This window comes from Amblyomma maculatum, chromosome 11, assembly GCF_055883805.1.
Source record: "Amblyomma maculatum isolate TAMU_Amacu chromosome 11, ASM5588380v1, whole genome shotgun sequence".
Classification (NCBI taxonomy): Eukaryota; Metazoa; Arthropoda; class Arachnida; order Ixodida; family Ixodidae; genus Amblyomma; species Amblyomma maculatum.
In genome coordinates, this window is record NC_139354.1 from 121361599 (window position 1) to 121433687 (window position 72089).

Sequence of the window (72089 nt, forward strand, 5' to 3'; positions counted from 1 at the left end):
CTCCTCAGAGAGACGCTGACGTCAGCGCCTCCTCGGGCCACTGGACTCCTCCTCACCCACTATCAGGGCCGCACTTAGCGATAGAGGATAGCGTTAGGATACCATGCTGCCAACCCTGTTTTTGGACTAGGACTAAACAACCACAGACGAAGGGGAAAAGAAGAAATGAATTGTATCGATCGGTCGCTACTCCTTTTATTGTGGCACTTATTTGGGTAATAAAACTTTCACTAGCGTGCTTTTTTTTCTTTCTCTGTCTGCGTGTACTTACTCCAAATATTCCGCATCTGTGGTTGGTTTTCATTCCATGCGGATGTGCGCTGCGCATGCAATCATGGAGGTAGCTCTGCAGAAGCCTCGGAAAAGAAACAGGCGCGGCTTATTTTCTCATCTGCCTGCCCGCTTCCTATTACCTTTTCTTTTTCGTCATTTCTTCTCTTATTATATCGTGCGGGTGCATCAATGCATAGCTCCTCTTTCTCGCTCTCTCTATCTCTACGTGTGTTAGTCTTTAATCCATCTGTAGGATTTCCACCAGCAAATACATGCGGCTTTCTCGATTCATGGATTTTTTGCGCCATGGACGATGCGCATTTCATCCTGTCTCTCAGTATGCAATTTTGCAATTTGTGCTCAGCTGCATGCTGACTTTACAGCTCCGTAATAACGCATGTTCTCTCTTTTCAAATATTCCACGTGAACACTCTCCTCAACGCCCTCTCAAGGCTAATGTCATCCAGATAATACTGAGTTACCTAGCCGCTTTTAGTTCTCGGGCACTGCCTTTTCTTACTTTAAAATTACTCTATTGATCTATTCCCAGTGAATGATTGTATAAGCGCATTTTACCGTTTTCGTGGGCTTTTGTTTAAGTGTTTAGCTCCTCTCCTAGAAGCACTTTGGAGCCTCCACATGTGCCTGGATGTCACATGGGCTTGGAGAGTGCCAGCTAGATAGGTTAGATATAAATTACGCTTTCAATTTATTATATTAAGGCCCCCTGCAGGAGATAATGGAAATTCAGTGTTAATATATTTTCTCTCATAGGATTTACGCTACCGTGTTTTTTACGTATTAATGATTGCCCTCTCAGTCGTATACACCTCCATTATTTATGCGGGTATCCCATACTGCTGAGTGCTTCATGACCACTACAAAATAACCGGTGCCACTGTAGTTTTGTTGATAATGGCGCCAAGGAAAATAGAAAACATTATTGTTACTAAGCCGCAAACTTAATCTGTCTTTCATTAGCTGGAAAAGATATGCTTAGGACATTTATTTAACCGCTTAGGACATTTATTTAACCAGTTCACAGATGACGTATTTGGATGTTGCCAACACAGCACTACAGAATCTCGGCGGCGGTAGCCGCTTTTTGATGGAAGCGAGAAGCAAGGCGCCTGTGTTGTGCGCGATGGCAGTGCACGTAAAGAATCTCAGGTGGTAGGAAATTTCGCAGCCCTCCACAACAATGTGTCCAGAGCTTTAGTCGCTTAGAGACGTTACCATCCCCCCCTCCTCCCCGCAAATTCATAGAAACTACCGCAATTCGTTGAAGGTTATCATATATCGCAACATTTTTGCTTGCTGAGAGACACTCAAACGTATCAGTCAAAAATGTTGCTACATATGTTTATGAGTTCTGGTAATTATTAATAAAATCTACTTTTCCCTTTTAGTCGTACTAGGTATGCTGCCGTATCACGTGAACATACACAAATATATAAACGCTAAGTGCTTTACCGCAGCACTTCGCAGTGGTTAATACTTTAGAGAAGAGCACATAGAGGTGGCGTATGGGCAAAAAACCTTCCTTGTGGTAAGTTACCGAGACTCTTTGTATGCTATAATCTAGCGTGAGAGCCAGCATTCTTCGGGTCAGCAAAGTGGCCAGCATTATTCAGGACCCCTTAAATGTCGGTTCCTATATCCGTCATGTATTTTATGCAGCCTCGTATCGACATTCTTCCTATGCTTTACTCCTCGCCTCATTGCTCATTCCATTTGCTTCCGTACGGAAAGAGCGCTGCTTCTCTTTCAAGTTCAAGATTGGGAGGCGGAGCACTGTCGTGCCTGCCCGACGTCATGGCATCCCGGGAACTGGGGGCCGTGCCGTCAGCGCTCCAAAGAGCAGTGGCGTTTTGGAAGTAGCAAGGGCGTGCTCTCTCCGCCTGGCCTTTGTATTTTTGGTTTCATGGTGTCAGGACTACCCTGTGTAAGCTGAATTTATGCATATTTATAATACGAAAAATATCGGATATTAAAATTCAGTGACAGTTGAAGAAAGAGAGCATGTAATCCCCAAGTAGACAGTGATTTGGCTCTTCCTGCTTTTGAAAGTCTTAATCTTTCTCTCGTGATGTAAACGAATTACCACATTGATTTTCAAGCACAAATGAATAAAATAACTAATGTCCAGCTTTCAAATCGACAAGTATGGTCAGATACTATACGTGCCGATACGGATGCAATGCGCTTTGGCTGCAGTTTGCGTGGCGTACACAATTTAATCCAAAAGAGTACTTGATGAAGCTCAAACGCTGCAAATTCTTTACAAAACTGGGCTCCTAAAACGACAATTAAGATAAACCACTTTGTCTCTCATAAAACTAGGACGGCTGTATAGTCTGTGCATAGGTCTCCAATGGAGGAGCTGTACGTTGATTTGCTTCTTGAACTGGACGCGACCCCTTTCTCAACTCGAAGTTAACAAGCTATTAAAACAAGCTCGAGTGTAAGCGAGCACCGGGAAAAGCAGGCCGAACAGAGGCATAGATTTGCTTCCTTGTAGCCGCATCTTATGTGCGGAATTTCTCGCCATAATAATAACGCGAAATGCCACAACACGTAATATATGCATGTTTATACTTCTGGCCCAACGAACGATTGACCTTGTAAACCTCTCTGGTGTAATATGACAAATACAAGACTCCTGTGATTTAAATGGAGATGATTCCCCTTTAAACTAGAAGTATATTTAGTTCACAGAGTCAGTCATATCACAAATTAGCTGCATGTGGCTCTCCTTTTCTATATTTACGCCAGTGTTGTTACGACTGTGTTTAGGCAGCCCTTGATATTCTCTTTATTTCTTAATCTGTGAGACTTGTATCAAAATGTAATTACGTCAAAACCCACTCGTCTTAATGTTTTATCTGTCGCAAGAATACCCAGCTAGCTGCGCACTAAGCGAAATGGTAACGTCAGGTGAGTTAACAATTCACAAAATATGATTTACCTACCTTGATTCGTGTATGAACTTAGAATTAAGGGTGTCCTTTAATCCAGCGTCTACACAAATCTGATAACCGACGAGCACTCTTGATCTTGCAGGTCTATTCGCCACTGGAAAACAAGCGAGTTCTTCATTTTTTGTTTTTGTGTCGTTTATTTTCTGATGCTGTGCATCCGATCCTGCCATCCGGTTTCCCTTACTGGTATAGGCAAGGGGAGTACCAGTTTCGCTTGCTTGACAAAGCTTGAAATATACCATAGAGGGACATCGTTTCACAGTTTAGTGTGCTTTTCTTTCATTCCGCATGTATTTCCTCCTTCTAGCCTGCCGTAAAGCCAGTGTAGTTATTGACCAACTGTAATTTCTGGTAACTCATGTGTGAAACTAGGAAAATATAAAACATTGCTGGTGTGGAAGCCTCCTATACTTACCTATGAGCTGGCGTGAAGCCTGTGGCGCCCATCTTCTGGTGAGTCAAACAGGTGAAGCACAGCATCTTGGTGCCGCAGTCGATGTAGCCTTCCAGGACTTTTTAGAGTAACTCTATTTCATCTTACATAAACTCACACGGACTATAAATATTAGGCGACCGCATGCTGAACTAGCATTAGTACTACTACTAAAAGTACTACTAGTGGTAGGTAATAGTAGCTGCGCACCGCGTTTCTGAAATAATTGGGGTCTGCGAAAAACCTCCAATCATAATAATTTATGCTTCTAGTAGTTGATAATCGATGCTTATTTGATAGGCGATGGGTAGTAATGAAATATTTGTACTAATGTTTATTAAAAAACGAAAGTGTTTGAAAAAAGGGCGCCAAAAAGTGTCAATTTTCTCAGAATGAAAGACCGGTGCTTGATGATGGCAATAAAATAATTTGAGTATGTGTAGTTGCGTTCAACAATTTATTAAAAATGATTGAAAAAATAAAAGTAGCTTGAGAATACAGTGCTTGCTGGCGCTACATATAAGTAATTAGAGTGCGCAATTTATTAATTTATTATTTGAAAATATTTCTTAAATAAAAAAAAATGGGAAAAAGGGAGGTTCGATGGTATCAAATAATGAAAAACTGATGTTTCATAAAGTTAAGAACATTTACAGTGTATGCTTGGTACGTTTGCTTCGTTTCTGAGGTTTAACATCGGGAATCGACTCAGCTCTGGTATAACTTAGTCTTGGGAGAGTGGGTGCATATCGTACTACCTATATAAAGTTCGAACGCAGAAAAAAAACAATCACACACAGACAGACTAACGATACACAGCATAAGTGGGAGCTGTGAAATACGCAGTAGTAGAGGACTTCGTATATTTCTACCACCTGGTGTTTTTTACCGTGCACTGACATCGCGAAGCACACGCGGGCCTAGATTTTCATCTTTATCGAAAAGTGGCCGCAGCAGCCGAGATCCCTAAAATTTTGTGTTCTCGCATAATACCTCATTAATAGGTAGAGCGTCGGGGGGCGCGTACAAGAGTGGCATGTCTGAAGTGAGTTGGTGGGGCCACCGGCATCTTGGTATTTAGGAAAAACAGGGGTGTCTGTCGGTAAATATATGCGAAGGCATCTTTACTCGATAATGTGTGGCAATGTGGTGGATGCATCCGGTGGTCTAAGCAGCATCTACGCAAATATTCTGCGCGTTAAAGCGTGTCTCACAAACTTTAAGCGCGTCTCATAAACCTGGTCCGAACTCCTAACGTTTTCCCTGAAAACCAGTTTCTGCTTTTCGCAGTGGAGCGCCTGCTGTTTTCATTACCAGAAAAAGCCAAGTGGTCTGAGATCCAGATGATACGGTAGCAGGATGTGGATGACGGATGCATGAAGCGGGAGTCTTGCCGCGACGGGCATAAGCTTGCCATGTTTGACGTGTTAATAAGCTCCTCGTTGTTAACAAGGAGACTGCGAGGTTTGCCGCCTGCCAGTTAGTATTAACAGGTTAGCGTTAGCGATCTCGTGTCGCATGAAAACTGGCGTTGTCACCGTTGCTGTCGCAGTTGGTGTCCGAGGAAGAAAATTTTTAATGCGGAATATTTCAAATAATTGTGTACAAAACATTCTTTCAGAGGCTCTCAAGGCTACATCTATGAGGTCTGTGAGGTCTCTTGATATCGACTATATGGCAAGGTGTACATTATGTGCGCAATAGAGCTTGATGATTAGACGAACAGCTAGAATTAAGTAACGATCTTTATAACTTTCATTTTGAAGGCCGTAAGTGTTAAAGGCGGCTTCTTTTAATTTACTAATCGGCAGTGCAGCTCAAAATAACAAACGTAAAATATACACATATCAAATTTCGTTGAGTTGGCTTGTATGCATTGCACTGTAATAAAGTGCGTCGTTTAAATTTATGATGCATTAGATGCCGACGCAGCGTCAGCATTCATGATGTAGGTAAAAGTACAATAAATTCGGTGGCAATTTTGATATTTTCATATTTGGAGCCATACTGGCGATTACGAAAATTTCAAAATGGGACTCACATGTGATTTGGCAGCCATCAACTTTGCGTTCTAATATTACCTTCTAAAAGCAAGGCCAAAATTTCCGATTGTGTAATTTAGTTTCAATCCTCTACTCATTAAACTGTATAGCTTACATAATGTCTGCCTTCGCGTACAACTATTCGCGGAGAGACCGAAAATGTGCATGTTTGATAGCTTTGTACTACCGGTACCAATAAAGATAAGCCGAAAGGAAGAAAAAACAATATTTTATAGATAATCAAAAGAAACTAACTAAACTGAACTCAAAATTTGAATAAACTGAGTTTATGTCTGATTCGAAGCTCTATCTAAACTGAGGTGCGCACGCTGTTCTCTTCATGAAAACACTGTTGCTCGTCAGTCAAATACGGTATCGTTTGTGACCTTCTGAATTGCCACAGCAACACGGACGTCTGCATTCAGAAGTAATTATTAATATGGAAACAAGGATTAGGTCATTACGCCAAAAAGAGAAACAAGAATCACAGCTCAAATGACAAGATGATTGATTACGTCATCGCCTTTAAGATGGGCATAGCCCGCCGCATCAGCCTTCGAAATGTCTCAAATAACTTCTCTTTATGGGAACAACAGACGACGCAACACTCTCACTAATTGGTGGAGATATGAACGTCTGTTAGCTCATCATGAGAGGAGGGCAGAGTTTCCTCTTCTCGCCGAGGCCGTTAGGGGTAGTGTGATGCGAAAACAAGATAGAAGAGAGCAGCGGAAGCGAGAATATGTGTAAAAATGAAACTGCATTCATGTCTTATGCGCTTTTCTTGTGTGGTTCTGTGGTGTCCGTCTAAGAAGCACGTCTTTTTGCGTGCGTTCGTACATGCGTACATGCGTACGTGTGTGTGTGTGTGGGGGGGGGGAGGGGTGCGTATGAATGTGTACGAGTGTGTTGCGTGTGTTACGAAAGGAACCCCTAGCAGCTATCGCTTTTTGCTCGTAGTGGCTTACCTTAAGCTTCGACAGAATTTCACTTGACATGTGTATTGTGCCGCCAGGACTGTAGCTCTTGTTAAAGCGAGCGTTTCGAGATAGGCGCCATTAATAACGTCAAATTCGCTCACGAATAATAACGAAGATATTCTATTCAGGTAATCACATATAGTTTCTTCAAATGTGTTCCTGACGGGCTTATTTAAGAACAAGATAATGTATTTATGATTTGTCATAAGATACTGAAACGTTACAAGGTATGCCCCGAGAAAAGAAATTGAAAAGAGTCGCTCTCTCCATAGGTCCATAAGCTGGAAGCAAACCATGCAGGAGAGAAGATATCAACTACTTTAATATTTTCTTCATAGAGCGGCAGCATCACTTTTCAAAAATTCCGCCATATTCAAGGATTCAAATCTATTTAGTCTAACGGCAATGCACGCAAAGTGTTTTAGCGATAGAGTTTAAACTGACGGCGTAATTAAAGATTAAATCTCAAGGTTCTCCTCATCGCACTGAAAGATTCCGGAGAAGCTCAGTGATGACGCCATGGACGGTAGCATTTCATATTTTCGTTGCCTTCACCCACATCCTTCGATGCCTTTTCTGATGTCGCCGAACAACGTTTCTGGAACTTTGCTTTCGGTAGCATTATTGTTTCTTATGCAAACCAAGCGTTTCTACGCGGGAAATGTACTGGTACTGTCAATGACGTCATCATTCGTCCCCACCCGTCACGATGCTATGCGGCCTGATAGCCGTCGCTGTTTTGATCGAGAATTGCTCTATACTGTTTCAGACCCTAGCGCCAACTTATTTCGCACACTTAAACTACAAGCAGTGATCGTTCGTATGTCGAAACTAGCCAGAAACTAAAACCAATTTGCCTTTAAGACTGAGAAATGTCCGCTTTTAATACACTGAACTTCAAAGATTCCACAGACATACAGCTCAAGCATGTTTATATCGACATGATGATGACCTTAACCAAAACGTAGTGTAGATGTTAAAAAAAAGAAGTCTACAAAAAGAGTATCATATAGTACGGCCAAAGTTCAGCCCAAATTGAGTTCCCGATCTCAAGACAAGATAAAAGAAAGTGTAAGTTTCTTCCAACTGGCTCTCTTCCAGCAGATTTTTGCGCTCTTGGGACGAACGATAAAAGCACGAGCAGAACACGGTATGATGCAATAAAATGAGTTTCCAGGGTTCCTACGTGGAAATTGCGTTTCCAGCCGCACTGATATTGCGGCTCTTTAGTTGCCTACGCGCATCGTAGCCAATGTAATGCTTTTATCCGTCCTCCACGACAGAAGCGAAATACTTTCATAGCCACTATGCTGGTACCGCGGAAAGCTGAAGAGGGCACATTGCGTAAGGATATTCAATGGCAAAAGTGCGCTGGAATAGATGTTGTGTACCAAAAAAAAAAAGAAAAAAAAAACAGTGTGTAAAATACCAGGTTCCGCGTTGCGCACAGGGCATGCTTCAGGATTTTTTACTTCGTTTTATCTCATCAAAGTAGATTTATGTTGCGGTCTGGGGTAAAGAGGATGAATGTAAGGGGAAAGCAATAGAACCGAGACGGCGAAACGCCTTGTTAGAATAAAGTAGCAGTTGCGCAACGAAAAGTTCTGAAGCACAATGAAGTTAGGGCGTTTGTTGTGGTTCAGTCATGAAAAAAAAATTATCGTTGCATCATATTACTTTGAGAGATTATATTGGAACCTCAAGCTCTTTAAACGACGGCAGCATTGATGGTTTTCTTCTGCACATTCTAACAATTCATTCTTTTGGTGTAGAGCGGCATTATGAAACAAATAAATTTACCTGGGGAGACGTAGCTTTGTTATACTGTAGCTGTATTTTGTTTTCTAAATTGTAGAGTCAAAAGAGTATTATATTCGCAGGAATTCCTCAAACTGAAATAGGTGTTCATTAAAGCGGTTTTACAGACATCTGTAAAAAAGTTGTAAAATGAGATAGGGATAGGCGACAGCAGCACAGACACTATACCTAACCGTTGTCTGTTCTTCACGCAGTTCGCCAACAACCTGGCTGCCTTTATCATCTTGAAAGCTACGGCGTATGTCCCGCACGTCATGGTGCACTTTGCCTCGCCGTCTTGTTCGCCCGGTTCACTGTATGTGTCAGCCAACACGTGCATAGACTGCTAAATATCTTAGGGATGGCATCGGTCATCCCTGGTCACAAGTGCAAGGCGTATCACGTGCTATGGATATCAACGTCAACGCCACGCTTTGCTATCCAGTCACAGACTGGCCGTGTTCTATGACATCCTGGATCATTGTTATAAAAGCGCGGTCAACAGCTTCTTTCTCCAGTGCGCTAGGTGGCAGCAGCGCACTGGTATCTTCATCGCGCAGGTATGTTATCTTGTCAATTCTCGGTCCATTAGGTCGGACGATCGTTGTATGCTGCTGCTCTCTGGCCCACATGAATGCAGTCATGGTTTTATGCATGTTTCACCATATTCCGAACTGTTCAGGCTTTTTTTGAGTTGTGATGTGGTATCAAACCCGGAACCTCCTACGCAGGACCCGTCTATGTCTGGCCCCAACAAACGTTCCTGGAGTGCATCTGCTTCTCATGCTCAGTTGACGGCTCCTTTAAATCAGCCTACGGTTGCACAAATGCGCGCACTGATCTCGTTGATGGCCAAAAAAGCTGGCTCAGCATATTACCGAAATCAAACCTTTAATTTGTTTGTCAATCCGAGGTTTCAGGCTTTGGAGTTCCCTGTTGCTTTATTAAAATCGACCCCGACGTCCGGAACCGTGCGGTGTTTTAATGATGCTCTTCAGATTCTAACGGAGCAATTAACGCAGGAAATCTCATCTTTCTTCCAGAAATGACAATTTAGAGAACGGGTCACGTAAAAACAATATCATCCTACATGGTCATTAGGATGAATCTGATGAAAGGCACGGACATCTGCCTTCAAAACGTTTCAGGTGGTTTGAGGGCAAACTTGAGATGTGTCCGCGTATTGAGAGGTGTCATGAACTTGGCAGGAACATTAGTGTCCGAACATCTCCTATCATTATGAAACTCTTGGACTTCCAGGAAAAAGTCCTAGTTTTTAAAAACTTCTAAACTGAAAAGTTTAGTCTTCCGTGTGTCCGAAGAACTTCCTGTCGTGACATCCCCCCAAAAAAGTCTAGGAAGTATATGCCTCTAAAAGGAATAAAGGCTACTCTCTGCTTTTCCGATATGACCATCTAATCACACAAAAGGTATGGTACGTCTGAGCCAGTCCATCTAACACGCTCGTCAGGCCATCTACTGGTTCGTGTAAAGCCGCTGATGCTTCGCCTCCGATTTACTCGACTTGACTCTGCCGCTCCTACCGCAATCTATTTTGAACAATAAAACAAGCCTTGTTAATAAATTCCCGAAGTTTCTACCACAAATATCTTCTTACTCTCCGTACATCATTGGAGTCACGTAGACATGGCTACATGACGCTAGGCAAGATTCAGAGGTAACCCCCCTGCCTCGAAATTGATTATAGAAAACAGATTAGTAGAGGTGGCGGCATGAACCTCTTTTTTCAATCTAAAATCCGTTTTTGTACTCCCGGTCCCACCAGACATCGAGTGTTTGTCGTGTCTAGTTAGAAAACTCATCTTCGATAATCGGGGTTTTTTATCATCCGCCTGGTTACGATATCGATCAGTTACACGCTCTGAGTAAGTTATTACATGACTGCAATGCTTCTTGATCGAATGTTTGTTTAGGGGAATCCCCCGAGGTGGAGTAGATTTGTAATGAGGGAGTAATTACTCACTGACGTCTATCCAAGCGGAGCCATACGGCTACAAAGGAAAGGTATATAGCTTTCCTCTGTCGTCATATGGCTGCGCTTGTGTGGATGTCTGTGAGTGATTACTGCCTTAATCAAGATACTTTGTTGGGCGAGTTGGTACACATTCATTATTAATTTAAACAGCGCGAACAAGAACACAAAGGACCAAATAAAAGGAAGCCACGGTAGAAGCGCTTGTACTGTGGCTTCCTTCTATCTTGTCCTCTGTCTTCTTGTTCACGCTGTTTAAATTAATAATGAATGTGTACTGCCTTAATACTTCTTCAAAGGTTATTTGTATACGCGATTTTAATGCACCTGGCGTCGACTGGTCATCTATGACAGAAGGCGGGCATTAAGTTTGAAGAGAGCTGCAACACTTTGCACTGTATTGCGTCTTGAGTCAAATCGTACGAGAATTTACTCGGCAGGCAGCAGTTCTAGACTTGCTCTTTATCACCCCATTTGTAATTAACAACGTTTATTAGTGCGATGTAACTGAAGGGGTATCCGATCACAAAGCTATGTTAGTTTCAGTTCCTCGCACCGTTCCTAATAAACGTTTTGTCTACTGCACATTTCCTGAATTAAACCGTGCAGATTATCTATCAATAACTGACACTCTATCGAATTCCTTTGGCGTGTTTGATCAAATATGTTTAATAGCGATGTCAATACTTCAACAACTTTCCTCGACCATCTTGTGGAACATGCATCAATAGTTTCGTTCCTTTGAAAACTAAAAAAAACGAGCACTGCCACTCCCAGGATTATTAGAGACGTTTTGCATTTGTCCAGCCGGATTGCTAGACTACGCCGGTCAAGACGTTCTTGTGACCTCGTAAGGATCAGACAGTTTTCTAGGGCCAAGAAGGAGCTTTGAGTTCAAATGAACGCCACAAAAGGGTTTTATTAGAAGGTTACATTGCCCAAACTAATGACAGCTAATCTCCGCATGTTCTGGAAGTCTGGCCTTAGGGCCACCTCTAATACACTGATCATAAAAGATGTTGCAGTTTCTAAACAGCTAACAATTGCATCATAAAACAATGAGCTAGTTGAGCAGACATGGTGACACACGCTGCAGAATAGATGGCACAATATCGAAGAGGCACATGCACGCGCGCGCACATATACAAGGATGATGCTGCACTTTCAACTAATTGGTTCACAAAGAGAATCGAACAAGGATTGAAGTGGAGCCTCAGTCTGCAAGACAACGTTTCCACAAGTGGATTAGAGGACGTGGCCCAGTGGACCGAACCGGCGGGTCGCCCATGCAGTTGCATTCACTGCCCTTCATCAATTGGCCCTCACAAGTCCGGACGTCATCTTCTGGGTAGTTTTCGATAACGTTAGGTTTTTACAAAAAACTACCAAAACCCTTGGCTTAGTCCTTAATATATCACAGGTCGCGCACTGCATATTCCACAAATGATAACAACAAAACCGATAGTGTTTAAGCAAATCTTGATGCGTACACCATCTTATTCGGTTTACTTGTTGAAGTGTGAGGGCCAATTAATGAAGTGCAGTGAACGTAGCTTGAATGGGGTCCCACCGGTTCGATCCACTGGGCCGCGTCCCTTACCCTAATGTCGAAACATTGCACTGCAAACTGAGGCTCGACTTCAATCCTCGTTCGGGTTTTCTATGTGACACCATTATTTGAAAGCGCAGCATCGCCCTTGTCTATGTGTGTCTCTGTGCGAGTGCCTCTTCTGTGTTTTGTCATCTAATCATCTGCTTGTTTCATCATGCTAACAATTGATTCTTTTTTTAACGACTACTTTCATTCGGTGTTTACATGCCACGAATAAGTAATTCCAGCTTTTGCTCGAATCACATTCATCCATCGGCGATGAGTCAGAGCCGACTGAAGATGTACTGAATGTGATATTAAACTTAGATGTCAAAACATCGCGCGGTCCTGACTACATTCCTGCTGCATTTCTTCGTTACTCTCTTTGGTCTAGCAGGTACCTTATAGTTAACTTCATAAATTTTCTTACTACATACCCTCGCGTACTTGTAGAAACAAGCCAAGATTATGCCCTTATTTAAATCGGTCGATTTACAATTACTATATAAATACAGGCCTAGTTCCTTAATAAGACATTCGTGTAATTTATTCGAGCACGTTATCTTTAAACATATCGTGGAGTGTCTTGAAACTAATTACATGTTAAGTGTTTTCCAGAATGGCTTCCGCCATGGCTTCAGTACCGTAAGGCAACTCACAGAATTTGTACATGACATGAGCAGTTCTTTCGATATAGGCGACCAAATTGATGCTATATTTATAGACTTTCTTTTCTTTCGACACAGTTTCGCACAATAAACTAATAGTCAAGCTGTCCGCTATACTAAAAACCAGTTTCTAGTTATCTGGATATCAGACTTTCTTTCCCAGGGCCCCAACTGACCTTCAGTCGACGTCTCATCTAGGGTACCCAAAGGCTCTGTCTTCGGTACTCTTCTGTTCCTCCTGTATATAAATGACCTCCCATAACCCCTTTCAGTAAAGATACGTCTTTATTCAGGCGACGCGTTTATATCGAATCATTAAATCTTTTGTTCATCGTGTTAGCCTTAACTATTCATTTGCTATTTTCTGCAACAGGCCCAATACATGGCAAATGAATATTTACTTTTCTAAGACTGTCTCTGTGTACTTTGCATGACTTCCGTGGCCTTCCTTCTTCACACATTTATTTAATATGGTCAACTTACACAGAGTGTACTAACATGGGCCTTTTGTCTCCTGCTAGCACTGACATGTCTTGATGAAAATACATTGATGTCGTCTGCAATAAGACCCTTAAAGGACTAGGATACCTACACCGCACCTTTGGCGCTGCTCCTCAAGAAAGTAAGCTCCTGAAATATAAAACACTCATTCGCCTCATCCTCAAATGCACTTGTGCTGTCTGGAATTCGTATAAAGAATGTAATATCAACAAATTAAAACATGTACTGAAAAAAGGTTTTGCATATTGTTTGGGGGCCATTTCTCACCGTCTGCTTTTCTTCCCCAAGTTGGCCTGATTACACTAACTGCACGTCGTCATCATGAGTGTCTGAGAACGTTTTAGTCAAATCTACTCGCATTTCTTCGCTGCATGAATATCTCATATTCTCCGAACCTTGATCTACAAGGCGCCATAACGACCTGAACATTTTCACCTTTTTTGCGCGCACTACCGTTTTATGTTTAGTTTTTTTATTCATACAATTGAAGCTTGAAAAATTTTACCATTAAATATTGGCTCATTATTATTAGAGAAATTTTTAGAAGCCTGTTCATAATATTTTATACTTATTTCTTTTTGTTTCTCTTGTTTGTAATGTACCCCACTCCTGAAATAGCCTCGCCGAGGCTGAAGTATGTAAAATATAAGTATATAAAAAATTTCTGACTGCGTAGCTGCACATCAGATCTGTACAGATGTCTTAAGGAATTGGCTGATTTATTTTCAAAATTCACTGGAAGAAGACAATTTCCTCTAGATGGAGATACTGAGGAGTGCGTATGAATGCATGTTCTGCCGAAATGTGTTGGCCATACATATTATAGATATGCTTTCATTGATGAGGAAAAATTTCTTAAATAGTTTTGTCCCTTTTCAGGAGCCATAGTAATGCGTAGGAGTTCGATGGAATACTAAACCATTTTAAAGAGTCGTGTGGAATCTTCTTTGTATGCTAAGCAGACATACTGAAAGTCACATAGGCCGAGCTTGCAGCAAAAAAAAAAATCAGTATGGTCGCTTGAGAGTGCGAAACACGGGGGGGGATTTCCTGGAGTGAGACTTTTTATTTGTATCAAAATTATTTTTCCTGGTATTGCATACGGCGTTTCCATTTACGATGACATGCTTCCCGCGACCTTTAGAACCTGTAATAACCGAAGCCTTGGTTTGAATATATGTATTTGAAAGTTCCGTTGTAGTCGGTACGAATCCATGTCATGAGCTGGCTTCGAACTTTCGCAGAGGCTAAATGGTAAACGCAGCGATAAATCACATGACACTACCCAAAAAACTGTGCAAACAGCAGCTGCATATCCTACAGTGGAATACGGTGCTGAATTCTCATACAACGATTAGGGATACTGCTGCCGCATGGAGGTCCGCATGGAGTGTTTCGGTAAAAGCAGTACACTTCTTGTGCGCTAGTAAATAGCTGGATGCTGCTTTGTTATCTAGGTGATACTGCACATGTGCGGTGCAAAACGTCAGGTGGTGCCCCCTGGCTCTTTGCTACTTCTTAGGCGTTCTTAATTTCCGACATTCTTTCCTCCAGATTCTGCACGTGTCCTTCCTGGTCATTGGCTACTTCCTAAAAAAAAAAAAAACGGCAGCTTTCATGCACTCTCTGTTGATGTGGCTGTGCATCCTATATAGCGAGGTAAATAAACCGTTGATAAGTTATGGGAACATAATAATCTAATCAGTCATTAGGCTTATGTTAATGTTTGGGTCTGCTGAGATAAATGAACAAAGATAAAAGTGTGAGCTCAACCGTGAAGAGGGGACACAAGGAGAAATGACGCAGGAATGTTTTGCGTACTACTCAGAGCAAAACATGCCAGCAAGATATATTTGGCACTATAAAAAGAAAACAAACGCCTACCGCAAGCATAAAAGTTTACTTATTTTCCCCATAAGAAATATATAAGTTTATTTATTATTTACACATACAGCAGCCTCGACGAGGCTATTTCAGGAGTGGGGTACAGTGCACAAAAAAAAAAAAAAAACAGCATACAAATATACAACATTACGAACAGGCTTCTACTAATTCCTCTAGATAATGAACGGATGTTGCCTGGTAAAGAATTCCAAGCTTCAGTAGTATGAGGTAAAAAACTGTACTTAAACACATTAATACGTGCGAAAAAGGGAGAAATGTTTAGGACGTGGTGGTTTCTGTAGTTGGTTTAGAAAATGTGAGATCGCGGTAATCGCGGAAAGGTAATCCGGGACTAGAAGCTCAGGTTTTGTATTTCACATTACCAACGCCTAAATGTGAATGTCTTCTAATATCCTTGAGTTAATGTTGGTAGACCTGGACCTCAATACAATGATCTCACAAAACATCTATCAATAAATTATTTCAAATATTTAGCGCATCTGAAATAGTATGCCTATGTAGTTCGGGTCAATGTTCTACACATAAATAAAACAAAGCGCAGCTCTTCTCATGTTAAGATTTATTTGAATAGGTAATCAATATTCTTTTTATCACGCTCGAACGTACTGTACACATTTTATTGTAGCACTCACAGATCTGAAATTATACATCCAACTTTCTTGTGTCACTCAGCGCTTCTATGCTACCGTTGCCCCTTCTGCTTCAAAGTTTCACTGGAAGTGTTTTTTTCCGCTGAGGTTCTGCGGCCTGTAGGTTGGTGTCGCCTCTTGACAATAGTTTTTTTTTATTACTTGTCCCGCCGGTAAACTAGCGAACCAGACATTACATTTTTGTATTACAGCGTGACCTGACAGATTGTATTGCTTGCGGTCGCGCTTACTGGTTTTGTACGGTCGGAAAAATGAGGCTGCTGTAACGCTGCGTACTAACTATTGTAAAGTCAGCACATCCGTTGAATGTTGTTACTTGGTGTACATTATTATTCTGCCATATACTCTGCAGCCATCCTTACAACCCAATTATCGAAGTCGGAACCTGAGTAGCGACTAGCCAGACCCGCCGCAGGCGCTGTAGTGTGGACGCTTGATTGCTCATCGCTAGGACAGGGCCACGTTTTTAAAGAGGCGGCAGGTAAAAGCACCATTTCTATTTTCCATGTAAGTTCATGTAATAGGCCGGGCAGCTGACATTTTACCGGAGCCCTTCTTTTGCAGCAATCCACATACCCTGACTTGCATTGAGACCTAAACCCTGTAAACCATAAATAAATACTTGCTATCGCAGTTTTTTATCCTTGAGAAAAAAAATTAATGCCGAAACAGCCTCCCGTAATTAAGTTTTACTTATATCTACGAATGCGTTTCTCGCTGAGAACCCTTAATGTATAATAACTGCAGCGTATACATCAATAAGAGAGAGGTCAAATTTCCGCCCCGACTATTGAAATTGAATCAGTTCAGGCGGATATTTTGGGACGCGATATTAATAATTTCCTTCAGTGCTTTGAATTCAATAAGATCACAAGATTTATAGTAGCACCTGTAATTTCTAGCCCATTATCTGTATTTTGGCAGGGAGAGATTAAATTAGCTGTGGCAATGACCAATATCTATTCTAGAGAGCATAGTACAGCGTTCAAAAATATATAGATTAGTGGTTTGCGAACACGACAGCCATATGTGAAGTTTTGACTTACAACTTCATATCTTGACTCTTATCACTTGCGACTTTATAATGTGCGTACCGTTTTGAAGGCTTTAGGAAGAACGCAGAATGCGAAACATTTTGCGCAAATAAATGGAGCACAATCAATCCCAGCGAGCCACTGGCAAGTCCGTCTTATATTTCGCAACAATAGATTGCTGACCCGAGCATAGTAGGGTTCGCCTGAGTAAAATGTCAAAAACAAAAATAATAAAAAGCGATTTTTGTCCAACGCGGTATTCGTTACCGGGTTTTCATCAGAAAAGCAATATTTCAGCACCACCGAAACGGGTACTTTTATATAGTAGTTTGATCTCATCACCTGTGTGCGGTCCTTGTTTCATAACACTCTGTTGTCGTACATAGGACAGTTGCTTTATATCCGCACTTTTAAATCATGGTGCATTTCCCTGCCTTTGCGGAGCTTGTCCTTTGTCATATATTTCAATGCTTTGTACCAAACCTTCATAATTCTATATTGCCGAAGTTAAATTGAACGAAAAATGAAGGCGCATAACTATGACCCAGGAACGATCGCTTAGGGCTCACTAATAAGTGCCAGCCGGTACGCAAAACGTAGAACATTGTGCAACACTGGACTGTAAAAATCTACTGGTAACCATTGATTTCCACGAGGCTAGAAAGAGAACGTCGATAAGCACCCGGAAAGGGAGCACGGCACACTGGCCATCACTTGACACTTCAGTGCAATGGTCTTTTTTGGATCTACATTGTGCATGGGAGGTAGATGCACACACAGTGAAGAATATCTCAAGCAAAAAATAGTTTAGTAAACAACTTTACCATAATTAGTTATTTTAACTATATCTTTTGTGTCCTCTGTTTGAAGTAAAATTAGAATACACTCATAATTAATATCACTGCACAAGAATCTCGCTACAGAAATTCTATGTCATACATGTGCTCTTCGTATGTAAGTTTCATAAGGGCATTATGATAAAGCATCCATAAATTGAAAAGAATCTCGAGATCTACTGCAGACAATTAGGGTTAATGATCATTGACGCATATATGACAGCCACAATATTTAGGCGCACGGCCACCACAGCCAACCGCCATTTAATGTAGCCTTGGCTGCAGTAAAGGGAGAAGTTTAGTTTTTTTTTACTAAGATTCTCTTGTTAAGTAAAATAAAATGGGATAACCTTATGCCTGATGTCGGCTCAAGGCCAGAATGTTTCATTTCCGCAAATTATATTTTTTTCGCCATTACCACAGTGTTGCTTCCAAAATTAAGAACTGAATGAAAAGCATCTTTCGTGCCTTGGTTTCAAATGTAAGGCAGGGAACCTAATAGTAAATATTCAACTGAAAGGCAGCTAGTACCTCAACACCCTGCGAGGTAAATAGGGAATAATAGCGCTGCATCCATTTGGTAGCAGTCACTTCGGGATTTGATCATACTCCTCGCACGGGGGAGATGCATAGTTTAGTTCTTAGAGCCATCATGTATAAATCAAGTTTACAATATACACAATGGTAAGCCTTGCTCTGAACTTACTCTCTCTCTCTCTCTCTCTCTCTCTCTCTATATATATATATATATATATATATATATATATATATATATATATATATATATATATTGTCACGTCACTGACCACGAGGAAGGATATTGTGCTCGTCTGGGAGAAGAAGAGGACAAAGCGTTGGTGCCTGGGGCTAGTAGGCTTCACCTTATCCCACTGCCATATCACTGTAAATAAATAATATATATGTATATATACATTGCATGATATAATTTTCCACTACCAAACGATGCGCTAGAAACTGAATGCTGTTAGACGGCACTTGTTTTAGGATATTCCGGGTAATCGCTCTGAACCAGTAAATGTCACACAAAGACTTTGCTTTTTTAATCGCCACCTACATATCAGTGTACATGAAAACCAAAACCGACATACACAGATGAAAGCATGCTGGCAGCGAAAAACACAGTCGGAAATAACACACTTCAGAAGTAACTTGATTGGGACTGTTTCTTTTTGCAGTTCTGAGCTGGCATTATCTAGAGAATGTGTATAGGGAGCAACTTTGAGCGCTTATCACTCTATGCTTCGTCTGAGCCACATAAATGCTTCGTCTGAGCCAAATTCTCAGTTCGCGCCCGTTTTCTTCCTGCGCTGCCAGCTGTACTAACTACATCGTTCAAAAAGAGCCCGTCCAATTCACTGCTGGAAACAAATTCAAAATAACTTTTCTCACTCGGAAAAATTCTCTGCCGCTCCAGAGGGTTGACATAGGTGCTTTACTACATACATAATAGATTTCATGGACTTGCGCCATCAGTGTGATGACGGCTCACTTTGCAGACCGAGCGGCCTACACCAACATCAAGTACCAAAAACACTTAAGAGGAAACTTAAAAGTACACTTCAAAGGATAAACTAGGCAGAAATGCCATTATCCTACCCCATTATTCGGGACCTGATTTTGTCGTTAACGCAGGGAACAACTGAAACATCATAGCATTTTGCAACGTAAGACAGGATTCATGGCACTGCCAAATGGACAGTCGAAGATGCTACCGAAATTTGGGAAGTTCTGCATAGAAATGTCCACCATGAGCCGTGGTGGTACTTCCATGAAGCGAATCATTGTCCGCTCTCTTGTGCTCGCTAGTGCCACCATCTGTCGACGTGCATAGCTCGGAGATAATGATGCGCTGTTCTCTTGAAAGCTGGGCGCCAATAGGTCGCATTGCGTGAGTGCCCAGGCAGTAAGAAACATCTGGTCAAGTGCTACGTCTGTCGTGTTGTCTACCACTCCACTCACTCCCGCAGTCATGTACGTCGTGACGTTCTTGTAGATAAGAAATACGTCGTACAGCAAAGAAACAAGAGTGTTGTGCTCGACGAACCTGGAAAGTCCCACGTCAAGAGCTACATCTTCCTTGACAAGATCTGTCATGCCCGCGTAGTACTGTTCAAACAGGCATAGCCGTGTTTTGGTCAACTTTGTGCTTGTTACGTGGTGCCTCATGTACCCTCTAGTTGTCGACGGCGAGTAGATGGGCGCCATCAAGCCCAAAATGACGTAAGGCATGACGGATGGTATCAAGAATACTGGTGCCACGTTTATGGTGCTCAGTAATCCTAGAGTTGCAGGCGTGACCCATACGCTCTCGTTGTGATCATGGTACATGTATCCAGGCACAAGGCTGCTCACACTCGCTCTTGTGTCCAAATCAGGCTGCTCGTCGCCGGATACCCAATACAGCTCGCTACTCGATTGCTGCAACGTGAGAAATGCTTGAAACGGCGACTGACTCGACAATGGCATGGCCATCCGCGTGTAGTAGCGTATGAGTTCTATCATCTCAGCTTCCAGCTGGTACTCAATGCGGACACCGACGTTGTGGAGCTTCGTGGTGATATGTTCAAGCTCGGTCGGCAACATCCAACCTTCTGTTACTAGGTGATTTTTGAGGACTTTCTTGCTAGCTGAGACCAGGGCACGTAATGTCTTTTGTTGTTCGTTCCAGACTGTGGTTCCAACTTTCTCCTGGTTGGCCACAGAAGCAAAGAACCACATGGCGTAAGGGTAGATGTTCTCAATCGAGTGTAGGCAGGCAAGCGACCTGGCCGGAACATTGTTTTGGTGGTGGGCATGGCCCAAGGAAAGGAGGAACTGAAACTCTTCGGAGAGGAAAGGAGCCACGAACGCCAAGAAACGGTACCGGAGGTAGTCGAAGATGGTGCGTGTGTCGGTCTCGCCTATTACTGTGGAGAGCCGTTTAAGCATGTCGGACGGCCTGACGATCAGCTGGGACATACGAAAGTCTCTACGATCACGCAGGAGAGCGGCAAAGTACTCGTCCCATTTCCAGAAAGAGTGGTATTCCTCCCAAGTATTCTGAAGGGGCACCTGCGAGAACGCATGAGTTTTAATTCGTAGAGAGATAATGTACAGCAGTGAGAAATTATATACCCACACTTTGTAAAACCTTCACCCACTGCAACACGTGTCAAACATATGGCTCGCTCACGACAAAAGTAAGTAAAATAATAGCAAGTGGTGGTCAAGATATGAGAAGCATATACCTCACTGCCTTTAACCTATATTACATTTTATATTGTAAAGGAGCGCCTTGGTTTTCAAGACTAGGCTTCCAAACAAATATGACGCCCTCAGTAAAAAGAAACATTAGAGGCGGTCAAGCTTGCTGAACCGAATGTGGAGCGAAAGATTTGGAGGGGCGACATTGCATCGAGCATAACTAGCATTCTGTTGAACGCATCAAAGTTTACCGGCGTTCTACGCAGAACCCACTTTCAAGCCTGTTATGAACATTATGAGCGTACCTGCGTGGCATAGGGGCAACTTGAATTCAAATATCATGGCGATTCTAATTTCACCCTCCCACCTGACAGCAGAGATCCAAGATGGCGCTCTTTCAGGCACCCATCGACACCGACGCTGAAGGCTTGTGCTGGCTCACAAGTGAAGCTTCCGCTTCAAAAGATGATGACGGTGAGTGCATAATAAATGCGTCAGAATTTTTGGACGTTTATATAAAACCCAGATATGTCATTTATGTGATTTGGGATTGTCACCGGATGTGTGTTCGTGACTTCGAGGCTGTCGTGGCCGTCGTGGCCACAGCGAATGGCACCCTAGTAGCATCAAGAATAATTGCAACATTCACCACCAGGAACCACACTATACGGCCTAGAATTTCAAAAATCGTTATTTTTCTATATTAATAATAAATTCTTGGTATTGTTCCGAGACGCTGTACTTTGGCGATTGCCCAAAATTACTTCTTCTACCTTTTTCTTTGGCTCTTCAAGCGACCTTTCCGTACTGACCTCTTTCGACCCATCACACTAACTTCCTTAAGCAAATACAACGCTTTAGCAATGGAGTGGCCACCGAAAAGGCATAACCTCAGACATTTTCAGAATCTTCTCTGAACCCTTAATTTAGCATGAGAAAAACACCTTGGAAGTCACTCTTGTTTTGTTGTTCGAGAGATGCCAAGAGGCTGTGAGGATAATCTCTCACCCAAGTCAAAGAAGCGATTACTGCTTTTGCTCAACGAGTTGACGTAACAGCTTCTTGAAACAAGGAAGATTAGTTTTAGGCAGAATCCAGGCGTATATATCACACCCGTCCAGCGCCCACGCAGAAGGATTGAAGCCGTCAACAAGAATTATTTATTATCTCATTTTCAGATATATTCACCCGAGGCTACTGGTCACTGTTCTTTGCTCAAATAGCCATTGCTTTTCAGGGGTCAGTTGGAAGCTGCCGAGGCGCTGATTTGTTGAAAAATGAATTTCAGTATTGGTAGCGCTTCGTGTCACGTGCGGTAGGTGAAGGAGGTTATGCTCAACGTGAGAGGCTAATTGCGTTTCGGTGCCTATGATTAGGTGCTTTTTGACTTTTTGGCTATTGCCGCAATGCTAACGTTCTACTAAGTGAGACGGAAATTTTATAGCGGATACTTATAGTGTGTGCAGCCGTCTGGTGACCCTCCGTTCTAGTATAATAGAACTGTGGAAGTAAGCATGACGTCTCCCCACATTCACAACACTATAGGCTGTTTCAGCAAATCAGTTATGCTGGTAGAGCTCTACTAGAGCGCATACTTTCACACCCAACCATTCCCGCTAATAACCTGGCAGCTAATCATACTCCAAGGCAAGATGACGCTGCAGTTGGGCATATGTTATTAAATAATGGCTGCGTTTGGGCAAGTTGGTTAACCATGTTTATAATGAAAGAGCAAAAAAAAAAAAACACGGACAACAACAAAGGACACGAGCTCGTGTGTCTGCCCTAAGCTGTTGTCTAGGCTTTATTTTTGTTTCGCTTTCACAACCAACGTGGGATATATCGTATGCACGCACCGTAAGCAAACGCTTGAGGTGAGCAAAACGTACTGTTGCAGCTAGTTTCTAACTTGATACCAACAGTTTATAGATTTGCTCAAAATACAAATTCGTTTGACCACTCATTTACTAAGATGCTTCTCACCTGTCTTTCACGGAAACGTTAGCAAAAATTGCGCTTTGGAAAAGTGGACTCAATTCTCATGGCTTCAAGTTTGAGTCAGAGCTTTCCCTTAGAGCTCAAGGCATTATGTTGAGCTCTGGCACATGAAACAGCGGCCTCTATCGCGTGATCGCAACCGTTACAGGTTTTTTTTTTATGCTAAATATAAAAAACAAATGAGCTCATTGTGTCACTGCACTAGTTTCGCGTGATTAGTTGTCTTGACGCTGCCCGCGCAAATTGCCCCTTGTGTAGGACTAAGAAATGCGATCGATTAGTAAACCAATGGGGTTACATAACATGCACAAAAATTCACAAACGGTGCAGTATATTTCGAAGCAGGAGACATGCTCTAACGCACAGGTATAAGGATGAACAATATGTAGTTTCAAGTTGGCTACAATATGTTGTGTTCAGGTTAGCATTCCGTAAGAGACGCCTATGCTCAGCCAATTTCACATTGAGCCTGAATATCCTCCCTTGAGACTCCAAATTGGATGAACAGAAGGGAAGTACCACAAAACACCTGAGTGCACAGCATGGAAATCCAGCCTTCGTAGACGTGAATTTTAATTGAGAGACAAATATCAAATAATTTAATGTCCAGTTATGAACATATTAATCAGAGTTCTCTACACCACTGATACGCAGATTATAGTGATATTAAATTTTCCTGCTCTCGCACCTCGTAGTTATAATGGCACGAAAAAATGCTATGCCCGCCTTGGAAAATATAGTGTGAAATAACCAGCCCCCATAGCAGTCATCAGTGGATAATGTACCATTCTACAATATGCGAAAATGTTTCGTTCATAATCAATTTGCCTTAAAAACATGCTCTTGCTTAGATTTGTTTTTTGTTTGAAACCATTGCCTTCCCACTTTGGACAGAATTTTAGCTGATCGATGAGCTAGTTGCGGTGCATGAAATACCCATGGCGACAAGAAGGTGTTCTCATCCCTTATTTTAAACCATACAAATGATTAGGATTATTACTGGGGCTATTTTTCACCTAATACCTGGATTCTCAAAGCTGACACTGCATGCTGCAACTGACACTGCATGCTGCAAACTGATGCAACGCACACGTGAGATCGCTAGCTTCTCGTAGGGTTTAATGCTGGGAAATGATAAATCGTGTGGCGAGATTTCCATGAGTCCTCAGCACTCGGCGACAGACCATCGAGAAGTGTCCGCTACTAGGAAACGGTGGCGCTATATTAACAAACAGCAGAGAAAATCATATAACGTGACACGTTGACCTGGAGAAGCAGAGTTCCTCGGAAGAGGCGGACCTTCCCGGAATCCGGGAAATGAAGGCTCTGCTAAGTGGATCGCCTAAAGAAGCGGACATTGCCGAAGAGCCTTGTGCCGCCTCTCTACTCGAGTATTAGGACAACCCGTGCATGCTCTGTGATTAGGGAGGAGTTCCTCATGACGGCAGAGACTCTTCGAATTTCGAAAACCATGCATTACCTTACCCGTTTTTTTTTTTTTCATTGATTTGACAAATATGCGGACCAATGCGCCTAGCTGGCGAAGTGATAACATGTTCGTAAAGTAAAACGTCGTTTAGCCGCTTGACAGGGACATGACCTTCACTTAAGTGCTGCGCGAAACTGAAGTGGCAAGCACAAAAACTTTTGAACTGCGTCAAAACAGGCAAGAAAGTTACGTTCTTTACGAAATGGTCAAATGTTTAAAGAATGCTGCTCAAGAACGTGCGCACGTGAACATGTGTAATGTGCATACTGAAAAGTTTACGCGTAGACACAGAGACAAGAGAGGAAAACAAAGACGTCTTTCATCGAGTTGGTTGGCATGCATATCGAAACATTTGCGCGTGGACACAAAAACAAAAGGGGAAAGCGAAGACGTCTTTGTTTTCCTATTTTGTTTTTGTGTCCACGCGCAAACTTTTCAATATGCATGTCAACTCACCCAAATTTCCGCTCTATTTTGCGTAATTTGTACTTGAGGATAAGCACTTGAGATATATACCTGCCTTCTAGGTGCGATATGTGCACATCTGGAGGTCCTCCGTCAGTCTTTGACTTTGGGACCTGCTTCTACAATATTTAATGTGTATTCGTGGAAATGATTCCTCGCTATACTTCCAACATTTCTCAATAGCACGAAGCCGACAGGTGTGAATTCATCCATTTGGCCATTCGTAACGTTATTTTTACAAAAAAGTTTTAGATGATTGAACTCTAACTCAAGCGTAAATTAAGTGTTGTAAGAAATAAAGGCGTGTTAATGGTTTTCGTTACGTCTTCTTTTTTAACCAATTACTTGATTTTGCGTATCCTGAGCAATGCAGAAAGAATGGGATCAAGTTGCCTATCCTGCCAAGTTGAAGATCAGAATTCCTAAACTCTTCAAAGAGCCCATCGTGGCTAACTCAAAGAAAATACGATGCATGGACTTGGTATAGTAACGCTTTGTTCGCCGGTATTATATTTCAGTTTATTAATACGAAAGCACTTCTTGCCTAGTAAGTGGCATTATCGAAGAGTGTCGTAAAGGCGTCTCACCAAAGCCTGCCACCAGAGCATGTCGTCATGAATAGACACTACACTTAGCAAAAACATCGTGCCAACGCCAAGAAAAAAGCATCATTGGTTGCGCGTTCCAGGCAAGCTCACCTAAGCACTGCGCTACCACCGACTTCCTCAGAACGCGTTCATAATTATCTCTGTCTAGCGTAAGGAAACTGAAGAGCTTTTAGAGGAATAAAAGTTATGAGAAATCAAATTATCAACAAAATGGATAAAAGATATATAAAAATTTCAAATAGTTAACACTAAAACTAAAATACAAAGAAAAATAAAAAATTAAAAATATTGATATGTCTAATGCTGCAGCAGCCGCTACAATTCGCACGCTTTGGCATTTCCCTAGCGCGGTTTTTGAAGTGCTCAAATATTCCTCTATTCTCATGCAGTCCGCCATCAATCAAAATGGCGCCGCCAGCAGTACGGCCGCACTTTTCTTACCTCAATTTAAAAGCAAATCTAATGACAAGACTTTACAGGCCAAATTATGTATAATATATATATATATATATATATATATATATATACGTAGCTCAGTTGGAAGAGCACTGGACACGATATTCGAAGGTCGTGGGTTCGCCTGCCATCGTCGGGATGTTGTTTTTCCGTATATTCTTTATCCCAATAATCAGAATTCTTGTCAAATACCAACAACCAAACATAAGAAAAAAAAAAACGTTTATATATATATATATATATATATATATATATATATATATATATATATATATATATATATATATATATATATATATATATATATATATAACCTTTCTTCCAAAGAAAGGCAGTGCCAAGGATTGTTCCAACTACCGCACGATCGCGCTTATTTCGCATGCTAGCAAGGTGATGTTGAAAATCCTCCAAGGTAGGCTGCAGCAGTATGTGGATCGGGAGCTTCCGGACGTGCAAGCTGGGTTTCGCAAGGGCAGAGGAACTAGAGACCAAGTTGCCAACCTTCGCTGGATCATGGAAAAAGCAAGAGAGTTCCAGAAACCCATCTACTTCTGCTTTATTGATTATGCGAAAGCGTTTGACTGCGTAGATCACAGCAGATTGTGGCAAGCTCTCCAAGAGATGGGAGTTCCAATTCACCTCATCTGTCTCCTCAGGAACCTGTATGAAGGGCAAGAGGCCACAGTCAGAACTGGGCATGGTCTTACTGATTGGTTTCCGATTGAGAAAGGAGTGAGGCAAGGCTGCATACTGTCGCCCTGCCTATTTAACCTATATGCAGAGTGCATCATGAGGAAGGCCGGTCTGGACGAGTCTTCAGCTGGAGTGAAGATTGCTGGAAAACGTATCAACAACCTTAGATATGCGGATGATACCACTTTAATTGCAGAAAGTGAAGCGGAACTCAAGAGACTTCTGATGCGCGTACAAGAAGAGAGTGAGAAGTTTGGGCTTAAACTAAACATTAAAAAGACAAAGATCATGGCGTCTTGCCCTATCAAGTCCTGGAGCATCAAGGGACAAGAAGTGGAAGCAGTGACAGATTTTCTCTTCTTGGGCTCCAAGATTACCTCGGAAGGAGACTGCAGCCATGAAATTAGGAGACGCCTGCTTCTGGGAAAGAGAGCAATGGTTAGCCTTGACCGCCTAGTAAAGAGCAGAGACATTAGTCTGCCAACCAAGATCCGTATAACTCGTGCTATGGTCTTTCCAGTTGTGATGTATGGATGCGAGAGTTGGACTGTGAAAAAGGCTGACCGCCGAAGAATTGACGCGTTTGAATTGTGGTGCTGGCGAAGACTCGTGAGAGTTCCTTGGAAATCAGTCGATATTGTCGACCATAAACCCTGACTGCTCATTGGAGGGTCAAATTCCAAAGTTAAAGCTCAACTACTTTGGTCATCTCACGAGAAGAGAGGAGTCGCTGGAGAAAGATTTTATGTTGGGAAAGGTTGATGGTCGCCGGAGAAAGGGTAGGCAGCGAACGCGATGGTTAGATGGCATCCTCGAGGCACTGCAGATGAAGTTATGTGATGTTAGGAAGATAGTGAGAGACCGGAAAGCGTGGCGTGACATGGTCAATAGGGTCACGAAGAGTCGGACACGACTGAACGACTGAACTGAACTGATAACCTTTCTTGCGTGTGTTAGACGGACTAGAAAGGCCTGTTTGTGAGCCACTAGTGGTGCCGTGCATAGGAGTAAGGTGTGATTTTGAGTTAATAATAGCAATAATAACTGGTCCACAGGAAAGGAAAAGTACAGTATCTGTCAACATCTAACGCGCGCCGTATAAGAGAAGAGAGTAGGGTAGGAGGGAATGTGGATATCGAGTAAGAGGCGCCATACTGGAGGGCTACGGATCAATTTCGACCTCCTGGTGATCATTAAAGGTCGCTGACATCGCATAGCACGCGGAAGCCTCTTCGCTTTGTCGTGCATTTTGCATTTAGATAATTTAACTGATGAAGTCGTATCTTCCTTTGCTCCTGCTCAACTATTGCTCGCATACGCATTATCGCTTGTGGCCTAGTCCAGATGACGAGGCTTGCTATGCAGCCTTACTCGAGTTGTGGGCCTTGCCTTTGACGACCCATTTTTTGATGAGACCGTAAGCTTTTTCATTCTAAAGCGCTCTAAACAATGTTACGTTTTGTGAAATATTGTTACACAAAATTTATTTCTCTCCTCGTGTCAATCAAGAGCGTATATCTCTTCGTGCCGGGGGCGGGAGATGAAGGGCTCCTTTTCGGTGGAAATAAAGTTTCATTCATTCATTTATTCTGCCTGCGCGTAGCATCAACAAAAGCCTAGACACCAACCACACAGACATTAAATGGTATTTTAGTGCAGTCTATGTCCTTCCTAATTTTTTGTTCTTTAGGGGTCAAGATTTATCGTTTTCAAAATATGAAGCGCGGTCTTGTTTTGAAGGTCTTTAATTTTTATTTATTATAACAAAATAAATTTCAAGAACTTGAACAAGTGGCACTGATATGAATCGTGGTACAATGCTCATTTCGTGTCATAGACTATCTATTTATTTGGACCGCAGTCTACGTTTACAGTCTTTTAGGCGTCAGAGGATTAAATTTGTAATTCGGGAGTCGTACATTTCAGAGAACAATGAATGAGATATCGCTGCCTCTATTTTATTGACGAAGACAAATTTGTCATATCACTCTTCTCCAGAAATTACAGGGGACATTAGAGTTCTGACCTTGACGGTATCAAACAACAACCCTAGAGGCGCAGGTCTGCGTCACCTCTTTTGGGTTCATGTTCGCGTACTTTTAGTTTCTTTTCCTGCTCACTTATTGCCAATCCCAGAATTGTGTACATCGGTCACATTTGTACTAGTATAGACACCTACACTATCTCGCTATCCATGTATGCCGGCCGTAAGCCGTCGCCAGGTATAGATTTAAAGCCTGTGAGTATGTGCCGACGTAGGCTACCGGAGCATTCAGCAGCCCAGGAATATTGATTTCTATCCAGCCGTCACATCGGAAGTGACCAATCCTAGATGGTCGCTATTCCCAACTTTGTGGCAGCATGTGGTACCTTTGCAACACACAACCTTTCCATTAATCTGGGCTCGGCCATGCAACCTGTCAGCTACCGCCTGCTAGAACCATTCCCGTAATACTTCGATCACTACATCGACAACGACGACAAAGCCGACGTCAACTTTGACGTCAGAGTTTACGGAAAACGGGGTCTTTAACGCTTTCGCGCTAAATATTCTTAAATAATTCAGAGGCCTATGCGCACTCACCCTTCTTAGCAAGCGTTGTCAGAAATAGCTGTTTAATTATAATCGCCATTCTTGTAAGATTGCGTTTGATTCGCTCAATCTACGGCCGCTGCGTTAGAAGCGGCCTCCTAACAAAAATGTGAGCGTAGAGTCTCCTGCGCCTGTGAGGACATTTCCAAACTATTTATTTAGATATCCTCGACTGCACGGCTAAATACTGCTTTCTTATAGGGTAACATGAGGCATATTCACAAAAAAATATTAAAGAGCGCGAATTTGTGTGCAAAATATCGCGGGTGGGGACAGAAGCTCCGCCCTTAAGGACTATATACACGGCAGCTTAACAGCTGCGGTCTGCGGTTTCTCTTGCGGATCACTGTTCGCGTACATACACTTTGCGGATTCTTTAACCACTAATCCTTTAATCTGTTCCTCTATTATCTTACATATACCTTTTAGCATGAAGGCGTAGCCCACCACAATAGATGAAAGACCAACCGGCTTAGATACAAAACTCCGTTTAACATAGATAGACGTACGAACGTGCCTGTTTCTTCTAGGCGTGGCATATGTGACTCGAAAAGCAAGAATGTCGGAAGTTTAGATCCCCTCAACTACTCATTCGAAATAAGAAACCCTATAGTAGAAAGCTTCAGCCGTGTAAGCCATCTCACATCGTAAAGTGGCGTCATCCAACCCTAAGACAGAGCATTGTCTGGCCGCGTCTGCTGCATATCTACCACCTGGCAGAGCAGTGCTTTTGATTTTTCGCTCACAGCGCCGACAACGGGGACGTTAGATTCACTGGTTAACGGAGCCTTTAAAGCTAAGATGCCAAAAGTGCGCTCTTGTGTTCTCTTTTTACAGAAGTGAGGGTACTCGTTCTAGCGTACTAGAGCTTGGGCGTTAATTTTTTTGACTGCATGCATGTTTCTGGCTTTAAAGAGAACGAAAACTTCCCCTTTTACCCATTCCCTGTAAATTTTACGCAGGCTTCGTGCACAAGAAAATAAAATATTAGCTAACACACGTCGTTATTAATGCTATAAGCTGCTTTGGAGAGGAGATTTCACGAATCGATGTGGGACAGCAAGAAAATTGGCGCTGTAATAGTTATCCCCCATTAAACTGAGCTGCCGTGAGTCACGAAGGAGTGGAAGCGTTTTCGTGCGCGGAGGTTATGCCGCCAACCGAGTTTTCACAAACATTTAAAAACGGCTGTTATGGACGCCCTCAATTAGTGGATTTTTTTTTCACTGCCAGCGAAAAGTACCGTGTGAATAAAAACAGGAATTTTCTTTTTATTAATCGGTACATTCTAGAGTTCGGGGCGATGCTTCATGCGCATTTCTCTAGGTTTTGGTTATACGGGCTTGAAAGTATAGATGCTGATGTTCGAAGGAAAAGCGACACACCGCTGAACGTTGAAACTTTATATATTAGGCAGCGAGAACGAGCGCCTTTTTAAACAATGGGGGATGCTTCCCCTTAATTTGCCTTACATTCGCAAAAAATCGTCAGATGTGCCAGGTTGTCTTTCTTTGACCTTGTTCCTATTTTCAACCTGGACTATTCAAACTTATTGGCACCAACTAGTCCGAAAGGATGATATGTCGTCTTTTGGGGACTAACCAAGCTTCTAATGCTGCTAATTCAGGATATCATAACAGTTTTTAAGGTCACGACGACAGTTTCCGCAATCCGTCGTGTATAGGGAGTGGCAGAGGTTCAACTTCCCCGAGGTCGTTTCAGTGCGCATTGTCAAGGAAGCAGATTTCGCCGCCAGAGTGGCTAAATGCACTATTTATGATGATATAGGCTTGAACACAGGGTTTTCAAAACGGCTGAGAAGTGGTAAGACGCTTTAAATATCTATTTCCGCTTATTGTGGCTGCTATTGCTGCTATTTGAGGTATAATCTCTTTTTGTAATCTTTTGTCCTTACTTGCAATATAAACTTAGAAAGTATTCCGAGGAAGTACTCTTACGGGCACTGTCTGCTGTTTGTGATCACGCACGAGGCCCGCGAAGGACTTCTCCAGCTTTCGCTCGAAGTCGTGCACGTTCTGAGCGTGCTTGCGAACATCCGTGTCGGGCTTTAGTAGTCCCAGAGCTCGAGCCACGACTCTTGTGTAGTCTTCACCGGAAGGCCGCTCCGACGACAGGTAGTATCTGAAAGACAAGCAGACGGTTACAGTAGCAAAGTAGCCGTTTAAGTGACTAATGCTAAGATATCAAGTTTAAGTGAATGAGAGGTAAGGCGGAATACGTATGCTTCATCTCTATGGGATTTTGAAAACGCCCATTGGCACGCATGTTGGAATGTGTCCAGAATCATGCGAAGCGTTCTATTTTTTTTTTATTACCATCCTTATGTTGACATGGTTGAATTAAGTCGTTTTGAAGCCCCGTATCACTAGCTGCCCGCCGAAAGCACACCTTGCGTTTCTCACTCTAATACGATTTTCTGTCATAACACCAAACTTTCTTCCCGGAGGATTCCACTAGCGCTCTTGATTCTCATCGGTGTAATCACCGACCAAAAGTCTCAGTGCCCCACCAAATACAATGGCATATGTACAGTCATATTTTAGAAGAACGTAGCTATATAAAGACTCGAAGAAAATAGTTCGCGGGGTGGGAAACCGCACTCTCGAAAAAGTACAGAACGTAAGCGTTGATCTTTCTGTCACTCTCACCGATAAAAAAAAAAAAAAACAACCAGCACTTATATTGTGTGTGTGTTTTTTTTTTCGGGCATTCTGTTTCCTCGTGCTCTTTTCTTTTTTTAATATGAATCCACACCAACTCGCCCTAATCGCAACCTGTAAAGCATAAATTTTCTTGCCTCCATTCTTAACTAGCATCAGTGATCATATTCAGTTTAAAAGGTTTACAATGCTAATTAACTAAGTATTGTGTTTATGTTGACTAACAGACTAGTTATGCTTTTTTGGCGCACAACTTCAACAGAGTGCCGAAGCATAATTTAGCCAAACGTTAAAGAATAAAACATTTGACGTAGGCCAGTGAAACCACTTGCATCCAAGATGCCAATCGTGTTGCGCACCACGTGTAATCGTTTTATTTTGGAATTATCTTATTAGTTAACAGGATATTTTTTTCAAATTTACTAAACATCTTTTTTACACAATAAATGTTATTTGCAAACTGAAGGGTACAGTCTGAAACCCTTATTCGTTTTATTTCTGATAAAGAAAGCCCCGTACGTGCTAGTTAGCTTTTTTCCTGAACTCCAAAGCAATCTCGCGAAATACAAAAATTCTAACGTAATATTCCTTTCGCCCGCCACAATTGTGTGCCAAAACCTGGTTTGAGTGAACGTTATTGTGTGTTGTGTTGTGTTGGGTTTAGTGGCGCATAAGCAACTTAGGCTATCATGCGCCAATTTCATGGTTAAGAGTGTTGTATTTATGTAATTTAAACTTACATTCTGTTTAGGACGTTTGCTTCTATTAAAAACCTGAAAACACAGGGCAAATCAACAAGCGCATTTTCACCTAAAAGCAAAGCTAGATGAAGAGGAATGTGTTGTTTGTAAAAATGTGTAAAATGTTTTTTCCTCAGTTGTTCAAGTTGTCTGCATGAGATTAAAATGTGGATGACTGTTAGCTCGTGTCCGCATGAATCACACAGGGGCTTATCCTGTTTAGTTAAAATGAAACTATGTGTTAAATGTGTGTGTCCTATGCGAAGACGGCATAGAGCCACTTCTTTGGAACGTTCAAGGTGGGTGCTCGATTTCCACTCTTCTATTACAAGCTTTATGAGGTGTAGTTTGTTATTTGTTTCAGTGTTCCAAGTGGACTGCCATTTTTGTATCAGTCTACTCTGTACCAATTTCATGCAGTCTTGAGATGGTATCTGCACTTCTTCTATTTTCTTGTTTCGAGCTTTGGCAGCGCACATATCTGCTTTTTCATTACCTCGTATTCCTACATGACTGGGTACCCAGCAAATTTTTATGCTTCGTCCTTCATCTGTAAGTGTTGCTATGCTGTGTATGATGTTTCCAAGTATTGGTATAACTGCATTTCTTGTGTGAAGGGCTGTGACTACACTTAGGGAATCTGTGTAAATAATACTTCTCCTGAGGTTTTCTTTCATTATTTTCTCTATGGAAACAGAGACAGCATAGCATTCAGCAGTAAAGATGGACGCGCACTGTGGAAGTCTCATTATTTCCTCCCATTCGCCTTGAACAACTGCGCTTCCGACATAATGATCTGTTTTCGAGCCATCCGTGTAAAAGTCTGTGAAGTTACTGTATTTTTCTTTCAGCTGAAGGAATTCTTGTATGATGTGCTCTTGTGGGGTTATTGTTTTTTGGAACTGTGTAAGAGAGAGGTCGCAAACTGCAGGGACCAGGTACCAAGGAGGCAGAGGGTTAGGTCTTTTGGCAATGCTAGGTAAACAATCCAGTAGCTCAACCTCTTGACACATTTGCTCAAATCTTAGGAGCAGTGGTCTCACTGCATTGGGTTTGTTGGTGAATAGTGTTCTAGAAGGGCATTTAGTTACTAGAGAATAGCAGATATGCTTTGGCAGAGATCTGATTTTAAATATATAGGCACATGTAAGTGAAGTTCTTCTGATTTCAAGAGGAGGTTCGTTTGTTTCCACAAGCAGACTGGATATAGGAGAAGTTCGGTATGCTCCACATGAGAGTCGAAGTCCTGTGTTATGTACCGGGTCTAGTTTTTTTAAATATGATGGTCTAGCTGACCCATACACTATGCAGCCATAGTCTAAGGTGGAGCGTACGACAGATCTGTAAATGTGTTTAAGGCATGTCCTGTCAGCGCCCCAGTGTTTACGGGAAAGAACTTTTAGTATGTTTAGAGATTTGGAAGCCTTTTTCTTCAGGACATTTATATGAGGAAGAAAGGTGAGTTTTTTGTCAAAAGTTACGCCTAGAAATTTGTGTTCGTTTTTCACCGGTAATTTCGTTTTGTTCAGGTGTAGTGTAAGATCTGTTTGTAAGCCTCGTTTGAGAGAGAATAGGAGAGCCACTGTTTTTTGAGGAGAAAACTGAAATCCGTTTGTGTCTGCCGATGCTGCTAGTTTATTTATGGTCAACTGCACCTGTCTCTCACATGTAGATACGTTAGAGGATGTGTATGCAATCTGTAGATCGTCAACATAAGCTGAATACATTACGGATTTCGGGATAACTGTGCTTATGGAATTCATTTTTACTATAGAGTTGTGCTTAAGACGCATCCCTGTGGTACGCCATTCTCCTGTACAAAGTTCTTTGAAAAGGTTGAGCCCAAACGCACACGGAATGAGCGATTTGACAAGAAATCCTTTAGACAGTTTAACATCCTACCACGTATGCCTAAATATGCTAGGTCACGGAGGATGCCAAACCTCCATGTAGTATCATACGCCTTTTCCATATCAAAGAAGATGGCAAGGCAATGCTGTTTGTGAATAAATGCTTCACGAACAGTGTTTTCAAGGCGGACTAGATGGTCCGTGGTAGAACATGCTGTTTTGAACAAACATTGGTGTATGTCTAGAAGTTCTTGGGAATGAAGGACAAAGGCTAATCTGGTATTAAGAACACTTTCAAAAGACTTTGCTAGGCAACTTGTGAGAGCTATGGGTCTATAACTGCTGGGGGCCGTTGGTGGCTTTCCTGGTTTCAGGAAAGGCACAATAATAGCTTTTTTCCAGGCCTCAGGAATACTCCCGGATACCAATACTTTGTTGAAAAATTTCAGACGTGCTTCTAATGCAGGTGTAGAAAGATGTGCAAGCATCTGATAGTGAATTTGATCTGGGCCAGGTGCAGTCTTCTTGCCGGCAGATAGAACAGTGTTCATTTCTTGTAGTGTTATTAACTTGTTATATGTTTCATTAGTACTTCCACTTGTTGGCAGTTTTTGTTCTTCAGCCTTGTTTTTGTATGTTATAAAAGATTTTGGGTAGTGTAGTGAGCTTGAAATTGCAGAAAAATGATCGCCTAGAATATCTGCCTGTTCCTGTAAGTTTGTTTGGGTGCCAGGAGATGTTAGAAAGGGGACTGTGTACGGGGAGAAGTTGCCATCCAGTTTGTGAACAAGCTCCCACATTTTTTTTTATGTGATTGAGCTATTTATTCATGATATGTATTTTTGCCAAGAAGCCTTCTCAGCGTTTCGGCGGATGTACCGTGCCCTAGCTTTCGCCTGTTTGAATTTTACGAGGTTTTCGTTTGTAGGGTACCTGCGAAAGGTTCCCCAAGCTTTGTTTTTTTTCTTCTTTGCATCTCTGCACTCCTGAGAATACCAGACTTTGCGATTTTTCAGTACCACTCCTGAAGACTGTGGTATAGCTACAAGTGCTGCGTCAATGATGCAGGCCGTAAATTTTTCATTTATCTCGTCAACACTGAGTTTTTCGGAAAAGACATTTTCCAGGCTGGCTTCAGTTTGGAATAGAGCCCAGTTCGCAAGGTGCAGCTTCCACCGCTTGGGTTTGTTTAGAGTGATGGAGGGTGAGGGTGTTAGGCTGATAATGACAGGCAAATGATCACTTCCTAGAGGATTGTCAAAGACGTCCCATTTAAAATCAGTAAAAATTGATGGGGAGCTAAATGATAAATCTAAAACGCTCATTTTCCCCGTGCTTGGGGAGCAGTATGTATGCTTTCCTGTATTTGGCAGGCAGACATCATTGTATAATATAAAATCCTCTAATATACGACCTCTAGTGTCTGTCTGATCGCTTCTCCAAAAAGTGGAGTGCGCATTAAAATCTCCAACAACCAGATATGGTTCTGGCAGTTGTTCTAAAAGCTCTTCCAGATCATGAAGGGTTACTGTTAGGTGCGGTTGGAGATATAGTGAGCATATAGTTATTGTTTTATAATGAATGATAGAGACAGCAACAGCTTCGATCTTGGTTTTGAGGCTAATTTCACGTGTTGCTACTCCATTCTGCACTCCAATAGCGACACCTCCAGATAACCTATTTGCTTCTTTTCGGTCGCAGCGAAAAACGTTGTGTCCTTTTAAAATGTTTTGGTGTGGTCCTAAGTTAGTTTCCTGTAGGCAAAGGGCTACAGGAGAAAATGAATGTAAAATGTCTTTTATATCGTTGTAGTTGTTTATGAGACCTCGGCAGTTCCAGTGTATGAGGAACGCCATTTTTTTTTTGATAGTACCTGAATTTAGGTTTCAGGTTTTTCTGGTCCTGTTATACGAGTTTTTTCTCTCCGTTTTCTTTCTAGGGAGTTATGCCGCCGCTGCAGCGTGGACGAGGAAGGGGTTGTGTCCATTGCCTCAGGGGCTTTGGACGTTTGGGGAGAGGTAGGAGTGTTGGTTGCAGGCTTCCCTTCTGGGGGAGAAGCCTTTTGGGCTGTTGGCTCTGGGGCCAGTGTGCCCTGTTTCTGCGATGGCAGGGCAGCTTTCGCTGCTTCTGCCTGGGGCAAGGATGGCCCTTCCTGAGGCTTACCCTCGGCGGAGACCAAATCCTGTTGTGGTGTGCTGCCCCCATGCTCCACCACATTGGAATAGTTCGGTTTGGCTGTGAACAAAAAAGTGCCCTGTTTAACAAGATATCGCTGTCGTGCCTCTTTAAACGTTATGTTTTCCTTGACTTTTATGGTAATGATGTCCTTCTCCTTCTTCCAAGAAGGACATGACCGTGAGTACGCGGCGTGTTCACCTGCACAGTTTGCGCAGTGTGGCGCAGCTTCACACTCGTCAGATTTATGTTCATTTGAGGCACATTTTGCACATGTTTGTCGGCCACGGCAGCTCTGGGAGCCATGACCGAATCTTTGGCAGTTGAAACAACGTCTAGGGTTTGGAATGTAGGGCCGGATGTCTACTTTGATGTAACCGACTTCAATGGATTCAGGGAGTTTGCTGGAGTTGAAAGTCAGAACTATGTGCTTTGTTGGTATTTCTTGGTTGTTCTTCCGGATTTTGATCCTGTGTACACCGATTGCATTTTGCTCAGAAAGACCTTCTAGAAGTTCTTCTTCGGTGAGTGACAGGTAGTCATTCTCTGATATCACGCCTTGGACTGTGTTCAAGGATCTGTGAGCACTGACCGTTATTGGGATATCCCCAAATGTAGTAAGTTGCTGAAGGTTGCTGTACTGGAGTTTGCTTTGCAGCTCAAGCAGGAGATCCCCGCTAGCCAGTTTACTAACTTTGTATCCTGGGCCTAGTATGGTTGTGAGAGACCTAGATACTGCAAAGGGGGATATTAGCCGAGCTTGTTTGGCAGGGCTTTCACTGTGGATCACATGATATTTAGGGAAAGTGTCATGCTTTGCTGAAAAGAACTGGGCTGATACATCGGTCCGCCTTTTCTTGGAAAGGCGATCAGTTTGTTTGGAGGAAGAAGCCATAAATAATGTATGATGTTCGGCCGCGGCGCCAGCCACCCACCATGGAGCCCAACCAGGGGACGGGGCAGGAATTGGCAGGCAAGTCCTGTCCACGTCAGCTGTACCCCGTAACTATAACCTAATACGGCGTAACTCAGGGTAGTCAGCCACACAAGGTTAACCCTCGCCACCTGGAAGTAAGGAAAAACCGGAAGAGAGTAGAGGACAGGAGAGTTGTAGGATAGAAGATAGGAACGTGAAAGATGAAGGGGAGGATAGGAAAAGGCGACTGCCGATTTCCCCCGGGTGGGTCAGCCCGAAGGTGCCGTCTATGGGAAGCGTGGGCCAAAGTGGTGTGTTGCCTCCACCGAGGGGCCTTAAGGGTCCAAACACTCGGCATCGGCTCAACCACCAGGATCCCCTTTTCCCCAGACACGACGATGCCACGCACGGCTAAGCGTGGGTGCTCGGGGTCCGTGGTGTCGCGCAAAACACACAAACACCTGCTTTAACAGGTGCCCCCTGCGGGGTGAGTGAACGGTAATTAGCTGCGCTCGTGGGTCAACGGCCCAGTTCCAGTGACAGTCTGATATGTTGGCGATGATTTCCGCCAGCGCGGCGAGCCGCCACCACCCAGTCTAACAAGGCCGTTGCTTCCCCTTCTCTCCCATCAGCGAACTTCACGACGACCTGATTTGCGATAAAGCACCAGCCAATGAACTTGCGCGTGCGGTCTTGAGTAAAGTGGCGAGCGGATACCACGTGAGCGGACTCAGATCCACGCTCACACCTTCACTTTCTGGTACTTCATCCCCTATCTGCCTGTCGTGACGTTGGCTGCTAGTGTGCGCTGGTCTTATCAAGATCTCGACATTGACGGGCGAGCTCGCTGCAACTTGCCCTGTCATGTGCGTCGACTACATGACGCCGGCGAAGAAACCATTGCAGGCCTATTTGGCCTGTCTCTGCAACGGGGTTATGGAGCCACGGCCGCAGCTAGTTCTGTTCAGTCAAACCATGGTTGAGAGAAGCACTGTTGTAGGGCGCGAATGCGCCAGTCACGTCCTTTTTGTTTTGTGTATTTCGCGGGAATTTTCAGAGATCGGAAAAAGACGAAAGTGGTGCTTTATTTGTCGCAAACATATAGAAAGGGAATTCTGAAGGTGCTCTCCAACTTTCCAAAAAACATTTATTGTTTCAAGTCAACATTTTAATATACAGCGTTATAGGACATATATCGTAATTACTAATTGATTAAGTGCAATACAAAACTTTCTTGTGAGGCGCAAGGTGGCTACCAGCTCTATATTACTTATTTTCTTGGCCTACCTTACATGTGTAAGTTTTTAACACTTGGCTAAATTTACCTGGGACAATCAGTATTATCATTAGTCCATTTTTTATGTTCTAATAAAATTGTAGCCATAACTATTTTAAACTCTATTATCTTGCATCATTTTATAACTTTTGCTTCGTGTTGTTATTTTCACATGAATCGGTCTTCCCTTCTGTAATGTACTCTGTACCCTAAGGACAAAATGAATCATTAAAAAAATAAGGTTATCACGCTTTTAGTCCTGAAAATTACCTTTAAGAGGAGGATTTTAACTTGTTTTTGATGTTCCTATGCCTGAGCTTTCACTCCTTGGAGGTGTGACATAATTTCTTGAGCGCGTGTCATGGGGTGCTATTTGCGCATCAGAGATTCGGCTGCTGTACGAGGGCATGCTAGGATGTCTGCAAGGCACTATTTTTACATGTTCTAAAGGGACCATGAAGCGTGTTACGAGACCAATCGGCCAAAGCTCAGATAGTGCCGGCTCAAGTCAATCGTTTGAGAATATGGTATACGTTTCCTAGTGATGCTGCATCCCACTCACCCATTTTGCTGTGATTTCGAACTATATATGTAGCATTAATGTTCCTTCATTTGGAGGCAATTTAGTCTTGTCTTTTATGTACGTAAATACTGTACGTAAATTGTCGTTTTAGCCAGCAGTGCACAACAGGAGTGAATGCATCGCTCGTGGAGTGCGATAAAAAATGGGCTAAAGTTACGCACAAAACAATTTTGATTTTCCTGTAATACAATGCATGTCCTGTACGTCTACATACCTGCCTAGTGCGCCGTGACAATTTTCATTTTTTTTTTGTTGTTGTTTTTGCCTCAAATAAAGCATCCAGTAAGCAAGACAGCCATTGTTGCAACCCTCACGTGCATTACATCACGCTCTTCTCGTGAACATATTTACCTAGCAAATGTACCTGCATAGCGCCGATAAGTAAATTAAAGCACCCATACGAAGCTTTTCCTATGGTCAGCTATAAAAAATCCTTTGTATGGCCGGCTATAGAAATTTGGCCCAATAGCTATAGCCGCTTCTATGGCTGTCTTTAGGTTCTGTTCTACAGAAGTCTTCAACCTGTTCTATGGACATATGGCTTCCTATGTACTGCAGTCTTTAGCATTTTCTATGGTCAGGTATAAACGTTTATGGTCAGCTATAGAACATCCTTTGTATGGCCGGCTATAGAAATTTGGGCCAAATAGCTATAGCCGCTTCTATGGCTGTCTTTAGGTTTTTCTATAGTCTGTTCTATAGAAGTCTATAACCTATTCTATGGACTTATTGTTCCCTATGTACTGCAGTCTTTAGCATTTTCTATGTTCAGGTAAAGCAATAGACAGTCCCTTGTATGGCGGGCTAGAGATATTTGGGCCAAATATCTATAGCGTGCGTGCGTGCGTGTGTGTGTGTGTCGTGCAGTATATTATCTTCGGACGTCTATTTTAAATTCGATGCCTAAATAACCGAAAATTGACCAACAGTCGCCCCACGACTAAAATCATTGTGGGTCGGAGGTACTCACCGCAGGCGTACTTCCATGCGGCGACAGTGCTCCCACTAGTTATACCAAGATTGTGACCCACTACATTTGTCGTACAGCATTGCGGTTGGTGACATATTGTTTCTCGTTGCATATAGCACACAACTCTTAATCAAGCCAGAGGACAAGTCGTACGAGGGATTCGAACCGACGGTATATGTACCTTCATAAAAGGATGTACGCCCACCGGTCTATAGCTTTTGGTACATACAATACTCTATAGCCAGCTAAAACAGGTTATATGGCTTGCAGTCTATAGCTCTAGATGCATTGACATTTCTATAGACGGCTAAAGATAACTGTATGACTACTAGTCCATATCTTCGGGAGCATACACGTTTCCATAGCCAGCTAAAGCAGCTTATTTCGCTTACAGTCTGTAGCTTTAGAGCCATTCAAATTTCGATAGACAGCTAAAGATAACTGTATGACTAATAGTCTATAGCTTTAGGAGCATGCACTGTTCTGTACACAGCTAAGCAGCTTATATGACTTGCACTCTGTAGCTTGAGAGACATTCACATCTCTATACATAGCTAAAGGTAAGTGTATGGCTAGTAGTCTATATGTTCAGGAGCATAAACTTTTCTATACCAAGCTAAATCAGCTTATGTGGCTTTACTCTGTACCTTAAGAGACATTCAAATTTCTATAAACAGCTAAAGATATCTGTATTACTAATATTCTATAGCTTCAGGGGCATAAACTTTGGTATAGCTTAATAAAACTGATTCTATGGCTTGCAGTCTGTAGCTTTAGAGCCATTCAATTTTCTATACACAGCTAAAGATAACTTTATGACTAATAATCTATTGCTTCATGGGCATATGGTTTTTTACAGTTAGCTAAAGAGATTTTGTATGGTCCAGAAGCTATAGACAAAGTGGTATAGAATTTTTTATAGCTGCCTATAGATACTTCAATGGCACTTTATAGCTGACTGTAAAAGTCCATAGACAGACATAGCTGACCATAAACTTTTCCATTGGAGCACATAGACCATTTTTTATGGGCAGTTCCACTTTAGAAGTTATCAAAACGAACATCAACGGAACATAGCGTTTTATTGCGTTTTTAGTGACGTCATGGATTTCTTCGGCTATTTAAATGAGAGCGGGAGAACTGCAACGAATGCAAGGAAGACAATTTCTGAAAATAGTCATCCACGATGGTTGGGAAGGCATTTAACATGCTGTAGTGGCCCTGAAAATATGCGATGAAAACCAGTGGTTGAGGTGAAGGCTCCAGTTTGTATTTCATTTCATTTCTTTATTTACCCAGAAAACATCCTGAACGGGTCCCGCAACTAAAAGTTGTTACAGCAGCGTGACGAGGCCGTGGAACCCTTATTGCTTAGCAAATGGCAGTACAACTAATAGACAACAGCAAAGCAGAAGCAAAAATATGGCATTTGAGAGCAATAATAAAGTTAAGGAGTAAGAACAACAGCGCAAAAAAGAAATGAAACGGCATGCCAGTGATTATAGAAAGACGAAAAAAAAAGTCACAACAGCGAACAGTTTGGCAGATGAAAGTATTTACAATGTATGAGACAAAGATAAAACAGTGTAAATTATTTGGATCACAATTTTTATGAATATGCCATGCTCAAACCGAACAAGACTTGGTGGTAACGCGATTCCATGGGTTCGATGGCAATCAGAAGACACGATTAGCACATCTCCGTTATCAATGTCAGTAGAAGTAAGCGCGACAAGTTGTTCGCATCCAGGGCGCAACACTGTGTCAGTAGCGGTAAGCAGGCGACGACGGTGCTCAGGAGGTTCAGAAGACTGATCGCTCTAGCTCGTTCATGTAAATGACTCTGTCACGACACGAAATGCTGGCTGATGCGGCAGACAGAAAATCACAGCCTGAAATAATTGGGTGAGCGCATGGTGATACCACGGCAAATTGTACATGATGGCGGACACCGTCCACAAAAAAACTCGCACAGTACAGTTAGCAAAAGGCCGAATTATTGCATCATTAGCTCCACGGAGTTCAGGTCCATCATAAGGCGTTTTCACTTTTCGCAAGCGGGAGCACAAGTCAGTGTGTATCAAAGAAACAGCGGCGCCGGTGTCAACCAAAGCCTCAACAGATAAACCTTCAACCGAAACTAAAATAATATTCGAGCGACGTTCCGGATGATTTCTGGGATGGCCGAAGAGTGCAGTTTTCCTTCCTAAAACTGCAGTGGTCAGTTTTTCGATAGGAGAGAGGTCGTCAGAGAAGCTTGCCGGAGAGGCGAGGTTAAGCGGCGAAAAGACGAAGGAGAACGGCGTCTTGAAGGCCTGTAACCACCAGGCGGAGCGGACTTTCTGGCGGGGGTGATGAACGTCGGGGATAATCAGGGAATGAACGGTGGTTAGAACCGGAGACGCGAGGAGGGTAGTCTGCTTCAAATGTGTCGTAGCCGCGGCGTTCATTCTGAAGCCTGCGACGACAGAAGCGGGAAATATGGCCTCGGTACTCGCAGTAATAACAAACAGAGCGGGCTGGGCGCCAGGTGGAGTAGTATGTCGGCGCCGCGGCAGGTGGTGCCAATGCGGCGACATAAGCGCAGGTGGCGTAGGGCGCTCCAACTGCAGGCGGCAAGGACGTGACCTGGGCGTACGTTGGCACATGACAGATGGTAGGAGCGACCGGTGTTGGGGGGGAACAAGTCATTGATTCCAGCTCTTCTTTGACAATGCGACGCAGGCCGGCACTTGAAGGATGTGGCTCAGATACAGAGCGGCACAAATTACCTTGAGCCGAGAGCTCTTCACGACTTAATCCGCGAATAAGCGTACGCAGGTCAGCGTCGGCAGTGAAACCAATGGAAATGGGGTCAGGCTGCAGGCGTATTGACTGTAGTTCGTCAAGGCGTTGACAAGTCGATATGATCGCGTCGATTGTGGTAGGGTTCTGCACAGCCAGGGCGTTAAAGGCGAGTGGTCTAATACCTTTAAGGACGCGCCGAACCCGCTCGGTCTCTAGCATGGTGTCATTTATGCGCCGGCAAAGTGCAAGAACATCTTCTATATAAGAGGTATAGGTCTCATTGGACCGCTGAAGTCAGGCTTCTAGCTTCTTGGCGGACTCCGTGCGAACAGTAGGAGCGCAGACAATCTGGCGTAACTTTTGTTTAAAGGTAGCCCAGTCCGGAATTTTCGATTCATTGTTTAGGAACCACGTTTTGGCCACATCCGTCAAATAAAAGGACACATTAATTAGTTTAAGCGAATCGCCCCACATGTTGAAAGCACTGACCCGATCGTAGCTGTCGAGCCAGTCATCAGATTCGTCACCACGGAGACAGGCGAACATCTGCTGGTCACGCTGACGGCTACTGACAGTCCAAGTGGCAAGGGGAGCTGGGTTCGAGTTGGTAGAAGCCAGAACAGCGGAGTGGCCCTCTTGGGTCATGACAATGGTGGTCGGGGTCAAACGGCGGCCAGAACGTAGCTGCAGGTAGATGCAGTTGACGACGCAGCGGGGAAATCAAGGCGCACCTCCACCACGTGTAAGGTAACGCGAAGGTCGCACATGGCGGATCAGGTTTTATTGGAGACCTGAAGCCCTGGTCGCACACTGTAGCCAACCACACTCCGCGATGACGATGGGTATTTACAATAGAGAGCAGGATGAAGACGAAGCAGCATGTTCAGCCATTTGGAATATGAAGTGCCACACAGTGCTCGCAATATATAGAAAGTAGCTACGAAACGAAGTGAATACAAAAGCCTATTCAATACTAAGAAAACTTAATCGGATATTGCTCAGAGTGGTATCTTGCGCCATACGGTATTTATTTAAGATGTATGGCAAATTGTACTGCAATGTCTGGAATTTGTAATTATTACGAAACCTTGGAATAAACCATAATTCGGTACATCGAGTATGTGCGCGGTCCTTGTTTGATACTAAACAGGCCAAAGCTGTTATAAATTTCTTAAAGTCGTCAGAGGAGAAATAAAATGATCATATGATTTGAAAATAATACCAGTACTCAGCTTTAATAATGCTGTATTTTTTTAATGCAGTCTGAGTTAAAGAAAATTAATCTATATTTGCGACGTTTCTTACAATCCTTTTGTGCAGGTTCTGTAGTTCGGTGATGTTACCTTTTGTAGTAGTTGCCCACACTAGGCTACAGTAACTTATGTGAGGCAGGAAGAGCGCATTATAAATTTGTAACTTAAGATTTCTTGGCAACAAATCGCGGTATCGGGTCAGAGGTCCAGTTACAGATGATAAATTGTTGCAAATGTTGGTGACCTGCTGATCCCAGCTAAGCTGTTCAGAAAATGTGACACCAAGAATTTTATGCTGATTTACAATCTGAATATCCCGATTTGCGTAACGAAGCCGTTTTGATAGGTTGACCGTTTTATTCTTGGCTCGAAAAAGTATTGCTTTGGTTTTTGTGGATTAATAATAGGTGAATTCTCATTGGACCATCTAGTAGTTTATCTAGTAAATCATTGCATTTCAAGATTAGGTCATCAGCTTCCGAACAGCAGAGAAGGGGAGTGCTATCATCTGCATATATTACAAAGGTGGCGTTGTTGTCTTTATTTACAATATCATTTATGTATATGTTAAACAGTAGTGGACCTAATATGCTTCCCCGGAGGACACCACTTGACATTTTTACAAACGAGGAATATTTATTATCTAAATACACCGATTGTTTCCTGTCATGCAAATACGATGTACCTTTAATACACAAATACCTTGTTTAAGACAGTTGCTACATGGCAGCAGAAAAGCTCAAGTAAGCTTTATTTCAGGACACATTTCGTGGTCAACTTTTGTTGTAAAGTTACCTTATCTTTCCGCCTCCCCTGCGTAGCCTACAACCTTCCTAAATTGTAGAAACAAACGTGCACTCGCCATTGTTTGTTTTTTTAAGAAAACGGAAAGGACCTTTCGGGGTCCGTAAGAGTCCCTTGATCACAATGAGCGCTCCATGGAACGACGGCGGCTTAAACACGGTTAAAATTGGGTTGTGTCCGATGGTAGATATCGGAAGATTTTCTTGCGTCCTGTTAAGTGCATGCTTGGTGTTATGAATATTAAAAGATCCTTAAAGAAAGTGCAATGATAAGTTTTGACTGGCGCTTCGTCCCAATCGATGGTGCGTCCCGTTGATATGCTGTGTTCCCTCAAAGCATTAGATATGGGTCGGCCGTTTTTCACGCCATTCTGATGATATCTGGGGCCGCGTCTGAAGTTTCCGCTTTCGCCCGTGTAGGCAGCGCCACAGTTTTCAGATATCTTGTACACCTCGCCCATATATTTTGAGATATCTAGATGGTCTTTTATCCGGACCAGCTGTTGTTTCATCAAGCAGCTGGGCCCCGAAACGTCTTGTTTCCTTCTCTTAAAAAAAAAAAAAGCAAATTGGCGAGTGTATGTCTGTTTCTACAATGTTCGCCCCCTGCCAGACGATATTCTGTCAAACCTATAACCTTTCTAAACGCGTTGCCTAATACTGGATGTAGGTACCAGTCCGATTTGGCATGGAAAACGCGAAAACAATATTTCCAATTATTCTGTACAATATTATTATGTACTTCCGGAATAAAAACATACGTGAGGCTGACATTTTGTTAAAGGGACGAGTATTCTAGAGGCCGGGGTATCGCCCGTTGTCCCGAAAAACATCCAAGATGCTAAAAGAACAAAAAATAACAACATTAAGGGCTGCGAAATCTCGACGCATAGGCGTGTCTATGAACGTGCTGCGCTCAAATGTTGGAGAATTAACATTTTGCTCGGTTCGCGCTAGAAAGCATAACAAGAACATAGCTCGCAAATTAAGGGTACAAATCTTCGTATTAGTGATGATGACATTGTATGGCGGAAGCGCGGCTTTCGTCGAAGACCACCAAGTGGCATTATGGCTTAGCTTAAACCAGTCGGGACAAAAAGCTCCATTGCAAGCATATTTGAGTAGAAATTACCCGAGCATGAGGCCAGGGAAAATCTTGTGTGCATTGTACCGCAGGTTGGTAGGCGCCAAAAGGGATCGAACCCGGGAGAAATGCACTCGACACCAGCAATAACTGAAGCTTGGCGCACAATGACTGATTAGGATTATACTTTCATTCCGGATTTAAAGTTTATTTTGTGACGTAGCTGAGTCATATTAGTTTCATATTTTTCAGTATATAAACTCTTCGTCACTGAAGGTGATTTGGGCAATTATATAGGAATAATGCTGGCTAACCCACACCGCCAAAAGCAAAACGGGCTTAAACTGCTATAAAGTGAAAGACTAACAACAAAAAAAATTTCGCATTGCATGAATGCAAAAAAAAAAAGAAAAAAGAAGAAAAAGTGTAGGGGGACTGTGTACGTCACACCTATTAAAAACTTAGGGAAAGGGGCAGGGATGCTTAGCGGAATTAGTTTAGAAGGGAATATAATTATTCCGCGAATAATTTCCGCGAATAATTCCCAAGTTTTACCTTACGATGCTTATTGTTAGCCAAGATAACGCGAAGAACAAACATTGCGAGTCAAGAAAACATTGTCACTCAAGAATTCTTTGTCGCTGTAGAAGAAACATGTAATCAACAACAGGCAGAGGCAGAGGGGGGCGGGGGGGGGTGGGGGGCATTGATAGCTAATGTTTACTGCCGCGATGGGCACAAGCCGCTGAAGGGTTCAAGCGCGTTTAAATATTCTGTCCTTTAAGCACATAATGCAGAGTTAGCGAATATAACAATAAATTTTAAATAAATATTTTTGTATTACTACCTGTAACAGTTTGTCCTGAAAACTAGGTGCCAGAATGGCAAATCCGCGACACTGTAAAAACCATTACTAAGCCACGGTCTGGAGTCGGTCGCCGCATTACCCCACATTAGCAAACGCGTGCTCCTCCTTCACCAAATCTCTGCTCACTCACCTTTTCAGCAGAGTAGCTGCCGGCGTGACCTGTACTCGCGGCTTGTAGGGTGCCAGGGTACTTCTGACAAAGGGGAAGACCCGCAGTTCTCTGTCTAGGAAACCCACTAGGCCAGTCAAGTTCTCCTCATGGCTTGTCTCCAGGAGGCGGAAGTCTCGCATGGCATCCTGTAAGGCTTCTCGCTCGTTCTTTCCTTTGTATTCGATGATGCAGTCCATGTACAGGTTCGACACCTGTTAGAAAAGCAGGAAAAAACCTTTCATTTCTTTCGCTCTTTGCGCGTTTGCACCTTTTCAGGCTCTTAGCTTCAGATATATTATGTCACTAAAGATCTACTTATGTTTATTGCAGGTCAATGGCATGTTGCGTTGACATCACATAGATTCTTCACTCCTCGAACGAAGAGACACCATATTTCTCGCAGACTTTGTGATATCGTCCGCCCACCTCACCAGCTTTCGTTTCAAGTTCCAGTTACATGTTTCTCGACAGCGCACCTTTAGACTATTTACCAATGGTTACTTGCTGTTACTATGGTTAATGCTCACCAAATAAAGCCTGTTCCAAGTTAACACTCATCTTGTTCTTTGTCGACATCCGTGTACCTTTTTTTGCGCTCCTGTGTATTTCTGCACGTCATGTATGTCTGAACTGCACTGAATAATTGCGTGACAATATCCAGAATGCAAAGCACAAAGGCGATATTGTGGCCAGAAAATACAACCCATAAACGACCTCTGCGTACATAAGAACTCAAAAGACCATTTGCTGAATATATTGCCTTCGGCTGAGCAGTGCGCTGTCCCAGCCTTCTCCGAGTCCTGTGTTAGCTTATATGGCCATATATAATTCTTTTGCGCCATCCCTGGACTGTATATTTTCAATACGAAGCTGCAATTTTGAAATGTGTGAGTGCACATTAAGCAGAATGCAACTCTTTTAGGCACAGTACTCGAAACGACGGCCTGTGTTCTCAAACGGCCACCGTATGCAAATGCGCCTTTACGAGACTAGCCGACACCTAGCTTTACAAACGTGCATACATGTGGCAATGGGGTCGGCTTGCTATACAGAAATGGTGACTGCATGCGCCTATTCGTAACGACCAGCCTCCAGAACATGCATTTATGCAAATATGGTGCAGCAAACATTTTGCGAAAAACGTAATTTGAGACAATCGTGGGTAGTAATGTTTCTCCAAAATATACGAAGCAAGGATGAATCTACTGTAGTCAGGGGCCGCACAAGAGAATTTTTGTAATTGGCTAAAATGAATGCTAATATAATCACAACTGGAATTGATCAAGCAAGTAGAAATAAGTCTATATGATGTTAATGATAGTCGGTCTCACGACCTCTAGGGATCGCGTTTCCTGGTCTACGAAGTAAAGAAAATCGCCCATGCTTTCATTTATGTGAATAGTTGTTGCATCCCTTTATAGTATTTCGTGATGAGCCTCTTATTTCCAACTACAAGTGTTTGCTGATTACTGTCACCAAATCCCTGTTTCTTGCAGCCTTGATGTCGTAGTAGCTTACTAAAGGCATCGCCCTATTCCCCGTTTGATCACGGCTCATGTGACACAGTAACACACGACGTTCTGCGTCCGCCGCTAAGTACAAGGTTGGCTGGGATGAGCACTATCAAGAGTAGGTTACACGCAAGTTAAATATATAAGAAAGCCGAACACTAAACAGTCATTACCGTTACTCAGTAGAGCAGCAATCGCGAAACTCGGGTGTCCGGGGTTCGGACCCAATTTGGGGGCGCGAGATTGTCTTTAAGGCTAAATGGCTCATACCCGAGACCATGATCTTGGCCGTCTGGCCGCTAGAAGTGTCACACTGCTTCAGGAGATTCCACGGGATACAGCGAGATTATGACGTAATCACCTGTACATCATGAACTGGTGGGCGAGTTTGTCTGACATATTTACGTACTGAAGCAGAGCAACCGCACACGACCAAGGGAAGAAAGGGACCTTGGCCTTGTGCCGTTGAGCTGCTTCACTAGGTAAATGACAGACCAACTCGCTGGTTCACTATAGGTAGTGACCACCTGGTGACGTGATCGGACATGACCGAATGTAAGGTTACCTTGACGTCACATCCGATCACGGACATCACTCCCGGTCATGACGTGATTTCTTGTCATGACCGATGACATCACCAGGCGACTCACACATACAAAGCTGCCCCTCCCCCCGGACATCCGTGCTACGCCTTTCACTTGGCGCTTTCATAAATCATAACGAGCCCGTCATTTGCCTACGTTGGTTTGGTTATTATATCAATATCAAACATGACATTTTCCCCAATACTGATCATCGAGAAGACAAATAGTTGCTGATCCCTAGCAATTTCAAAGTCCATATAGAACAAATCACGCGGAACAACATAGGCAGTTCTCAAGCATGTCTTCAAAGTGTAATACAGAGTAAATGTGTCCCTAAGTAGATGAGCACTGGGCCACTGAAGCTTTATCCACTCGTCATTGGAGTTTTAACTCATTCATGTTCTCTGTGCTGAAGTCAGTATCGAAGACAATTGCATTAGATGTTACGGGTAAACAAAAAAATACATTAAAACGAATTAAGGATAAGGTAGAAGTGAAAACGGGAACGCTTACAATTTCTGTTTAGGGCAAAGAAGGAAAAGAAGTGTATAGCATTTGAAGGAAACAGTCACAGATCACTAGCCTTTGGTGGTGGTTGGAATTCACATCATCTGATCTCAACGAAAGCGCAATAAAAGTTTCAGCTAAACTGCAATACACCTGTTGCTGTGAGATGTCAGTACAGTTACATAATATATAATTATGCTGAGGAACCAATAATGCTCCTTCTCTCCTTCCTGGTTATCGAAAGTATTTCGCTACAATAGAGTATCCCCTATTCCATGGGCCATGACCACATTCGCAAGATATATCCCCACAGTATAGGGTATGTGTCCGACAACCCCTGTCTATACCTGCCCAGAAAACACACCCTTAATTGTACATGGCATAGTGCTAAATGGTACACTAGCTGGTCGGGGGCGCTTCGAGATGTGAGTATTCTCGAGTTTATTTCACAGAATCAATGCACAAATTTGAAGCTTATCAAATAAACTGAATGTTAGCTGATGGTTAATTAGATATCCATAAATATCAATGTTTTGAGAAAGTTTATTATGTCTTATACGAAAATATATAACCTCTTGGATGAGATGTACTCTGCCGAAAATTCAATTTCGGTGAATAGGTGAAATGACGTTCGAGACTATGTTGAACGTTAGATTAAAATACGTTCTTATACTTTGTGCGGCATATATGACACCTACCGAAGTATGCAGATCTTACCTACGTCGGCTGCTCAGCTTTGACTGGTATTGGATGCCTATATTACAAGGCGAATTTCATTAAAAGGTCACTCTCACCTTCTTGCGTGGAAGAGTGAATTAGCGTAAATGTTATGAGGAAATTGTTTTGGCGAAACGTTTCCACAATACTTGGATATTTGAAGTTATTTGCAGCTCTTGTAAACGCCTACAGGTTCGCCACAATGGTCAGAAAACGTACACTGTAAAGACAATAAAACAGCAGTAAATGTCCCCAGAATGTCAGCCATGCGTAGGTTTTGCTACTGTTGACGTCAACACTCACTACCTGCCTTCGTCAGGCGCCAACCTAATGGATGGCGTACCTGGTGGAGGAAACGTTCCTTGGTCTTGTCGTCGAATCTCTGTCTAGAGGTATGGTTGAAGTAGCGGTGCAGGTTGGCCACTGTGGTGGCCACGGCGAGGTGGCGGTAAGACTGTGTGCCGAAGGGATACTCGCTTCCACTCCATTTGTGGCCACACGCGTGGCCATACAGGTCGGTGCATGGATCCACAGGGTTCTGCTCACGGTTTTCCAGGTACAGTGCCACCCAGCGGCAGTCAGGGTGTCTACATAAAGGAGCCTCTGTGGCCGTCTGCGGGAAAGCAGGTTACACTTTACCTCGTTATGCCGAATTTCAGTGCATGCTTATTAGGTAGTGTGAATAGGATCTACCAAGCTTGGCTGATTGGTGTGATGTGAGCCATTTAAACAACTTTCATTGGTTGATACGTCTTTTATGGTGATCTCTTTAGCAATTGGAGTGCGGAATAATCATATTTAGTTTCGCTATGTGAAGTTAGCTATAGCTCATGCGATGGTGTGCAGCCAACAGACCACTCGGGAAGAAATGTGATTGCCTTTGATGTTTTCGGTGATCTTCATATTTGGTCTTTATGCGACAGTTTGGTAGATGTCATCTCGGTTAAACCGATTATTGTACGGAATTGCGGAAATTGTTTTGTCTGTTTGTTTTAACTTGGTGCAACTGCTATTTTGTCACACCATACTTACCTGATAAAATGTTTTTGTAGCCTGATGCACAGCACTTTACCCTTTACATTCTGCGCTACTGCGATCAGCTGCCTCAAATTGGGGAAATTTAACCGTTGCCTCCACCATCAGCTCCGTAACCACAGGGCGCTTGATCTGGGAGCCCACGGATTCCTCCTCCTTTTCGCGGTATCAAGGAGCTGCGGCCTATAATGGCGCATGTTTAACAATAATTTAACTTATTTATAACCAATGAAAATATCACCACGGTGGCTCAGTGGTTGAGACGCTAGGCTACAGAATCCTACCGCCCAGGTTTGAATCCAACCGGTTCGAAACTGCTCCGATTGGTTTTATTTGGTATGAAAGCGCTACAAGAGGTCGCCGCTAGTCATTGGCCGGTCATAGGCTTTATCACCCTGTCCATTGGATGGCAAACTTAAAAGACCTGCCGGAGGGACACAAGCTTTTAAAATGCTACACCGTAAGAAAAGAAAACACAGTCAGTAGAGGACCGGGGCGAGCGGAGAGACACCTTGACGACTGCATTAGACGCTGTGGTTTTTTTGTCCTTTTTATTTGTAATTCTCTTCATTATGTATAATCTGGCCATGATTTCCAATCTTCTGCATTGCTATTACGGACTCAGTTTGGAATACGCCCTGAGGCCCCGTTATCGTGTAATCACGATAGAGCTGAGCCATTCACGCGACGGCACAGAAATGAAACGTCGGACAAAGATCATGGCCGGTGGGGGATTTTAATGCGAAAAGTAGCTTTAATGTGAATAAAATGCTCTGAAGGGCCGCTATATTTCTCAGTGCGAGCAATGCCATGAATTCATGTTTCTGCAGACGCCGCCCAGCATAACTTGTTCTGAGAACCTAGTCATTTTTAATAAGGGTTATTTTCGCACACATGCATTTTGTCTGAATGTCTCCGTTGCAACCGATATCGAAGCGTGTAAAACAAACGGGCTGTCCTTCATGTGTCTAGAGTTGGAATTCTCAAACCTTTAATCTGATGGAACCCCAACTACCATCAATAGTTGCGAGGACGTCCCCCCCTCCTCCCCCCCTTTTTGTCCTTATCGTTACGATCAGACGACGTTGCTTGTGAAAATACATGTTTGTTTTTTCTGTAGTTTAGTACACTTTTTGTAAGCAATTCCTTTTGTTTCCTTGCCTTTGACAGTCAGCTTTTGTATTAAATGCCCACCTCACACTCATTCTAAGACCTTTAAATTCTGAAAACTACAGTCACAATATTCCAGCCTCGAAAATATTGATGTGACGCCAAGGGCTGCCTTTTGGACGGCACCTATGCTGACGGCGCGAAACTAGAGAAGCAGCTAGAATAAGAAAAGTCCACACTACAGAAAGGTTTTACTCAAACAAAGCCTGCATCTGGTCTGAGCGTAAAAAGAAGGAAAGGAGAGGTGAGGTAGTCCCGTGTCAGCTTGCGGAACCATAGCCTTCCGGCGAACCCTGTTTCAGAACCACTGGTAGGTAAACGCGATGCGTAACTTGCTTATAAAAGGGCGCTCTTGAGTTTTGCATTCCACAAAAATTGAGCACGGTATATAATCACTGTTCCTTAATATGATAAGTGAAAAACAGCGCTGTTCTTCGAACTGGTTAAGGCGATACATTTCGAGCTCGAAAGAGAACTCTTTAAAGGTTTATGAGAAATATAAGAAAAATATATTTAAATCATATGTTTCGAGATTTCTCCGTATGTATCCTCGGCCTCCACACAAGAAACAAAAGTTTTCATCTAGCGCGCTGAACATAAGAGCATTGGGAAAGGAGGTGGCTCGCGAAGACGCTGTTGCATCTACATGAGGATGAAATATTTAAAGGGGGCCAAGGGTAGTCATTGCTAAAGAACGCCTTGGTACAATATAATTTCCTTAACTTACCTGGTGGTTAGGCACTCATTACCCAGAGATTTCGTCCCTAGCAAGCCAGCCTGTGCCGACTGTAGCCCCGGGTGGCTGCTCTCGTCCCCAGGGGTTCAGCCTGGTACTTTTGATGTGCGAAGCAGAAGCCCACACTAGCAACGAAACTCCATATGGGTCTTCTGTGGGAAATGTCATGAGCGTGTCTGGTGGCACTTGGCAGGTTGCATGGCTGGTACTGTTTAGTCGGTGGCAAGAAGGAAGGAAATTTTGACTACCACTGGTGTATGTGTATATTAGGCGGTTAGGGAATAAAGCCGTACCAAAATGCATGCACGAGAACGTGGTCCTTTAATGGAATCCATCTTTTCTGTTTTCCATCTACTTGGCATCAAGCTCCTCGCTTAAGAATTAGGCCGGCTGGTAGGATGATATGAATCAACGCGTGAAGCACCGCGGCTCCTGCTACTGTGATTAAAATATCTGAAGCGTTCGATCGGGAGGTTTATACTCTCAACCCAATGCAAAAACCGTGCTGCAGCTGAAGCCATGTTACCTCATTGACTCTGCTAGAGCGTGGTCCAAGGACACTGTTGAAGTGGGACAGGTCCTGAAGGAGGCCTTCGGAGGTGCTCTGGCTGTTTATCTGCTTTAGCCGGTAGGGCACCCTGCGGCGCGGGTCGGTGGCCTGGCTGCGGACATTGTTCAGGTGTCTCGAGGCGGTTACCAGAGCAGCCAGCATCAGCACGAATGTCACCTGCGTTGAGAAGTAGAAAACGCACCTTTTTTGTCAGCTCTCCACCCTCTCCAGCAAAAGTATCAATTTAGCTTTGCAATTATATACCTTCGTTGAATGCAAGGAACTATGTGCCGAGCTTCAGTCCAACCACTGCTCTCACCTGTGAGATCACCTCCCGTCACTGAAGCTAAAGTTCGCTAATTAGTATATGTATGCGTACTCAAACGAGTCCAGTGTTATCGTTCTCCGAATAAAAAGATTTTCAACAAATCTGCATTGCGCGTTTGCAAGAATGTTTCAGGATATTCGATCAAGAAGGACACGTTGCGTGTCAACACCAAAGTACGGGTACAGGGTGTGGAGGGTAAGAACATCCTGTAACAAAGCCCCGAGGTTGTACCCTGAAAAAGCGGTTGCCACGAAAAAAAAATCGTTTTTGTCTATAGAAGCAGAGTGAGTGTTTTGTATCGCCACAAGTCAAGTGATACTTTAGCAAAAATGTCCAGGAAGGTTTGGTTAGCGAGCAATGTATTAAGTGGTGGCAACACGACTCGAAGTAACAAAAAACTCGTATGTCTGTATCGACGCCGAAGGCGTCCTTCTTGATCGAATGTCCTGAACAATCGTACAAAAAAAAAAATATTCTTTTAAGCCTGCAAATGCAGTCAAAATTGTTGCGGACATTGCCGTAGCGCACAAAAATAGGCATATCAAAAAATAAATTGCCCTCAATTACGAAAATGTACTGGGGCTTTATTGGAGTCGATAATAAAGGTCGAACCAAGGACATTTGGTTTCGATCATATGCTAGGGATTAGCCACAGAGGCTCATTGGTTCAGATGTGTCAGAACAGGACAAAGATTACATACAGTCGAGTTTTCTAAGTAAACAATGTCTGCACTAGCTCTACAGAAGACGATTCGCGTCACTTTTCAGAGGAAACGAGTAAAGACATGAAGGACCCCTGTTAAGTGGCAGTCACGCGTTACCTTTCATGAACAAACTATTCCTCCTGAATAATCGACTCCACCGGCCGATGCATACATCTACCCTTTTTGATTCAATAAACGTTTGTCAACACCACCACCACCACTTGGTCGAGATCATGCCTGGAGAGCATAAATGGTACGCTCTGAAAACATATTACGAATGTAAGAGTAGTTAAAGGAATGTTCATTGGGAGTACGTAATTACGTGGGAAGGGGCATTACCCTGAAATGGCAATGCGTTGTGAATGAGAAAAGAAAGAGAAAAAGTGTATAAAAGGTTAGTCAGGAAAGCCGGTGACGAACTTCTCTGAAGCTTTCTCATTCCACTCTGAAGCGTCTCGTTAATTGGTTTGATGATAAATCAAACTAGTGACGATTGTAGGTATCGAGGTCACTTGTCCTGTCAAAGGATTTTATCGTAGTAGAATGTTCAGAATTTATCTGAATAGCAGTCAGAGCTTACATCTAAAGCGGCGCGGTTATTGTAAGCATATCAGATATTTATTGAGTCGGTACTAGGAAATTTTGTGACGAGCAGCATAATCTTGAGAGATATACAATATAGAAAAGCAGAGAACATGACATAACCTAAAAAAATGCTCACTAGGAAACAAACACTCCGCCGACACAGTTTTAAAATAATGAGTGCCAGCGACCTTGTTTGTTATCAGGAGAAACATATCTTAAAATTTGGTTTGTTTTGTTCTGTGTTTCATGGGCCTTATTCAAAAAATCAACGCTTCATTGTTTAAGCTCTGAAACTATGTGGCTCACTGGTCAGTCCTCTTTTCTCATTTTAAAATTGTAAAGTTTGTTTCTCGGTAATATAAATATGCAAAAATACGTGTGTTTATCTACTCTTCTAAACTTTATAATCCGCTATCCGCAGACATTTATGCCACCAGGAAGTTTAAGCTATCACACGCAAACAGGAGACTTACATTAATGGCTCGTGGAATCATTTAGGAGATGGGACGACCATGAGGGGAATGAAAGCTGACCAAAACAGTTCGCGCTCCCTGCCCAAGACCTACATGTATTTTTCGCGATCCCATTAGCTACTTTAGCTTACCTGACGTGTTCGCTGGAGCTGTGCTGGGTATGCCGCTTAAATAGCTAACCTTGTGAGCGATCAAGCAAAGTAGGTTTTTTCTCTTAGGTATTTCGGGCCGGCAAAGTGATCAAATGATCAACGAGCGAGGAGGTTTATAACACATACTACATGACACTTTCCATAATATTAGTGCGCTAAAGTCACTTAAACCGACAGTGACGACAAAGCATTCGTACTCTAAGAAAAAGTCAAGATTTCGTGGTTACAGTGATAATTATGTGAGTGCGACAAAGAAGGCATATTTATTGAGATTTCTTAAGTTTTTATTCTCTCGGTGAAATTTTGTGAGTACGGTCAAATCTGCACCAAGAGCGACTGTGTAATCAAGGCTTTGTAGCCAATCACGCTGTAGTCGACTCTCTGAAATACGGGTGCAGGACACTTTCTCGACGCACCAAACCTAATTCGCAAAAAAGGCCTGCAAGAGAAGCTGTGTTTGATTCCTTGACTTTGCCTCGCATATATGCCTTCTCTTTTCACTCTTTGTGGAGTTTTGCACTTACAGTTCAATATTCTATTGATACAGTTTTATAGCATCCTCATTGCCTTGCTTCATCGTGCAAATCTGCACATGGGCTACGCGACGCCCCATTTGAGGCCTCCGTACTCTTTGCGAGCGCCGATATATTAGGAAAAGTTGACTCGCCCCAGAATACATACATTTACAACACTCAATAAACACAGGATCTCGACCCTTGATAAAGCAACGACTGTTCACTGTTGCGATAGTTGAAAATGAGCTTCTTCATCTTTAGCGCACCTTAAGAGGAACCTTATTCAAACATTCATTTTGGTACCGTAACGAAAGGGCAGAAAATTCAAAATAAAAAATTTAAGAGTACTGCAGAATCTGCATTGGAGTAATGCGAAAGCATGGATGATGCTGTTGGTTGCTTCTAGCTGCTTAATTCATTTCTTGTTTACCCATTTTAGTCTTTGGTACATTCAAATTGCGCGCCAATCTCTTCTTATGCCCTATTTTGGCTCTACTTCCGGTTGCGTGACTTCACATTCTGGACGTCACAGTAATTCACTTCTTGTTTACCCATTTTACTCTTCGGTACTTTCAAATTGCGCGCCAATCCCTTCCTATGCCCTTTTTAGGCTCTACTTCTGTTTGCGTGATGGCACATCTTTGAGGTCACCCTAATTGCCTGCCTATATATCTCACCCTAATTGACTGCCTTAATTAACTAGTTTAGTCTTTGGAATTTTCAAATTGCACGCCAATTCCTTCCTATGCCCTTTTTAGGCCCTACTTTAGGTTGCGTGACGTCACCTTAATTGACTGATTTAAAACTCTGTTTTACTATTTCATACATTCAAATGTGGCGGCAAGACATTGGCTGATGAGACCATTTTCACCTTTACTTTTACTTTTTTTGCCTCTAAATATTTACCTAATTAACTTATTGGCCTAATTCATTTCTCGAACACAACATTACGTTCCCTTCTATCGATTGACACGACTCATTAACAACTACCACTTCTGAATTACAACTGCTGCGGACAACTTTTACATTTGTTGCCTTTAAATGATTACATAATTACCTTTTCGGCCTAGTTATGTTTTTGCCAACAACATTACGTCATCTTCTGTCGATTGATTCTACACACTGACCTCTACGACTTCTCAATTATTCACAACTGGTGCGGACACAATTTTGCGGACGCGGCCTGCGGACAGAAATCTTTGAACATAGCGAAGTAATGCTCTCGCACTATAAAAATATCAGTGATAGAAACAACCCCTCTGGCTCCGTGGTAAGAGCGAGCAAAAGGAGAGGAAACGTGCAGGACAATTCTAGTGTGCTCTGGGTTATATTGCGCACACAGGTCGCATACCAATCGCAATCAATCGGCGAGATAACGTGTTTGTGGTACGTTTCCATTTTATACCAACTGCCCTTGCATTTTGCATTTATGCGATTCTGGGGCATTGTCTTTCCCTTTCCTCTCGCTCTTTATTCACCTGAATATTCTGGCTCTTTCATGCTCTATTGGGGCCTTGCTGCAATCGTCCGCACGGAAGCACCTACTGGCTCTGCTCTTTCAAGCGACCCGCCTCTTATGCGCACTTGGTTTTGCGTTAAATATGTAACCTGCTATAGACGGCTTGAGAGAAAATAATTTAACGAGTTTTGCTTAAGCGTATATATACTTACGTAAGCAAAACAAATTGTTCCAGCACGTTGTCCTGTTTTTTTAGGTATGGATGTCGAATTTGATCTTGATGCTACTGACGACAGTTTATGTAAATACATTTAGGACGTCTCAGAAATTTAGAAATTAAGGACGGTGCAAGAGTCAGCACATATTAAGAGATGCAACCGGTCATCGCCGCATGTGTATGCGCCCTCTATACCAGGCTTCATATCGTCACCGCTGAGCGCGCTCAATAAGGCAATATATTTTCACGAACCAGCTTGTACCAGTATTTGCACACGAAAATCTAATCTTCGATTTATTAAATTCAATCTTTTTTTTCTTATACCTGACAAACCTTATATGGAATGCGAGGAATTCACACACTGAAGGTGTGCTTCGTTTGGAATAAGGGCACAACATTGCCTCTTCCATCCACTTAATTACGTACGCCTATAAACAAGGTCATGCAAGCATCCACTGTCATGCAAGCATCGTCGCTTATACTCATTATAACGCCAGACTGCTTGGACGCCGCGATTTCTGCATCTTCAGGAAGTAGTTTAGAAAGCGCCATGGTGCATTACTTGGCAGTTTGTATTGACAGATATTAGACAACATTTAGTCCGCTGCAAAAGGTGGTGGTCATTCGTGTAGAAACTTGCGGTGGATGCTGCAACACTACCCGCGCGCAATATGAGAGCTACTCTCAAATTTCATAGATGAAGTAAGCCTCCCTGGTAGAGGCAATCATGTTTTGGGTGTTGATGTTTCGTTTGTTCACAACTTATAAGCAACCGTCAAATAATTTGACTTCACCAATATCAGACTAAATTCATCAGATCGTAAAGATAAGCATCAAACAACAATAAACACGTGCGGAGTTTTCCTGGGAAGTAAACTTATCTTCATTCAGAGCGATAATCGCCAAGATGTATGCTTCCTCCCTCAATCTCAGTGCCGACAGCGGGAACGGAGATAGCGCGTAGGAGACTGTAATTATCCGCGTGAGATTGAAGGCACACTCACTGCAGCGGAAATAAGGAAGTACTTCCTGTTGCCGAATGCTTCAGTGAGCTGGCGCATGATGGACTCCTCTTCGACGCCCGGCATGCTGGCCCTGGAATGCACGCCCGCGGAGGTCAGCGCGCTGACACTCCGGGGCGTCTGCAGGAGCGCTCTCGTATTGACGGAGGGGCGGGGAGCGGTCGGCTCCCGTTGAAAGGACGCCGCTCACCCGGTCACCATCACTTCAACAAGGCATACGGCTCGACGATGGGAGCCGCTTTCTTCAACTTTCTCTTCTACCACCGCAGAAGGCCTCGCCAAAGAAAAGCAGTCGCTTTCAGGCCCATCTAGATGACGAATCTCTGTCACTGTTTATTTTCTTGTTCAAGAACAGTACTTATAGTGTCGGTGCATAAATTAATGCGATGCGAAGGGGAAAAAAAAAAAGCAGGTGACGTTAGCTATGGACCTCGAAAAGAATTTGGCACAAAGCACCGCATTAAGACTATGGATAATCCACTGTTTTAGACTAACTGTTTGCAGAAAAGATGATGAAACAACAGCATTGAAAAATGCATAGTTTTAACGGCCTATATTATAAAAGAAAATTCAAATAAAAGAATATGCACGAAATTTAGCTGCCTACTAGAGGTAGTAGATTTTATGTTACGTATAATGCTGATGTCTTATTCTCCTAACGTCTTCAAAGTTCCCAAAAGAAAAGGGGGGGGGGGTTTCAAGAAGTCACTCGGTCGATTTATGTGATGGCCACTTTCGAAAATCAATCGCTATTTAGCTGTCGGAGGTTTGCTGTGGAATTCAGGAAGTACAAGTACAATATGGAGTACAAAAAATCATTCCGCTTCGTGAAAATCAAAATTAGACTCAGGGTGGTTTGGAAACGATACTGTAATCTAACTGCAACGTCATCGCAAAAAGTAATTTACAGCGTTCATGATTGCAGAATAAATATCCGCTCCATGCAGTGCTGGAGTGAACCGTAAATGAGGCGTCGTCTTGTACGAGATACTTATCCGTACAGTATTTCGAGCTTGTTTTAATAGGACTGCACTGCCGCAGGCGGTCTCTAAAGCGCACAGCCAAGCTGCGAAGTTCGCCCTGTGAGCCACCGCCGGCGGTGCTTCTGTAACAATGCAAGCATGCCACGCGGTTGCATACACGAAGAAGTTTGGCTTCAAGGCAGGAGCTCTGCTACAGCTGGCACCAACGTTGCGGAAGTCAGGAAAGAGCTAACGAAAACCAGGCCTCCGAAAACATTATTTCATTCGAAGCGGGACTTAGGTGAAGATAAGGCAGATCTCGGAACAAAGACTGCGGGGGCGGAAGCTCCAGCTTAAAACTCGTGCGTATTCGGTGAGCAGTGACGGCGAAGTGCCGCTGGCGGTGAGCCTGACATGTCTGTTTTCCAAAGTGAGTTGCGAACTGCACTGAGGAGAGCATGCTCATTGGTCAGGCGCGGAGGCGCTTTCTGGAAGCTGTGAGTGGCTCCTACACCGGGAGGTTTCCGCAGCTTGCGAAGCAAGCAGAGAGAGCGAAGCTTGGTGCAAGCAAGCACACGCCATCACCCAACCTAAACACTCATTTTCTTTTTGGTTCTTGAGCCTTGTGCAGCTTTAAGCGCCCGATTCCTCTGGGGATGCGAAAATAACCCACCCCCCAGGGCATTCCTGCCCGCTCCCTCCGCGGAAAGCTCTGACCTCCTCACCAAGCAAGACAAGAACACACAACTTGCACTTATTTCGTGGGCTCAGGATGTCGCCCCCACCTGGGGGCCTCACAGGACCCACCGGCCCTAATTAACATCTGGGGCAAATAAAACAGTTTCTCTCTGTCTCTCTCTCTCTTTCTCGCGGCCATCCGGGTTTTTTAACTATGCCCCGATTTCATGAACTTTTACGACGTACACCTCCTGCTTTCCGTTTGTACCTGTTTATGTTTAACCTGTCCCTTTACCATTTTAACAATATTTTTGGTAAAAAACAGATTTAATCAAATTTGCCACTATATAGTAAAACGTTTTCCTAAGCCGGGGCTTTATTTTATACTAATCGGTGTGTTGACGTAAACATCGTCTTTTTTTTTGTTTCTTACTGCTCTATTTCGGTTAGGTTACAGTGTGCGAGGTCCATCATTGGTAATGCTAATATCCCGTGAGGAGACGTATCCATCAAAAGAAGATTTGCTCCTATGTTACCGATGTTCCAGTTGTAAAGGAAACTCTAATTGAAAAAGAAAAATAAATTCCTACTGCTAGCTCGGTTATTGAAGCAAAAGCTTTGCTATGTTGGGTCACGCTGTTTTTCTAAACCAAGGTAGGCACACACAAATATTTATATATATATATATATATATATATATATATGGAAGAGCACTGGACGCGATATTCGGAGGTTGTTATTTCGTCTCCCATCATCGGTGCGTTGTTTTTCCTCCCGCTTTGCATTCTGTATTCCAATAATCATAATACTAATTCTTGTCACAAACCAACAAAACATGAAAAAAAAATAAATCTCCAACATTAACATTTGCCTTGGACTCTTAGATGGTCAGATCTTTAAAATTTAATAACGAACCCCTCATTTCCGTTTCAATTGTCTCTCTCTCTCTCTCTCTCTATATATATATATATATATATATATATATATATATGGTTTGTGGGGTTCAACGTCCCAAAGATGAGAGATGCCGTAGTGGAGGACTCCGGAAATTTAGATCACCGGGGAATCTTTTAACGTGCACTGACATCGCACAGCACACGGGCGCCTTGCTTTTCGCCTCCACTGAAAAGCGGCCGCCGAGGCCGGGATTTGAACCCGCATCCTTGGGAACAGTAGTCCAGCGCCGTATGCCGTAACCACTGCGCCCCCCAGCGGGGTATATATATATATATATATATATATATATATATATATATATATATATATATATATATATATATATATATATATATATACAAGTGAAAAATTGCTTCATACTGTTTCCAAGTTTATTTGTAGTCGACGTTTCGGCAGGAGCCCTGCCTTTCTCAAGACTGAGAATTCAATGCTATGCATGAAGATATTATCATATAAGCACGCTAACATCTTCATGCGTAGCATTCAATTTGAATTTTTACTTACTTCCCCTATTAAGCCTACCCTATACAAACGCTATTTGGATGATATTTTCTTAATTTGGACTGACACAGAACAATCACTCCTACATTTCATTGAAAACTTCAATCTCCTCCATCCTAGCATATCATTCACGCACACATATTCCCGAAACAAAATTAACTTTCTGGACGTTGAAATTGCGGTTTATGAAGGTTCGCTCACCACAAGCGTATACAGAAAACCCACGGGCCGACAACAATACTTACATTTGCAAAGCAGTCATCCTCATCAGTCAAAAACAAGCATTCCATATTCTCAGGCTCATCGATTTAAAAGAATTTGTTCCCAAGACCAGGACTTCGCACGAAACGCAAAACGTATGCGGGAAGCCCTGACTAAACAACGGTACCCGCCAGATATTGTTGACGACGCCATAAAAAAAGCATATGAACTCAACCGAGAGGAAATACTGGAGGGACGTCCACGAAAGGAAAACATAGACCGTCGAACAAGCCTGGTACTCGCCTACACGAGTAACCCCCCCAACGTGAACAAAATCCTAAAGAACCATTTTAACATTCTAGAACAGAGCAAACGTCTCTCCTATATTTTCACGACCCTCCCCAGGTTGTCTGCCGACGACCAAAAAACATCCGCAACATTCTAGTCCACTCAAAAATAGGTAATAACCCGCGGTTGGGGTGCCGGCCTTGCGGAAAGAGTAGATGCCAGGTGTGCAGGCACATGCAGACATCAAGCTGCGCAACAAGCACAGCGTCAAATTTTAAGTGGAGAATAGATGGTAACTTTGATTGCGATGCCTCAAACGTTATATATCTCCTAGAATGCGGTGTATGCCGCTTGCAGTATATTGGCCAGACAGCTACCGCTCTACGAATGCGGTTTAATAATCACCGTGCTCATGTCCGCTCTCTGCCCAACCTTCCTTTTTCAAAACATATCAACCAAAAACAGCACTCATTCGACTCAGTTAAACTAACAGTTCTTCAGGGGGGACTCAATAATACACGGGAGCGGGAGCAGCGTGAGTCATACTTTATAAGTTTAGGACAATTAATACTGGGATAAATGAAAACATTGGGGCAATGTCGTCCTTACGAGCCCTGCAAGTTTAATGCTAAGCACATATATCAATCATTATCCCTTTACAGTTTTCCTCGGTTTTTTTTTTCCCGCTTCTTTGATACCGTCCACATCCCACTTCTCGTAAAAACCTTCTTCATGCTTGGCGCTCACATCTTTTAGCGAAAGCCTCAAAGTATTTCACCATTCTACTGTCCCACATATTTATTTATTTTTCTTCTTATTCTTTCTTTGAGGTTCATCTCTCGTCGCGAGTTGCTCGAACTTTACTCGCCGCTGTCAGGTTCTTCTAACCAGCAATGTCCACCTGGTTGTGAAACCTTTTTTTTTTCTTCATCACGTTTGGCGCTCCCATCTTTTAGTGAGAACAAGAAAAATAATTTTCTCACCATCTGCAGCAAACACGTTCCCCCACCTGTTTTCTTCTTTTTTTTTTTCGAGGTTGTTCCGCGGCTGCCTGTATTGTGTATTGTATGCAGATGACTCCCAGCGGCCGGTGCCTTGGGTGGATGACCCTTTGGGCCTTGCCTGCTTTCCGCAACTGTGTGTGTATGTGTGTGTTGTGCGTGTCCAGCTGGTTCACCTGTATGTGCCCATATTCTGTTTGTAGCACCTCTTGCCAACGCTATATCAAGACGAACAAGAATCATGTACCCTCAGTCTTGAGAAAGGCAGGGCTCCTGCCGAAAAGTCGACTACAAATAAACTTGAAAACTGTATGCAACAATTTTTCACTTGTATGTAACCTCTAGCAACCAAGTACGTCTATTTACTTATATATATATATATATATATATATATATATATATATATATATATATATATATATATATATATATATATATATATATATATATATATATATATATAGCAGTAATAGACAGGCAACTCGATTAAAAACATACCTGGTTTGGTGTGATTTAATTTATATATTTTTTATATGGCTGTGTACGGAAGTTCAAATCGCTCGGTGTAGTATTCGACTCTCGCATGAGGTTGTCTGACCATATATTGTATATTGAAAGCAAGCTTACTAGATCTGTTGGTTTCCTCTCGAGACTGCGGAATGAATTTTTCACAAAGCATAACCTCCTTATTTATCACGCTATAGTTCAATCATACGTAAACTACTGTCACCTCGTTTGGGGTAGAACATCCAAAACAAATCTAAACTTATACTCGGTCTCCAAAAGGAGGCAATTAGACTGATATTTGGTGCATGCTACACTGCCCGTACAGAAACATTATTTCCGAAATATAGGATTCATCGTGTGCATACCATGTTTGAGTATCGTCTACTTCACTGCCTTAAATTGAAACTTCAATGCTTAACTGACTTCTTGAAGAATATATCTGGACTTAAGCCTTACGAGAAACCCTTTCACACCAGAAGTAAACAAATAGAGAACGTTCCTCGAACGAGGATGTTATACGGTAACCAGAGCCTTCGTTTTACTTTACCATGCATATTAAATCATTATGGCATACACAACCCAAACATCTTTGCCGCGTCAATTAAGGACTTCAAGCTATATTTTATCAATTCTGCACTGTCTCTCTGTACTTTCCGTTCATTGCCTTAAACATTATTACAAGAATAGTCACTTCATTTTCATTCGTTTTGCCATATTTCGTGCATACTGTTACATTATTGTGGCCGTTAATTTACTGTGCTGGTTTTTAACTTGCTGTTTCATTTGTATATATGTGCTCTTTCTGTGCTTCATAATTTTCATGTTTTACATGTATATCTTCGCCTTAATGTCACACGTCCTGTTGCTCTGCCATTACTGGGCCTCGGGCATCTTTCAAGCTATTGGTGTAGCTTTTCGCCCGAGGCCCATTTCCTGTATATTACTGGAAATAATTTTTTTTTTCAATTTTTCAAAAATTTTTAATTGTTTCCAGCGCGTGACTCCTCCGTGGCTGTGTGCAACGCTTAATGACATCACAGCGGGGCCTACGCGACACGAAGGAATCTAGGATATTTTGACCAGGAGGCGAGCCAGATGGGTAGCAGTGGTGATGATGGTAAATGACAAGCAGACGACTGGACGACTGTGTGGCATTGGGTCAGGCAATATTGTACATTTTTGTGTTAATAATGGAGTAAATACAGGGGTGAATAATGTTACCTGTCTTGTGAAGAAGCGGCAGGTGTGCGAAGTAGGAGAAGCACCAGAAAAAGAACTGAGCGCCGCAGGTGCGGAGAAGAAGACGCGCGGTGCCGATTCTTCGCACCGCACTAACTCGAGATCAACCTTGAGGCCAAGGGGCTCTCCAAAGCGGAGAAAGTTAGATGGCGAAGCCTACAAGCAACTTCAAGCAGCTTCAAGCAGGTACATCCCATTTAAATACAGTATGTATCGGACACGTGTAGTGACTGTATCAGCGCTGATGCGTATCAGTGACGCGCAGTATTGACCGCGCGCGTGTTCGTGCCTTTATAAACTGTGGTGGCAGTAAACGTCATTCTTGCAGGGACCGGGCTGCTGTACGCATCGTCCCTTCAAGTGGGTCCTGCGTCCACAAATGCAAGGTTTCCGGGGACAAGGCAGGCTTCCGCCAAATGGTATGGACCTGTCCAAATATACCACTTCATGGCCCAAGCGCAGTGCCAAATATTGAGCGGTGGGAGGCTGCATTATCCTGCTCTGGACAGGAAGACCAAAGGGTCCTCGTGATCATCATCAGCCTGATTATACCCTATTGCGAAGGCCTCTCCCATATTCCTCCAATAAACCCGGTCATGTGCGGTCTGCATCCACGTGACCCCTGAGAGCTCATCCGCCCAGCTAACTTTCTGCTGCCCCCTGTTACGCTTTTTGTCCCTTGGAATCCAGTTTGTTACCATCGGTTATCTTCTCTTCGCACTATATGTTATGTCCATGCCCATTTCTTCTTGATTTCCACTGCAATATTAGTGACTACACCTCGTGATGCGCGAAAGAATAGCAGCGACAGCCGCTGAAGTCCCATATTAGGGGCCCAATATCATATCCCTATCCCTTATCTCTCAATAAAATGTTTCGGTCTGTCGGTATTAAAAATCTGAAAAACACACTTATATTATGCAATAACATATTCAGATTTTTTCAGCAATCCTTAAAAGATGGTAAACTCCAAGATGACTGGAAATCGGGTAAAGGGGTTTACTCCACAAATCATGCGACAACCACAATTACCTCAATCATTCCCAGGTAATAGAACACATCATCCTGCCTCACCTTGCGAACTTTCTTGAGTCATCTTTGTCAACTGTGGACAACATAGTTTAGGAAACACTTCTCTTGTGATACACAATTATTAAACCTTGCAAGCAACATTAACTTCATTATTGATTGTGGCATTGAGGCTGACTGTGTTCATTTAGATTTTCGCAACGAATTGGACACAATATTGTAAAAGTTAGTTCTTTACAATTTAAGTAAATTAAATATTGACTGTAATATACTGAAATGGATCGAGAGCTTTTTGTCTAACCGATTGAATATGTACGTGAAGATGGCTTCTAACTTGTCATCGATGCCTGCGACATCCGGCGTACTGCAAGGCTCTGTCAACGGTCTTTTGCTAGTCCTTGTATGTGCTAATGACCTGCCTAACAATGTAACATCTTCAGTAGAATTGTTTGAGGCCGATAGGGTTGTTTGCGGAGAAACGAAAATTACCATAACACAATTTCTCCTACGCAGCATCCGCTTATTTCACAGACGCGGCGCCAACTACTACTATTACTACTACTACTACTACTACTACGCTCGCGGCTTTCTGCATAAAAAGTTGTATAAGCTATCGCTGAAGAGCAGCACAAAAGAAATGCTTCTGTAAACCTCTTAGCAATCCACTGCACGTTTAACGGAAGTCATCCTCCTCGAGGCGCACTTTTTTTTTGTCGCTGTTAAACGCACGCTTAAGCGCATGACTAAATCCTCGAATCCTCGCTTCAACTTTCGTTGACGAGTAAATATTTGATGCTGCACTTTGATATACTGCTTTGCTACCGTTCTAAGGCTGCCATCAGGGGCTATAAACACCACCCTTTTCTCTGTCACTTTTGTGGAGAATAGACCGTTATTGTTACTTCGCAAACCAATCAGCGATATTGGACTGGCAGCATGGTTGCTCAATATCTCTACTCACTACAACGACTATACTCCGTTTCATACATCAAGTGCAACACTACCAAAGCTACAGCGCTTGTTAGCGCTCTCCGCATCCGCGATAAAAAATAGTGCCTGCTCTTGACGAGAGAAAATAATAATTGCTTTGTCTGCAAGCTTAACACATTTTACATTTGCCACCAACTTCATAAAAAGCACCTTTTTTGGAGAGAAAAGGTCGGAATCGGCTAATTTGTATGTTTTTTTTTATGTCGTTTTTGTTCGTGCCGCGTTTTGCTGCCCTGCAACCTTGCCAGCTGGGACACCAGATGGCGCTGGCTGTGCCCTCCACGCTGCGCATCCCTTTTTGAGAAAATGGTTCTTTGGTGCGCATTTTTTCTATAAGATCCGCTTTGTGAAGATGTCTAAGCATGCGAAGCATATTATTGCAAACGTGTATGCTCGGAATAGAGCCCTTTTCGGCAGGAACCACTCGCCTACAGAACGAACGAGTAGTGATACGCCTCCTGTTTTTTTTCTTGTGGACTACTTGCGTAGCTTTCGCTGCGTTGCACCTGATGTATGAAACGGAGTATAGGCCTCATGCGAGCGTAAATAAAAGTTTTTTTTTGGTACTGTTTTAACTGTGATGGTTCAGAATTGCGGAATAATACATATGGCAGTGAGCACACTTTGATTCTTTGGGCTGCTGTCACATTCTAGTAGCCCTAAACAGAAACTACATATATAAATACAAAAGATTGCAGTTGTAGGAAGTATGCATTTCAAATTGGCTTAAAATTAATTAATTACTGGCTATTCTTTTATTGCTCTGTTACTACAGTCATTTATTTCTGTTCATAATCAGTATTCTTTCTAATTAGAAAACATCAAAAAAAAGATAGAAAACGTGAGCATGGCCAAACCCAGTCCCTGAGACTCAATTAGAAAGCAGTTCAAGGCCACAGCCCTCATGATACCGTGACGTGCGCCATTTACTCTGTTTATTGCTACTTCCCTATTCCCGGGCAATAAAGCGACGAGATAAAATGGCAACCCGGTGGCCTCGCCCCAAGAAAACGTCTAAGCCCAGTTTATAGTTGGGTGCAGTGCAGCGTATGCGCATGTTACCCCTAAGTTGAGGGAGCTAATTCGTGCATGTACTGACACATACCATGCGCTCCCTTCCCAGCATTTCTAAACAAGCAGATAGATATTAAATAGAAGACGGCTTTGCCAATGGGCGCGCCACTCCGCGGCCAAAACTACAATTAGTCGTTTAATTCTACTCTGTTCTCAGTTAAGTTACTGTACTTGTTTTTGTCGCTGTATTGATATTTGTTTCAAGGGAAGCGAGAATTTATTACATCGAAATTTAAAGTTGAACTTCGAATTTTGTTTACTGATTCTAACATTCATGATTATAACATGGAGAAAATTTTGGGCTTTGTGGTCGCTGGTTAAAAGAGATAGCAGTCTTAACTCGGCTCAAAGGTCTGCTAACAAACAGTCTTAGATCATGGCAGCTTGCTTGCATAAATCTTGTGAAGTGCACATTGAGGATTTTATCATTAAACATCCTCTTTTAACTTACTCCGTCTACTTTTAAACTAGAGGGATTTTCTCATTACAGTGCCTAACAAAGCGACATCCTACAGTTCCATATAGTCCTCAAGGTAACATTAAGCTATAGATGGGGCCTAGCTACCCCATTCCCTTACCTAAATGCCGAGAGACGCAGGCTTTCTAAAGCTGCATGGAACGGTGACGCGTTGCGTGCGCTGGGACATAGCCTCGAAACCGGTTCTCCCACTGGTTGTCGCCCTGTTTCTGACATCAAGGCGGGAGAAGAGAGAATGAAGGTAGAAATATGAAAAGGTGGAAGAGAGGAATAGAAACAGGCCGATGCATAGTTCAAGCGTCGGAATACCTCAGGGACCCGACTCCATCGCTATTCGCCGATCGACTGCCAGGCCGTAAAACGGGGCCGGCGAGACCTCGACACCATAGCTAGGATGGGCAGAAGCCATAAGCCTGCGCGTTCAGCGATGGTTCCCTTGAGGACAAGGGAGAAACGTGAAGGATGGATACAGTGGCGACTGTTTCCTCGTTTCCGAAAGTTCGACTGGTTTGCACAATTTCTTGCTTTTGTGTCTACCTCGTTCTCGCTCCTTATTTAAGTTTTTTTTTTCTTTTTTCCGTCACGAGCAGTATGGTTGTCTACACCCTTGAAAATGTTTCTGAAATTGCCATGTTTCATGTGATGGCTCGTAGCCGTTATTTATTTTTATCGATTTTGTAGTTTGGTGCTTAAAGCTTAGAGATGCAGTTCAACTGCCTCTTTGCTTTCACAATGATTCCTTTTCTGTTTGATCTGTAATGCATTCGCAAGGTACGCGGAAGTTTTACGGAGGTATTGTTTTATATCCCCCCATGAGATTTAACGTGGAAATAAAGTATCACCTTCGGATATCTTTATTAAATACGCAGCCCTTGCTCTCTTTTTTTTTTCGAGACCTACAAGCTTGTAAACCCGTTTTCAAAATCTACACATGATATTCTACGTCAAATTTAAAGACGCAAGTGTTAATATGCTTTAGGTGCCTTATTGCTAGGTTGCAGAAACTGCGAATTTCGAACGAAGAAGTTAAAAACAATACTATGTATGTACATGCACTTTTGGGACTTGAGGGTCAAGAAACACTTTGCGACCGGGAAGAAATCCTCGAAGATATTGTTTGAGACGCCTGAGCTACGCACTACATTGCTAATGCTAAAAAAAAGGGAGGGGGGATAGGAGACAGCACAGAGATGTCCAGGTGCAGGCTTTCTTAACAAATAACTGCCAATGCACCCGCATCTATATCAAAAATGAGGAAGGTTTTTGTCTTACGATTTCTGCATTTTCTCATCTTAACACTCACCCAATGTACTGAAAATAAAAATAAAAGTGTGTTTGCGGAAAGGTTTCCTTTAGTAGTTTTAACGTCCCAAAGAAACGAAGGCTATGAGAGACGCCGTAGTGGAGTTCATCGGAAATTTCGACCACCTGAGGTTCTTTAACAGCACTGACATTGCACAGTCCACGAGCGCCTTGCTTTTCGCCTCCATCGCAAAGCGGCCACTGCGGCCGGGATTCGATCCCGCATCCTTGTTCACAGAAGCCCAGTGGCCACTGCACCACATCGACGGGGCAGTCGCGGAAACTAAAAGACAAGGAATTATTTCTGCCCAATTGCAATTAATGATAACTATAACTACGAGCATAGACCAAACTGTCCGCCGCTATACCGTCTTAACGTTAGCGTAAGCATGCTTCTGTTGCGAATATTACATGCTCTGCTTTATGTTCAATATGTACATATCAAACAATATGTAAAGCGTCCATGCACTCAAAAACAATGCGCATGGAGATCAAGTATTGGGTTAAAATGTTTTCGCAAAGTAGCGGGTGTTAGCCAGGTTTATTTAAGCAGCAAAACATACTCCTTGCTGGATGGTGACAGCTGCGTCATTATTAAGGTGTGACATAACAGGCTGCTAGCAGCGTGACAATTCTGCACCAGGCAACACCTGCATGAACCGAGAATGTACGGCTGGATCGAGAAAAAAGTCAGACGCGCTGGTCAAGGGAGCGCGTTGACCGGTAGGGGGGCAACGCAGTTCTTTACCTGATTACCTTCTCACAGTAGATGCTTTAGAAGGATTAGCCTGGTGGGCCGACTTCAGTATTAGACGAAAGGCCTCGCCATCGGAGTGGTGAGATCATCAATTTAATCGGTTCTGATGCCCGTGCGGGAGGAAACATGGGGCGCAAGGAGGCCTCCTCTATCTATATTCTTCCTTGCTGCAGATCCCAGCTTCTGAACACGTGAAGCGTTAATCATGAAAACGTTACTCCACAGGACAGACAGGTAAATTACGGGTGATTTATTTCAAACCTCGAGCTTTGTCCTTCCCCCCCAAAAAAAGAAACGAATCGGAGCAGAATCGAGCCGACAAAGTTCTCGCAGAAAGCGAGCACGAAATATTTAAGCTATGGTGACAACCGATCATGCCACGTATTGAACTGCAATTCTCTGGCGATGTGGATTACGTGTGTTCATCTTCGTCAGCTTCCATGTATGCCCAATGTACCTAAACACACAGGTATTGCATTACCCCTAAAGTTGCGTTAAGCGGTCCCAGGCTGTTATATAGTGCACGAGTTCTA

At 42.9% G+C, this 72089-nt stretch overlaps 1 protein-coding gene across 1 annotated transcript; it reads right to left on the bottom strand.

The window, feature by feature from the left end:
• Positions 1-19352: 19352 nt before the first annotated feature.
• Positions 19353-59658, bottom strand: LOC146174874 (uncharacterized). Its single transcript, XM_084585477.1, has 6 exons — positions 59575-59658; positions 54114-54314; positions 50990-51259; positions 47307-47539; positions 31149-31332; positions 19353-20756 (listed from the first exon to the last, which is right to left on the bottom strand). Exons 1-6 carry the CDS (start codon positions 59656-59658, stop codon positions 19353-19355), a joined length of 2376 nt encoding a protein of 791 aa, XP_084441603.1.
• Between the last annotated feature and the right edge of the window lie 12431 nt (positions 59659-72089).

Coding starts and splice junctions, on each gene's coding strand:
- LOC146174874 (XM_084585477.1), bottom strand. CDS start 59,658: ATGCCGGGCGTCGAAGAGGAGTCCATCATGCGCCAGCTCACTGAAGCA. Junction 47,540..50,989: donor AGGAACGTTTCCTCCACCAG/GTACGCCATCCA, acceptor CTTTTCTAACAG/GTGTCGAACCTGTACATGGA. Junction 31,333..47,306: donor GCAGCTACTCTGCTGAAAAG/GTGAGTGAGCAG, acceptor CTTGTCTTTCAG/ATACTACCTGTCGTCGGAGC.